General features: G+C 42.6%; 1 protein-coding gene and 1 non-coding gene across 2 annotated transcripts; one reads left to right on the top strand and one right to left on the bottom strand.

Moving 5' to 3' along the window:
• The first annotated feature begins 20994 nt into the window (after window positions 1-20994).
• Window positions 20995-26756, top strand: LOC138852468 (uncharacterized). Its single transcript, XM_070083371.1, has 2 exons — window positions 20995-21107; window positions 21260-26756. The coding sequence occupies exon 2, from the start codon at window positions 22044-22046 to the stop codon at window positions 26619-26621; it is 4578 nt and encodes a 1525-aa protein (XP_069939472.1). The 5' UTR covers window positions 20995-21107; window positions 21260-22043; the 3' UTR covers window positions 26622-26756.
• A 17254-nt stretch (window positions 26757-44010) lies between these two features.
• TRNAL-UAG (transfer RNA leucine (anticodon UAG)) lies at window positions 44011-44092 on the bottom strand. The gene has a single exon. It is a non-coding gene; the product is annotated as a tRNA-Leu (tRNA).
• Between the last annotated feature and the right edge of the window lie 10908 nt (window positions 44093-55000).

Genomic DNA, 55000 nt, shown 5'->3' with positions numbered 1-55000 from the left:
GTCCCCTCCCTGGAACATCCTGTCTTTGTCCACCTTGTCTATTCCACGCAGTATTTTATATGTCGTTATCATGTCTCCTCTGACCCTCCTGTCCTCCAGTGTCGTCATGCCGATTTCCCTTAATCTTTCTTCATAGGACATTCCCCTTAGCTCTGGAACTAACCTTGTCGCAAACCTTTGTACTTTCTCTAGTTTCTTGACGTGCTTTATCAAGTGCGGGTTCCAAACAGGTGCTGCATACTCCAGTCTGGGCCTGACATAAGCGGTGTACAGTGTCTTGAATGATTCCTTACTAAGGTATCGGAATGCTGTTCTCAGGTTTGCCAGGCGCCCATATGCTGCAGCAGTTATCTGATTGATGTGTGCTTCCGGAGACATGCTCGGTGTTATACTCACCCCAAGATCTTTCTCCTTGAGTGAGGTTTGCAGTCTTTGGCCACCTAGCCTATACTCTGTCTGTGGTCTTCTGTGCCCTTCCCCTATCTTCATGACTTTGCATTTGGCAGGATTAAATTCGAGAAGCCATTTGCTGGACCAGGTGTCCAGTCTGTCCAGGTCTCTTTGAAGTCCTGCCTGGTCCTCATCAGATTTAATTCTCCTCATTAACTTCACATAATCTGCAAACAGGGACACTTCTGAGTCTAACCCTTCCGTCATGTCGTTCACATATACCAAAAATAGCACTGGTCCTAGGACCGACCCCTGTGGGACCCCGCTCGTCACAGGTGCCCACTGTGATACATCATTACGTACCATGACTCGTTGTTGCCTCCATGTCAGGTATTCTCTGATCCATTGCAGTGCCCTTCCTGTTATATGCGCCTGATGCTCTAGCTTCTGCACTAATCTCTTGTGAGGAACTGTGTCAAAGGCCTTCTTGCAGTCCAAGAAGATGCAATCAACCCACCCCTCTCTCTCGTGTCTTACTTCTGTTATTTTATCATAAAACTCCAGAAGGTTTGTGACACAGGATTTGCCTTCCGTGATTCCGTGCTGGTTGGCATTTATACTCCTGTTCCGTTCCAGGTGCTCCACCACTCTCCTCCTGATAATCTTCTCCATAATTTTGCATACTATACACGTCAATGACACAGGTCTATAGTTTAGTGCCTCTTTTCTGTCTCCTTTTTTAAAAATGGGAACTACATTTGCCGTCTTCCATACCTCAGGTAGTTGCCCAGTTTCCAGGGATGTGTTGAAGATTGTGGTAAGTGGCACGCACAACATATCTGCTCCCTCTCTAAGGACCCATGGGGAGATGTTGTCCGGTCCCATTGCCTTTGAGGTATCGATGTCCCTTAGCAGTTTCTTCACCTCCTCCTCATCTGTATGTATGTCGTCCAACACTTGTTGGTGTATTCCTTGCTGGTGTCCCCATCTGGTCTGTCCCCCAGAGTCCTTCCTGTCTCTACTGTAAATACTTCCTTAAATCTCGTGTTGAGCTCCTCACATACCTCTTGATCGTTTCTTGTGAGTTCTCCACCTTCTTTCCTCAGCCTTATCACCTGGTCCTTGACTGTTGTCTTCCTCCTAATGTGGCTATACAGCAGTTTCGGGTCAGATTTGACTTTCGATGCTATGTCGTTTTCATACTGTCGCTGGGCCTCCCTCCTTATCTGTGCATACTCGTTTCTGGCTCTTCTACTAATCTCCTTGTTTTCCTGGGTCCTATGCCTCCTGTACCTTTTCCATTCTCTGTTGCACTTAGTTTTTTGCCTCCCTACACCTTCGGGTAAACCAAGGACTCGTTTTGGTCTTCCTATTATTTCTGTTTCCCTTGGGAACAAAACTTTCCTCTGCCTCCTTGCACTTGGTTGCCACATATTCCATCATCTCGTTTACTGATTTTCCTACCATTTCTCTGTCCCACTGAACCTCCTGCAGGAAGTTTCTCATACCTGTGTAGTCCCCCCTTTTATAGTTTGGCCTGTCCCCTTCAGTTCCTGTTACCTTCTCCACTTGTAACTCTACTATATAGTCAAAACTCAGAACCACATGATCGCTAGCTCCAAGGGGCCTCTCGTAAGTGATGTCCTCAATGTCTGAACTGCTCAGGGTGAACGCAAGATCCAGTCTTGCTGGCTCATCCTCCCCTCTCTCTCTGGTTGTGTCCCTGACATGTTGATGCATGAGGTTTTCAAGTACCACATCCATCATCTTGGCTCTCCATGTTTCGGGACCCCCATGTGGCTCCAGGTTTTCCCAGTCGATCTCCCTGTGGTTGAAATCGCCCATTACCACTAACTTTGCTCTGCTCGAGTGAGCTCTTCTTGCCACCTCAGCCAGTGTGTCCACCATCACCATCCACCATCAGGATAGGAGGATGATAGAGTGTGTGTGTGTGTGTGTGTGTGCGTGTGTGTGTGTGTGTGTGTGTGTGTGCGTGTGTGTGTGTGTGTGTGTGTGTGTGTGCGTGTGTGTGTGTGTGTGTGTGTGTGTGTGTGTGTGTGTGTGTGTGTGTGTGTGTGTGTGTGTGTGTGTGTGTGTGTGTGTGTGTGTGTGTGTGTGTGTGATTGGTCAGGATAGGAGGATGATAGAGTGCAGGGGTACACGGGGTTGGGAAAGGAAGTGCAATAGGAAGAGCGGAAGGGAAGTGGGAGAATAGGAGTTATGGTAGAGAGGGATAAAAGGAGGATGTTACTTTGTGGTGTTGGGAATAGAGGAATTTTGGGTCTGGTTGGGTGGTTGGGTTTAGGGAACTCGGAGTCCTGGGTGACACTGAGCAATGGTGAGTAGACTAAGGAACCACGCACTGCGTGGCTACCTGGAAGTTCCACGTAAAGTAAAAGAAAACTTTACTCTTCATTACTCTCTACTAGATTAATAACCCCGGAGAGTTAAGTAGAGAATTACATATCTAACAAAAAGAGGAAGAATTAAGCCGAGGTTCGATATACAGAGGAGTAAATTATTCGCTGCTGAGGGCTGTAAGAGTCCTCTGATCATCAGTTTGTATACACAAGACCCCTATTGCTAATTACGTATGTACACACGCATATGCACACACACACACACACACACACACACACACACACACACACACACACACACACACACACACACACACACACACACACACACACACACACAACGCACACACGTGGTCATATTTGGCAGGAATTACGACCTTATGAAGCTGCGTAAGTCCTCTCATAAACAAGAACAACGGCAACAACTCTCTCTCTCTCTCTCTCTCTCTCTGATATAAAGATACACACACGCACACACATACACACACACACACACACACACACACACACACACACACACACACACACACACACACACACACACACACACACACACACACACACACACACAAGAATCAAATCGGATGAGGATCAGGCAGGACTGCAAAGAGACCTGGACAGGCTACAAGCCTGGTCCAGCAACTGGCTCCTTGAGTTTAACCCCGCCAAATGCAAAGTCATGAAGATTGGGGAAGGGCAAAGAAGACCGCAGACACAATATAGTTTAGATGGCCAAAGTCTGCAAACCTCACTCAAGGAAAAAGATCTGGGGGTGAGTATAACACCGAGCATATCTCCTGAGGCACACATCAATCAGATAACTGCTGCAGCATACGGGCGCCTGGCAAACCTACGGATAGCGTTCCGATACCTCAGTAAGGAGTCGTTCAAGACTCTGTATACCATTTACGTCAGGCCCATATTGGAGTATGCAGCACCAGTTTGGAATCCACACCTAGTCAAGCACATCAAGAAATTAGAGAAAGTGCAAAGGTTTGCAACAAGACTAGTCCCAGAGCTACGGGGATTGTCCTACGAAGAAAGGTTGAGGGAAATTGGCCTGACGACACTGGAGGCCAGGAGGGTCAGGGGAGACATGATAACGACATACAAAATACTGCGCGGAATAGACAAGGTGGACAAAGACAGGATGTTCCAGAGATGGGACACAGACACAAGAGGTCACAATTGGAAGTTGAAGACTCAGATGAATCAAAGGGATGTTAGGAAGTATTTCTTCAGTCATAGAGTAGTCAAGCCGTGGAATAGCCTAGAAAGTGAAGTAGTGGAGGCGGGAACCATACATAGTTTTAAGGCGAGGTATGATAAAGCTCATGGAGCAGGGAGAGAGAGGACCTAGTAGCAATCAGTGAAGAGGCGGGACCAGGAGCTATGACTCGACCCCTGCAACCACAAATAGGTGAGTACACAAGGCTACTATATCATTATTCAGTCTCGTATCTTCGAGAGGTAAAACTAATATTGAGCAAATCTCCTTAAAGCTGTTGTACCTTTAAAACACCTACCAATAATTAGGTTCCATGAGAGAGTCGAGTGTAAGGTGTCCAAGGGTAAGATAACCAAAAGGGATCAGACAGCGCCTGGGGAAAAAGAGAGACAATCAGATTTGATTAAAGGAAAAGAGGGGCAGCTCCTCGGATCGCGATCACCTTCACCAGCCTCAAGGCGCCTCGGGAAGGTCAGTAGAGTGATGTCAACACTGGTAAAGGTCGTCCTACACTTGCCTTCGAGGTGAAGATAGTAGACGCATTATCTATACTGTAACAGTGACATGACTTGGACGATAGAGTTGTGTACTAATAGTTAATTTACTCCCCCATCTCTCTCTCTCTCTCTCTCTCTCTCTCTCTCTCTCTCTCTCTCTCTCTCTCTCTCTCTCTCTCTCTCTCTCTCTCTCTCTCTCTCTCTCTCTCTCTCTCTCTCTCTCTCTCTCTCTCACTCACTCCCAAACTCGCTTTCGCTCACTCTTTTCCCCCACGTAGCTGATGACCAATTTGGACGGCCAAGTTTGCCTCGTTCGATAATAACGAGCTTGGTAACGAGATGCGTGATGAAAAGGAGTCCATTTGCGAACGACAAGGAGAACGAGGCTCCCCTGGGAATAAATATGAAGCCTCACATTCACCTCCTCGTTGACGGGAGTCCAATGGCGGTAGAGCATCTCAGAACTCGAGGCTCACCTGGGAATAAAAATGAGGCGTCAAGTCTTTTCTTCTCAATATTCATCCAATCTTTTGTGGCACTAACTGCCAGCGGCACAGAAACGGGCTAGAAACATGCAGTATATATTTAGACATGGATAGATAATGGTACGAGATATCTACACGATGGTAAACAGGCACAAACGCAGTTACTGTACATGAAGCACTACGACATTTGTATTAATGCTGGTAGAATTACCGACAATATGTTAGGCAAAAAGACACAAATGCAATTAATGTGACATTTTACTGTGGCAACGTATCGCTCTCCAGGAGCTTCATAACGGCTTGACAAAGCTCCTGGAGAGCGAAACGTTGCCACAATAAAATGTCACATTAGTTGCACTTGTGTCCTTTTGTCTAATACTACGACATTTCGCCCTCGCGTGCGCGAAACATTTTGAATAAAATTATAGCCGCCTTTGTGTTTTCTGACCATGTTCAGATATACAGAGAGTATTTTGTGGAGTGAAAGAATACTGATGAATAATACGCTTTCGGGAGGGAAAATGAAGTTAAAATTTCTAAACGGAAATTTTCTCTGGGATCAAGGGATTTAGCATCTATTCCGCTTTTCCAATCCTCCCTCACTATCTCCGGCCCCCAGCAATTCTTCCCTTGCTCCTGATCCTCCCTCTCTCTCTACTCAACTCTGCCCTCCCCCTTCCCCCAAAGAACTCCGTCCTCTTCTCCTTATCCTTTCGATTCTCTACAGAAAGAAACTCCATGTCCTTTCTCCGACAGTATTACCTTGGCGGCTCCATTGCTATCAGGTCCTCCTTCCCTGTCGTCTACTTCCAGCAGCTGTTAATCTGTCATGGCGACTTATCCTTAATCATTCCTGGATCTGTTATCCACGTAGCTCATGCATCGTATTCCTGGATGACTTGATTTACAGACAAACGTGATGAAAAAAAAGGACACTAATTGCAGAGTTAACTTTTATTTAAAGCTTTTTAATTGAATTATTAAAGCTATAAAAGAAGTTTTGTGTACATACCGTCTATATTACTTATTCTTCGTTCTCATCAAAGTTTTCGACTCTTCCCAAACCCTCCTTTGTCCTTAGACCTTGGTCACAACAATCCCTAGAAGAAAACAGCTCCCTTTAGGGCGGGTACCTTGATGATGGTGAAAAGCCCTTGAATCACGGAATTGGACATCCAGTTCCCATCATTGGATCATACCTAACTACCTTCCGTTCCATAGCTTATATGCTGAATTAGACGCAAGTGCAACATCTGGGTATCTTTATTATATAGACGTTTCGCCAACTAGAGGCTTCATTAATACAATACGGGAACATAAACAGGAGACTGTAGAAGAGGAAGTATTTAGTCCCTTAGCCTTGCGGAATTATATACAGAAGATAATAGAAGATGAGGTAATCAGTCCCACAGCCATGGAGCTGAGGGGCTGATTACCTCATCTGCAAATCTTCTGTATATGTCCCTGCATTGTTTTAATAAAGTCACTGGACGTAGAAACATCTTTAAAGTAAAGATACTCAGATGATGCATATGTGTTTAATTCATCATCTTGTCGGTATTGTAGAGCACTGATGGTATAACCGTTAGACAACGGTTCTCTGAACCATCCATCTACAATCCTGTCAGATACTGCAGCTTCTTGGGATCTTAATATCTGCTAATTCTTCGCTTGTCTAACCTTTGCGCACGACCTACTTCCACACTGAACAAATGTGACACCGCCTACGACTGCTGCACCTCTCCTGCCTACGGTATATAAGCTTCTTCTCCTCACATATGCTGTATTCTATTCAAGATTGATGGGCTGACCACATCGACTCAAGGTTGAGGGACTGATTACCTCATTCTTCTCCTGTTCTTCACGATTCTCCTTTGTATGGACTGATGAAGCCACTGTGTGGCGAAACGTTTCCTCAATAAAGATATCCAAGAGTTGCACATGTGTCTAATTTATCATTAGTGCCTTCCAATGATTACAATAATAACAATAATATTCGTACTTCCACGCTAAAAAAATCATAATATTTGTCTTTCGAAAAGTTCCTTCCATCATTTTGTCCTAAGTTAGCGATGTTGTTTTGTTGATAATAATAATAATAATAACAATAATAATAATAATAATAATAATAATAATAATAATAATAATAATAATAATAATAATAATAATAATAATAATAAACCCATAACTTCGTTCACTGTTCACCGACACTCTGTATAACTACAAGCGTTCTTTACGATCAAGAAAATGAATCTTTACTGACGGTATTTGATCCAAGGAAGTAGACCTGCCTTTCCTTTCCTTGGATTGAACCTGATTATCTCCCATTGCCTAGGCGCTGACTGACCTCTGTTGGTTTAGCGCTCCTCTCATAATAATAATAATAATAATAATAATAATAATAATAATAATAATAATAATAATAATAATAATAATAATAATAATAATAATCTAATTCACTTGCTTCTTTTCTCTCATTTCTGTTTCCGAACAATCTTACTTCTTTCTTTTCTTCCTGAGCACTCACAAGAACTGCTGAAGACACTCGAGGCGAAACGTTTCCTTTAATAAATGTCCTAAACAGTACTTAAGTGTCTTTTTCCACACACTCTCTAATTGCTCTAACCTTTTTTCTTTCTTTCGCTGTTGATCACCTCCAACTGCTATTGCTTTTTTCTTTATCCTCATTCAGCCCACTCACCTTCACTCAGACACTTCTTCTCTCCTTAGAAAAGTAACATGTATCAAACTCCTCTCTCTCTCTCTCTCTCTCTCTCTCTCTCTCTCTCTCTCTCTCTCTCTCTCTCTCTCTCTCTCTCTCTCTCTCTCTCTCTCTCTCTCTCTCTCTCTCTCTCTCTCTCCCCTTTTTCTCTCTCCTCTCCCTCTCTCTCTCTCTCTCTCTCTCTCTCTCTCTCTCTCTCTCTCTCTCTCTCTCTCTCTCTCTCTCTCTCTCTCTCTCTCTCCCTCTCTCTCTCTTTCTCTCTCTCGGTCACCCCAAAGCCATTCATACACAGGAGGATCACTGTAAAGCTTGGCGTGTAGTGGTGTTGGTGGTAGTGGCGGCAATGTTGGTGGTAGTGATTGTGTTGGTGGTTGTGTCATTGTTGTCAGTATTAGCTTGGTGATGGTGTTGGCGGCGGGTTTGACGGTGGTGAGGGAGATTTATGTACTCGACACTATTTTCACCTCACCACCACCACTCCAACAAGAAGTGAGGGAGATTTATGTACTCGAGACCCTCTTCACCTCCATCCCACCACTACCACCCCAACAATATTCCGCCACCCCATTACTCCAACATGACTCTCCACTACCACCACCACCCCAAGAAGACTTCTTCAATCCCATCACCACCACTCCACTAAGACTATCCATCCCACCACCACTACTACCAATATGACTTCTTTTACCTCCAACACCAAAATACGTGCAGGACCCTGTTTCTTGGTCTATCTCTCCACTGGTCTCCAACGTTGTCTGTTAGTTCCAAGACCCAAGCAGGTGCATCCCAGGAGAGAACGTGTCTAATCTGAGCGTCGACCTATTTACACAGATAAAATACAAGGCAAAAAAATTTATATTTTTAGCCGTGCCCTCCAGACTCAAACACTACTTGCGAGTGACAATCCCTGTATGTTACTGTATCTGTGAGACAGCGCTAAACACATCGTGTCATTCAGGACGTGGAGTATGAAGATAGCCACGGTTGACCCATAGAATGTAACTCAGACTCCTTGTAACAAGAGCCATTTACTTGCTTTATGGAAATTGAGAGGTAAATACCTAATAATTTAGACATTAGACGAGGATTGTGTTTGGACGCAGCGATAATATAAGAATTTTCTTGAGTACGTTAGTTTTGATTTCCGGAAGAATAAACAAGACCTTTGAACTAAAAAAAAAAAACTAATGAAATGAGACAGAGGGACGCGACGTTGGCGAGGTAACCAGTCGTGGCAGATCGGAGGAAATTTTTTTTTTTTAATCTGATGGTCCGAACTCCTCTCTTTTCTGCAACGCTGCACGCTATTTGTACTGTTTTAGTTGGATGAATTTTTACCGTGCAATTTTTTTGCGACCTCCGTTCAACGACCAGTGTGGTGGAAAATGCGGAGGATGTTTGGTGGGTTCATGTTAAAAAAAAAAAAATGGACCATGTACGGGGTGTTTGTTGGGGATTTGGGGGATGATGGGGGGAGGAGGGAGATTGTAGGTTGTGGTAGTTTTGGGATTGTTGGGACTGGGAGATTGGTAGAATTTCGTGGGAGGGGATTAATATTTTAGTGGGGTTGCAAGAGGCAATTTCAAGGCAAGTGCAGTGTTGGATTTGTTGAGGCTGAAGGATTTAGATTTTAGATTTCCGAGCATTTTTCCCACTCGTCTTCAGGTTAAGTTATTCTATTGTCAATTTTCATTTCATTTTCTAATTATATTTTTTTTATATTAAAAAGAAAGGCTTAATTTTATGGGCGTGTTCTGCAATTCCGAATATTTTGGGTTTTTGTGCGCTGTTGGAACCAGCTAGTTGAATTAACTGATATACCGCACATGATGTCAAATTTAAGCAACAGCAGGTATGTCCCCTAACCAAAGAAGAATGAAAATTAAGCCTTGTCTTCAGTGATTATTAAAATTCCATGTATCACTAGAGGTGCCAAGTTAAATCGTCAAAGGATTAATCATTATTATTAGTATTATTATTATTAGTAGTAGTAGTAGTATTAACATTATTATTAACATTATTAGTATTATTAACATTATGTTTATTATTAGTAACATTGTTATATAACCATTAATATTATTATTATCATTATTATTATTATTATTATTATTATTATTATTATTATTATTATTGTTATTATTATTATTATTATTATTATTATTATTATTATTATTATTATTATTATTATTATTATTATTATTATTATTATTATTACTATTATTGTTATTATTATTATTATTATTATTATTATTATTATTATTATTATTATTATTATTATTATTATTATTATTATTATTATCGAGTCAGTGAGTGGTACTAATACTCTGAGGAGAGAGATATCTTCTAGCAGCTTAGAACACGCCACACAGTACACAACTATTACATAATACAAAATAAAGGTATGCAATAAATTTCCTGCAGTTGATGAGAGATTACGGGCTTAAACAAATTCAATGTTAAGTAAGGCAGACTGAACGAGCTCGGCTCTGATCATTTGCATGGTAAACATCCCACCGTAGGTTAGCATATTTGCTCTACTCAATTGGAATTCGGAAGCATCGCAAATTCTGAGGTATATTGCATATTTCTGGGCCTTATCTGTTCTTTCGACGCGAGCCGAAGCCGATGAGAGAGAGAGAGAGAGAGAGAGAGAGAGAGAGAGAGAGACAGACAGACAGACAGACAGACGACACACACACACACAGACAGACAGACAGACAGGCAGACAGAGAGGGAGTATGATGGGTATGATCACGTGGGATAAATGTTGAATTGGTCTGAATAAATCTTGATTATTATTGTGCGACCCTTTTGTTCATGTGGGAAAATAAAAATGCCCATCCAATACTATTACTGAATCTTACCTCCGTAGACTGGCGTATTTTATTTAAGATATAATTGATTTTTCTTGTAGACAAAAAGTAAAAACGCTGCTTTAACTATCATGTTTTACCTGAAAATCGTCTCGTTTGATGATACAAAAAAAAAATAAACATATACGAATAGATGTTTTCAATGATTCAGTTTTATACCAGATTAACTGTTAGTCATGGACCGGGTCGCGGGGGCGTTGACCCCCGAAACACCCTCCAGGTATATCCATTTCTTTGTGTAGTGAAGCAGATCTTGCTTTTAATCCCTCCATCCCCCCCCCCAAAAAAAAAGGATTCGGTACGTAATTTTAGAGATAAAAATTATACAAAGAGTGTCCTTTCGAATGGTATTGCTGAGGTCGTATTTACACCCACTGTGCACGGAATGTCAACTGATTGATGTACTTGACATTTGTTTATATGGCCGTCAGGCGTCAGCTGACTGAAACTCCGAGCACGTAATTTCTGTTTATTCGCTCGTCAGCTGTTTGAACTCTCCGATCACATGACATCTGTTTACTTTCTGCTCAGCTGATTCAAGTCCATGAACACATTGTAGCTGTTTATCAGTTAGCATCTGATAGTATCTGGTTACGTGTTTCTCGTTATATGCGTATGTGTGCCACGGTGCCCAGTGGCCTGGTGGCAAAAGCTCTTGCTCACACCATGAGGGGTCCGGGTTCGATTCCCGGCGAAGGGGTGGAAACACTGAACGTGTTTCCTTACACCGGTTGTCAATGTTCACCCATCAGTAAAAAGGGTACCTGGGTATTAGTTGACTGGTGTGGGTCGCATCCAGGGACAAAACTGACCTAATTCGCCCGAAATGCTCTGCATAACAAAGGGCTTTCTGTATAGTAGTATGTCATTAATGTCAGCTAGGACTGTATACCATGTACATGTACTTGTAGTAAATAAAGATATTATTATATTATTATTATTACGATCCACGTATCTCTTACTTTCATCGTATCTCTCTCATCACTGTATGTCTTCCCATCTCCCTTCTACCGCACACATCGTGTGTCTCCCATCTTCATCGTATCTGTCTCATATTTCAAGCAACTCATCTTAACACCTATCATCTCTCTCACCTTTACGTGTTCGTATCCCGTAATTCCTAATCATCTCAAACATGTAAGTATATATTTTTTAATTCCAGAAGCATTCAGGGTGATGATTTTATTGCATCTCGTATATTCACCTTTTATTCCAAGACATGTTGCGGCCTTAGTTGTCGGTGTTTTGTTCGTCACTGACCAGAACGTGTGCTGACATTATAAGAAAAATCAAAGGCTTCCCACATAGTGTCGATCTAAGATACACTGCCGACTTCATCACGAGACACCAACAGCCTGCCTTATCTGAGACCTCTACCATATTAGACTAGGGAGGATCAGTCCCCTCCCCCCCCCACTCACATATAGAAGTGAATGACCCACAAGGATTTAGCGTTTCATGAAATGAGAGAGAGCCTGAGAAGATTCTCGTCACGATGTAGGTAGCTTGCAACATACAGTAATTGCTACTAACTCGCTGGGTTCCTGCAGAGCAGGGTAAGGTGTAGGAGGCGCGGTAGGGCGTAGGAGGCACGGTAGGGTGTAGGAGGCACGGTAGGGTGTAGGAGGCACGGTAGGGTGTAGGAAGCGCGGTAGGATGTAGGAGGCACTGTAGGGTGTAGGAGGCACTGTAAGGTGTAGGAGGCACGGTACGGTGTAGGAGGCACGGTAGGGTGTAGGACGCGCGGTAGCGTGTAGGAGGCACGGTAGGGTGTAGGAGGCACGGTAGGGTGTAGGAGGCACGGTAGGGTGTAGGAGGCACGGTAGGGTGTAGGAGGCACGGTAGGGCGTAGGAGCCACGGTAGGGTGTAGGAGGCACTGTAAGGTGTAGGAGGCACGGTACGGTGTAGGAGGCACGGTAAGGTGTAGGAGGCACTGTAAGGCGTAGAAAGTAGGGTACAGAGGCAGGATATTAGTGTAGCCAAGGACTTTGGTAGTAGAAACATCATAAGCAAGAAGGAGGAGGAGTAGGAAGAAGAAGGGGAGAAGGAGGAGGAGGAGGAAGAGGAGGAGGAGGGGGGGAAACAGGAGGAGGAGGGGGAGGAGAGGATGATCTACGCAGAGTATGGGTTGAAGAATGAGACACTTGTGCAACATTTGGGATTCCTTATTTCCAAAATAAGAATTCCCAAACGTTGCACAAGTGTGTCATTCTTCAACTTGTCGGTTTTCTCAACCATTTACAAGAGAGAAGGTAGTGTGTGTGTACATCAGGTACCGAAGAGTGGAAATTATAGTCTTCAGTAAAAATAAAGTCTACTAGAGACCAACACCTGCGTCCCTGCATTCGTTACCTCAAATATAAAAATGATAACCTTGTATCACAATTATCAATAGTCTTCAAGGCGATAACCGTTACGAATACTAATAAAAATCCAATAACTAGTCAAGACGAAAATGTGTAAGGCTCTCTCGTGCACACTAGCAAGAAAGGGGGAAAATCCTACATTTACACTAATCACGAGGTATACGCTGCCTACCTGTACTTTTCTAATTGTAGATGAAAGGAAAGAAGTGCTTATACAAAGTTCATCTTTAATATGCAATGTAACCACAGTGAAAAATAGCAATGAACATTAAGACATTTGTGCAGCAATTGGGTATCTTTATTGATGAAACGTTTCGCCTACACAGTAGGCTTCTTCAGTCAAATACAGAGGGAGCAGGTGTAGTAGTGAAATAAAGGTGATGTAATCAGTCCATCAACCCTGGAGAAAAAGTATTTAAGGTTTTCAGTTCCTCATCCTGGAGAAGAGTTCAGCTCCGTGGTCTCGAAAGATATCATTCCAAACCATGGAGCTAAACCGTAATATGCCATAGTCTGGAACGATATCATTCCAGATCATGGAGCTGAACCATAGTATACCATAGTCTGGAACGATATCATTCCAGATCATGGAGCTGAACCGTAGTATACCATAGTCTGGAACGATATCATTCCAGATCATGGAGCTGAACCGTAGTATACCATAGTCTGGAACGATATCGTTCCAGACCATGGAGCTGAACCGTAATATGCCATAGTAGGGAAGGATATAATTCCAGACCATGGCATATTACGGTATCACCTGTTTCCTGTGATCATGTTGCGTAGTCCATCTTTATTGGATCCATATCGGTCCAAGACCTTGTCCTTGGTGTATGCATTTGCTCTTCATTCCATATTGTTGGTACTGTTATACCCTCTATCTTCATTTACACTACTGTAAACAACAGGTGAAACGCTCATCTCATGACTGACAGTGCATCAGCAATACCGTCATCGGCATCCTATATCATTCCCGGTACCCTCCCGCTGCTCAAAAATGGCGGCCTCGCACAAACACTGAGCTGGAATCGATATCTCTATTACACGGCAGCAGTGCTAAGTGTCCTCTTAACTCGACCCTACCGACGCTCAAGTGATAACTGCCACTCCTCACAGTTATCCACTGTGGCCATAGATAAAGCATGAATCCTAAGTATCACTCAAAGTTCTTCCTTGAAATCGAGCAGTTATGTCATGTTGAGGATTCTTCTTCTTCAAGAGATGAATTGATGTTGAAGTGCTTCTCGACCCAGGGAATTGTAACTAACCTACCTCTTCCTTTGAACAAACCTGATTGCCTCCCATTCCCCAGGGGCTGTATGACCGCTATGTGTGTAATGCCTCCCCATGAATACAAAATATACTTAAAGCTGCGCAGCATCTGGGTGTGAGCTACCCTTCAAGTTAAGAGAAATTCTGCAAGCTAGCTAACTCTCAAGGACTTGCTAGTACTCGAGGGCCAGCAATATTCTAGAGAATTACTGGACCTCAGGCGCTGCCTAACTTGAGGACAAGTTCATCTGTGAGTGGTAGTTACTGCTTAAGAAATAGCTCGTAAATGTACAGCTTTGTCGGCAAAGTGCGGCGTTTGGTTTAAAGCGCATCGTTTTCCCTTGAAATGTGGCAGAAGTCGGCTTAATATGAGTCTTTAGAGTTTAGAAGAACCTTCCATCAGCTTCAAAAGTGGCGGTCGACCACTTGCTTTAAACGATCAACCTCCCTCGGATCAACTTTCATCTTTTCTCCCAGACCTGTCTTATTATGGTCCACCGTGTTAGCGTACGTTACATATTTTAGACCTCTTCGCTGACACATTCCCTTCCCATCCAGCCTCCTGCTACCCATCGGCCTTCCTTCAGTACTTTTACATGGCAGTCGACATCCCACGTTGAACTGGAAGGTCTCGAGTCATTATCCAGGTCTCCCTAGCGTATTCATTCATGATCCAAGTAATGGCGTTGCTAATGAACCTTCACTTCATGGGAGGGGTCGGCACTGTGGGGGAGGTGGTGCTGGAGTACTTAAAAGAAAGACTTTTTGTTAGTACACTCATCCTGTTCCCCACGTGCCATATGACTTGTAAGGGTCATATAGCACGTGGAGAACAGGATGTTATCAAGTTTTATCCAAAGAAAGGGGAGGTAGCTCCAGTTGCTTGGCTCTAAAGCCCTTCGCCAGCATCATGGAACCATCTCTTGAAGGGGCAGACTTCATTAGCACTATGTCCACCACCCTTACCGGTGAGTGAAATCCAATACATGGGTGCCTGGCTGGAGTTTATATGTCTGTAGTGTTGGAGTTTGCTGACAATACATTAGTTGTACCGTCCTTCAAAACGTGGAGGAATAACTACATAAGTGTTTTTTACTCTGCAAGATTCAATGTCCGTCTTTGCATGCACATGGTAAGATACCTTGCTTGCTCTCACAAATGTTTTTGTGATTGGTCAGGAATGGAGAGAACGTCTGTGGGTTCTAAGCAATTGGCTGAATGAAGAATCCTAAGTTAATAGGTCATTGTTGTTGTTATTGTAGGTTCGCCGGTCCTGTCCCGGCCCGGGTCTTTTCCAGATGGTGACCCGGTGGGAAAAAGGGGATTGAACATGTGTTCCGAGGCTCCTTAGCGAATATTCAATGTGCTTCCTACTGTTAGCTGCCCCTTCCTGCCCTCTACATCGAGCTGCTGGTTCACTCAAGGGCTTTGTTATTCAGTGACACGTACGGTACCGTAGAACAGTGCATAGTACTATGCTGGAATGCGTGCAGCTACCGTGACCAGCCACGTGAGAAAGGGGTAAATGTGCAGTATAAAGATTTTTTTTTTAAGAAATGTATCATGCACAAAACCTGATATTACTGGAGCGCAACGATAGAGATATATTATAATCTACACCTGAGAAAAGCCTAGAGGAACTGGTCCCAAATATGCACGCAGAAGTCCCTCCCTACGAAAGCAAAAGACTGGGCAGAAAAGTAGGGGCACCATTAGTACACCTAGAGAAAACATAATGTTTCCGGGACCCAAGACTGTTCAACAGCCTCCCACCAGACATAAGGGGAATTACCAATAGACCCCATGGCTGCCTCAAGCGGGAACTGGACAGATATCTAATGTTACTACCTGATCAGCCGGGCTGTGGTTCGTATGTTGGACTACGTGCGGTCAGCAGTAACAGCCTGGTTGATCAGGCCCTGATTTACAGGGAAACCTGGTCTAGGACTGGGCTGCTGGAGTATTGACCCCCGTAACACCCTTACCTGGAGGTTACCTGGAGGTTATTCCGGGGATCAACGCCCCCGCGGCCCGGTCCATGACCAGGCCTCCCGATGGATCAGGGCCTGATCAACTAGGCTGTTACTGCTGGCCGCACGCAGTCCAACGTACGAGCCACAGCCCGGCTGATCCGGCACTGACTTTAGGTATCTGTCCAGCTCTCTCTTGAAGGCAGCCAGGGGTTTATTGGCAATTCCCCTAATGCTTGATGGGAGGCTGTTGAACAGTTTTGGGCCCCGGACACTTATGGTGTTTTCTCTTAGTGTACCAATGGCGCCCCTACTTTTTATTGGGGGCATTTTGCATCGCCTGCCCAGTTTCAGGTAGACTCCAGGTAGTTAGCAGGGAAGATGTGGCATCCGGAATCGACTACAAGTAATACAAGGTCAGGAAAATGTAAATTATCAACAGATGACAGATAAATATTAAAACACTACTAGAGACGCTTGTCTTCACACTGCGATGTGCTTACACAAAGTCTTTTATAATAATTACAAATAAGTTCAATCATAATGTATTTAACATTTGTGGAGAAGCGCTAAGCTTGTATGGGTCACACTGCGCCTGGGGAATGAGAGGTAATTAGACTGGATCCGAGGAAGGGAAGGTAAGCTCCAATTTTTTGGATCAAGAGCCCTTCTCAAGCCTCAAGGCGTTTCCGTTAAAAGGTGTTAAATCATAATAGTTTCTACTCTGTTACTAAGAAGTTCTTGTCACTTTGTTCGAATATCATTCACTAGGGTTAGGTTAGGTAAAGTTCGTCAGGAAACAGGAAAAGTTTTTCCTGACGTGGGTCTTAGATGATGATCCGCCGTTGGAGCTTGTGGTCATGTGACCGAGGCCTTCCGCTGGCATACCGATCCAACCCCTTTAAAAATTATGATCATGGTTATAACCTTTTCGTATATTATCATTCACTAGAAGAGGCAGTCATATTGCATTCTCGAGAGTCATGAGTAATCTCTTCCTCTGATTAACTGCTACCTCATAAATGATCTTACTAGATGATTTAATTATTTTTTTCAAGATAATCCTAGTTATTTTGATAATACTGATTTCGTCTTGCAGAAGTTAAACAAAATCAGTTTTAAAATTAAATTTAGTAAATACAGTATACCGTAGAAGCAAATAAAATTTTCAGGACACACTGTTGAACCTCAGGGGCTCACTATGGCTGCCACAGAGGTTGTAACTGTTGAGAACTTTCCTTCGCTATGTTGACACGGATCGTTCTTACTCGGGACTAGAAGGGGCCATTCCACTTTCTAAGAGAGTCTGTTGTGAACAGTGATGTCACGACTCACTGAGTCGTTGGAACAATCAACCATTTTGTTTGGAATGAGGAATAAGAGCAAACCACCACCACCATGCCAAAACTTGATTGGTCTTAGGACCAGCCTGAAGGTTCTCTTGTTGCGCAACTATTCTTCATGATCTCCGAAGCCAGAAACGTGGGTTTTGGAGTTTATCTAATTCACTCTGTAGAAATGATATCTTCGCTAATCGACTGTTTCCTCATGATTTCATATGCAAATAATGCAGGTACGGAAGCTTCATTGATGCACAAACTGGAATCAAGGCATCCACTGTAGTCTCTGCCAGTTACTTCTCAACTAGTGCAAAGATGAATTACGTAGCTGAACGTGTGGTATTGGTAATAGGTAGGCTCTTGAACTATTTCGGAGATCATGAACTACTACAGAACCTGAGACATCAACAAGTCACTGATATCACTGATGCCCATTAATGTCTGGCTAGTGAAGCACGGCCACAAAAGTAAAAAATCAGCTGGGAAGAAGCAACAAGGTGACAAACAAATGATATAGACTCTAGAAACAATATAAGCCTTGAATCAATATTTTTCTCAATAAGTGCTTTACCAAACTATCAAATTACATTATGTAATGTGACAAACCTCTCCTTGAGTGAAATGTTATAGCAAAGGTTTATTCAGCTTCATTTGACTTTGTCGTAGGACATCAAATGATTTTCCCACCTTGAATTATCGACGTCCAAACTAAGTGCTGGCTTCCTTTAGATGACATTCAAGTTACTACTACTAAATATACTTAGTTAAGCAATTACCCATTTCTTTTTTTAATAAACCTGAAGACTAATTTTAAGACATAGTGTCATATTGGTAAACACAACTCAACCGTCGCTCACACTGAACACTGACAATAGATAATCAAGATCATTATTACTAAACACTGGATGTGACTGGAGGGTCTGTAGTTCGGTAAAGATCCAATTTATCTAGAATCATGATTATATAAAATTAAGAATTAAGCCAGAGCTAAATTCCCTAAATTCCCCGCTGTTACCAGTATTGTAGTTATCATACAGACATCGCGCTGCAGGAGGAAAAGACTGTTTTAGCATTTGCTGATTTGTTTTAAAATTAAATGCAAACTAATGAAGGTTCCTGGTTCTTACCGTGTGATGTCATGAATTGCTGTTATGGATGCTCCTACAAAACAATTTTCAGAAGGAGTATTGCTCATGAATCGTCACACAGCTGCGTGAGTGTAGACGAAGTGGTGGATTACTCACTGGAAAGACTGACTCCAGGTCTGCGACTCTATGAGAGACAGGAACATTTAGAAAGAAATCTGACCACAGAAACATGAAAGCTTATAGAGATGGTAGAGCTTAAAAAGCAAGCGTATACATGTGAATATTCATACGTATGAAATAGCTGTAATAATTTTAATTCGGTATGAGATGATTAAACGTGTTTTTTTTTTATCCTCAATAAATATTAGTCAAGTGGCAGCTATTATTCGATATTCCCTAGACAACTGACTGACAAGTTCAACGCTTGTTTAAAGATAAACCCACCTTGTCTGCCTAATGCTCAATTCTTCTTAGGTGAAAGATGTCCCTGTCCCTCAGAACATAACCACCACTGGAGCAATACCTTGGAGCCCAGCGACAGAAAGAAGCGCTGTACATAACATTTAACGTCGAGGAGTTAATGAGAAGTGATGGAGGCTGCAGCCAGCACACGTCCTGCAGGATGGAGGATACAGACAGTATATAGCCTGCAGGATGTAGGTTACAGCCAACACACAACCTGGAGGGTGGAGGATACAGACAGTACACAGCCTGCTGGATGGAGGCTACAGTTGGCAGACAATGTTTGGGTTTGGGGTTCGAAGTATTGTGAGCGCATTTTGAAAAATTCACAGTTGCTCTGCACAGCGTTTATTAAGTAGAAAAGTTGTGTCGTCTGCCAGTGTATCCTAAGAGTATCCTCTCAGGTTTGGCGTCTACATGTTGACTGCCCATGCTCTGTGGGCAAGCTGGGGTTTGGCACGGTAACAGCTAACATTCTACATACATACTGCTTGTACACAAATAACCCGCACATAAAAGACAGAAGCTTACGACGACGTTTCGGTCCGACTTGGACCATTGACTTTGACGTCGTCGTAAGCTTCTGTCTTTTATGTGCGGGTTATTTGTGTATCGTTCCAGTCACGGTATTGTGCCTTTTTGTTATTTATACTGCTTGTATTACGCTACGTGCAGGGAGTCTTTGTCATGCCGGCAGATAACCTAATACATACAACATAAACAAACTGGCAGACGCTACAGAGATGAATATTAGGCAATGATTCTTTACAATGCAAAGAATGTTGTACAACAAGAAAAACATATATCATACTCTTAGCTCATACTGAAAGTATAATGAATCTTAGTGGATCGTAGTGGAAACCAGAGGAGACTGACTGATCGCTGTTCAGGTGGCCTAAGGATTCAGGAGCAAAAAGAGCAAAAAGTACTTAACTCAAGGGGTACCTTGGCGCACACAAGTCATATCTGTTAAAATTCAGAACTCGCAGAGGACATGAACAATCAGGGTACAAGAGAAATTGATCCACAGTCAAATAAATTAAAACATAGTCATGTAATATGGCAGTCATGTAATGTGACGCCCAGTCAGGTAGTGTTAGAAAATGCGACATTTATTAGGTTAAGATATCTCCAGATAATACTAGGTCACCTTATTAATACCCCTCTTGCATCTAGTCTGCTTCTGGTTTTGTAACAGTTTATCGGAGTGTATTGTAGTCCATTTATCCTGTAAAATTAGGATGCTTCTCAATAGTGGTTTTAGACTGCAACTTGATGAACACAGACCAACCAAATATTAGCTGAGATCTTTAATAATAAAGGTGTCTAGGTGGTAATAATTACTCTTGATGTAAACTGAATAATTAAGGAGATAAGCTCCTGCACAATTCTTGGAGTACGGCTTATTATACTTGTATATTATATTTACTCTGTAATTTACATATATATAGTGCTATGGGTACTTCAGATAATATACAATGCACTATAATAATCTTATGTATATGTATCATCTGGTTGGTTTAGAAAGACACGTAAGCAAACACTATAACATATTTATTAAAAAACGTTTCGGTCCTGGGACCTTGATCACTTCTAACATACAGAGGTAGAAAGACATTATATATATAGGCGGAGAGTGAGATGTGACGCACGTGACCTGAGGAATGTCATAAGAACATAAGAATGGAGGAACACTGTAGAAGGCCTACTGGCCCATGCGAGGCAGGTCCTCATCAAAACAACCTCTGCCTATGATGAGGACGGGTAGACGATGAAATCATGTGACTCCTGTGTTGTTGGGTTGGTGCTGCTTAAGTATCATGCGTTGTGAGGGAAAAGTAGGTGTAAGTGGGGTTAAGGTTGTTCGGGCAACCAGGAATCATTAGAGAGTTACGTTGCGCGCGCACACACCCCCCCCCCTCTCTGGCGGGCTGGGGCAAAACTAGTTCCTGGTGTCTGATTTGTTAAAGTTTCTACTCCTGGTAATATTGACCTTACCTGGTGTGGATGGAAGTTTGGAGAGTCACTTCGCCTCCACTCTTCTCCTAATCAGGTAGGGTGATCTACCAGGAGTATTACTGTTTGTTCTTTTCTAGTGTTTGCTGGTTACCAGTAATGATTTTGGCCTTTATCATTCTTTTTCTTTCTTAGATGTTATATTATCATGACTATGGGTAACCAGTTTTATTTTCTCTTATTTGTCAGCTCTGTTCCTGGCGTGGTCTTCCAGGATAGACGCCAGATAAAGGGGCAAGACGTGTGTTAATAATACTTATTAACATTATTCTACAACTACCGGCCCTTACCTATACTACTTGTGCTCCATCCAAGTGGTAGGAGATTCCAGAACATCGGATTACCATCTGCCCAGGATAACCTACATAAATAACATCAGAGGAACTATCTAGGGCCATACCTACTCCTACCCAACTACCTGAATTGAAGGCCATATTTTTTTTATTATATTTAAATTTTAAGTAAAATTCTCAAAAATCATTTCTTGTTTTTCCTAAATCATTTCTTTATTTATTTATTTTTCCATTAGTTTCTTTTGTTCAGTTGGAAGGCGTTCCACTGACAATGGCGACCTTGCCAGGATACGACTCTTGAAGCAACATCGTCCTGATGGTTCAACTGGTTGTGAGTATAACATTTAAGATAGAAAAGGGTGAGTTAGTTGAGGTGTCAAGTCATTACTGGTAGTCTGGTTGACTTACCGTTGTTTGGTTCTAAGGTTCGGTTTAGAAGTTTACCTATTTGTTGGACCTGGGGAACTTTGATGATAACCCCTCCTGTGTGAACCGTGTGTATTTTGCTTAGTGAAGGCTATTGAGCCCACAAGTGTATTCTTCCAGGGAGAAATATTTATTTCATTTTCTACTTTGGGAAGTTTAAAGTGTGCGGACTGTGTCCCTCTTTTGTAACAGACGTTACTGTTAATTTTAATTAAGTCAGTTGAAGTTGGGTGCGTAATATTTCTTTTTACAAGATGGATTCTTTAGATTTCTGGTTGAAAGCTGGAAAGGAAATGGGATTTACAGGACAAAGCCTTGATAGTTACATTACTGCTAAAATGGCTATTGAAGAGAAAAAAGAACAGGAAAGACTAGCTCGAGAAGAAGAAAAAGAACAGGAAAGACTAGCTCGAGAGGAGAAAAGACTAGCTCGAGAGGAAAAAAAAGAACAGGAAAGACTAGCTCGAGAGGAGAAAAGACTAGCTCGAGAAGAGAAAAAGGAACAGGAAAGACTAGCTCGGGAAGATAAAATCGAACAGGAAAGGATAGCTAGAGAAGACAGAGTTCAGGCAAGAGAGGTAGCCTTCAAAATGAAGGAAATTGAAGAACAGGCTAAGCAGAGGGAGTTAGAACAATCAAGGTTGGAATTAGAAGCCAAGAAGATAGAACTATCTAAACAGAAAATAGATGAAGGGGTACTAGAATATCCTTCCCAAGAACCTAATATTAGGATGCCACAAATACCACCTTTCTCAGAACAAGATGACATAGCGGCATATATTACTCGATTCGAGAGTACTGCTACTCTCTGTGACTGGCCATCAGATTCTTGGGCTACTAGGCTTGGCTTACTACTGTCAGGTTCAGCATTAAACGTCTATTCCACTCTACCCTCTGATGTTATTTCTAGTTATAGCCTGCTGAAGAAAGCTATACTTCAGGCTTTCAAAAAAACTACTCATCATTACAGGTCGGAGTTTAGACACATTAAAATAACTCCTAATCAAAATTACATGCAATTCTTAACAACACTTTTCAGATTATTTGATTCGTGGATTGATAGTGCTGAGGTTGACCACGATTTCGAATCTTTACGAGACCTGATGGTAAGAGATCAATTCCTTTCTTCTGTAAACTCTGACTTACGAATATTCATTAAAGAACGAAACGTTCATACGGCTGCGGAAATGGCACAAGCTGCTGATATATATGCGTGCGCTCATAATAACTACCCTAAAGAGCGTAGCAGATATAAGCCTGTTGTGCCTAAGCAATCTGAGGGATCCAAACCCTCCGTACCTAAGAATTCCACGGCCTTCACAGTAAAGTGTTTCAACTGTAATGAGTGGGGTCATAGACGGCCCGACTGTCCTAGAAAAAAAGGTGAAAATGTCGGTAAATGTTTCACTGAATCAAACATAAACGCACCTTTTAGTGAAGGTACAGTCAATGGTATGAATGTGTCAACCATTCTTAGAGACACTGGATGTTCCTGTATTGTTATCTCAAGTAAGCTTTTCCCTAACCTAGATTCTTCACGTTATAAGTCCACTAAGTTAACTGACTATTTAGGAAGAAGCGATTCTTTTCCAACAGTCAGATGTTTTGTTAGGTGCAAATGGTTCTCAGGATGGGTAGATGCCGTAGTTGCCCCGATAACCTCATGTTCTGTTTTGGTTGGGAACATACAAGGGGCTACTTTCCCATCTGAGAAGGACTGTTTGGAATTTGGAGTTTCCAAGGAAGGGTTGGAACCTAATATCTCTGTTTCTTCACAGATAGTTCCAGATGAGATTCAGTTGGATAACCTAAATCAGAGAGCTGATGGTTACAAAACTCCGGTAACACCTTTAGTAAGTCAGTCACTTGAACTGGACAACGCAGACGCCAGTGGAAAACTACGTGTGGCACAATCTATACAACTAGACTCGATTAACGTCGTTACCAGAGCTCAGTCTAAGGTAAAACCTATCCACCCATTAGTTCTTTCCAAAGGAAAGCCAATCGAGCTGTCTCATATAGATTTAGAGGGTCTTCAAAAGACTTGTCCTTCCTTAGAGGAATCTCGGAAGTTAGCTTTAAATGGCAAGGTGACCCAGAGAAAGAAATTTTCTTACAAGTTTGAGTTCAAACACGATCTTTTGTACAAGACTATAGTGTCTGCGGACAAACCCAATGACGTTGGTCGAAGCCTGTTAGTCATTCCGCAGGATTGCCGTGAAACCATTTTAAAGATTTCGCATGACTTGCCAGTCTCTGGCCATTTTTCACATAGGAAGACCTATAATAAAATCAAGGACCTATATTTCTGGCCTAGCATGTCCTCTGACATCTATAAGTACTGCAGATCATGTCACGTATGTCAACTTTCCACGCAGAAGGGTAGAACTAGGAGAGTTCCTATGGTAAAGATGCCAATTTTCTCAGTCCCTTTTGCAAGGGTTGCAGTAGATATAGTTGGTCCTATCACACCTCGCTCATCAGGAGGTCATAAATATATTTTAACTATGATTGACTACGCGTCCAGCTTCCCAGAGGCGGTACCCTTAAAATCCATTACGTCCATAGAAGTCGCAGAAGCCTTATTTTCTATTTTTTCACGTGTAGGTATACCTCGTGAAATTCTGTCGGATAAAGGGGCACAATTCACTTCAGAATTAATGGAACACGTTTATCAACTTGTGGGTGTTAAACCTCTTTTCACTACACCTTACCATCCGATGTGTAACGGAAGAGTGGAGCGACAACATGCCATCCTAAAGTCAATACTAAAAAAACTATGTATTCTTAAACCAACGGACTGGCATAGATTTTTACCATGTGCTCTTTTCGCAATGCGCGAGATTCCAAGTGATTCCCTTGGTTATTCCCCTTTTGAATTGCTTTATGGGAGACAAGCTCGTGGACCACTATCTATTTTGAATGAACTTTGGTCCAAAGATATCAAACCTGAGGTTCAAAACAGCTATCAGTTTCTTTTAGATCTAAGGGAAAGGTTGGAAGAAACCGCCGATTTGGTCAGTAAAAACCTAGAGATGTCTATGGAAACGTACAAGACCTATTTTGACCATAAAAGCTCCAAGCGTACGTTTAATGTTGGTGATGAAGTTTTAGTTCTCCTACCTGACAAATCCAACAAATTGCTAATTACCTGGCGCGGACCGTATAAAGTAGTGAAGGTCTGCAATAAGGTAGATTATATCTTGGATGTCAAGGGTAGAGAAAGAATGTATCACGTCAATATTTTGAAACGGTACCATCGAAGAGAAGTTAATCTTTGCGTAAATTCCTTTGACGAAGATACTTCTTCTTTCGGCTTGGATACAAGTGGTGATTCGTACGAATGTAGAGTTTGTATTATAGATGACGAGTCTTTTACAGAATCGAAGGAACTACTGGATATCTTAACGCATGATCCCTCACCAAAGAAGTCAAATGTCAACATTAACAACGACTTGTCAAATAAACAAAAGTCTCAAGTAAGTGCCTTAGTAAATTCATTTTCTGACGTATTCACAGAGGTACCAGGACTTACCACCACTATTGTACACAAGATTGAATTGTCGGATCATGAACCAGTAAGGCGGAAAATCTACCCTGTTCCCGTTCACTTACGGAAAACTTTTGATAATGAGGTTGACAAACTATTTAACTTAAACATCATAGAACCTTCGAAATCAGCTTTCTGTTCACCAGTTGTTATGGTTAAGAAACCCGATAATTCTTACCGACTGGCACAAGATTTTCGTTATTTGAATACTATAACTAAATGGGATGCAGAACCCATGCCAGTAATTGATCATGACTTGTATAAATTCCATGACTGCAAATTCTTCTCGGAATTAGACATCTCACAAGCATACCATCAAGTGCCATTACACCCAGACTCGAAACCATACACTGCTTTCCCTACTCATAGAGGTCTAATGCAATACCGCACAATGCCTTTCGGCTTGGTTACCGCATGTGCCACGTATATTAGGCTTATGAGAATAGTTCTTTCTGATCTAAAGAATGTATCAGTGTATTTTGATAATATTTATATCATGACAAGTGTCTGGGAAGACCATCTAAATACACTAGCGCTTGTTTTGAAAAGACTAAGAACTCATGGCCTTACAGTTAAACCACAAAAGTGCTTTCTTGGCTATCATAAGGTACAATACCTTGGGTTCATTATCTCTGATAACAACTTTTCACCACTTCCTAATAAGACCAAAGCTGTTTTAGAAAGTACGTTCCCTGCTACCAAAAAGTTATTAAGAAGTTTCCTTGGATCTGTAAACTTCTATAGAAATTTCGTACCAAATCTAAGTAGCTTAACTTCAGTTCTTACAGACTATTTGAAAAAGGGTGTCAAGGAACCTCTTAGTTGTTCTGAGGAAGCCAACCAAAGCTTCGAAGAAATTAAGAGTATATTTTCAAACCCCCCTGTCCTAAAATTACCAGATATTAATAAAATATTTTGTCTCCGAACAGATGCCTCCCATTCTGGACTCGGGGCTGTACTACTTCAATATTATGAGGAGACACCTTTCCCAGTATCTTTCGCCAGTAAGAAGCTTCTGCCCAGAGAAGAAAGATATTCCACTGTGGAGAAAGAATGTTATGCTTTAGTATGGGGTATAAGTAGATTTAAATACTACCTATACGGTAAACCCTTTGTGCTTGAAACAGATCACAAGCCACTGATGTACTTGGAAAACTTTAAAGGGTCAAATAGCAGACTCTTGAGATGGGCTCTGGCTATTCAGCCCTATAAGTTTAAAGTCGTTTATATTTCTGGCTCTGAAAACCACTTTTCAGATTGGCTGAGCCGAGGTTGTATTTAGTTCTTTTCCCTCTGTTCGTTGACTTATTGACTCCGTCCATAAGTTTTGGAAGGGGGTATTGTGAGGGAAAAGTAGGTGTAAGTGGGGTTAAGGTTGTTCGGGCAACCAGGAACCATTAGTTACGTCGCGTGCACCCCCCCCCCCCTCTGGCGGGCTGGGGCAAAACTAGTTCCTGGTGTCCGATTTGTTAAAGTTTCTACTCCTGGTAATATTGACCTTACCTGGTGTGGGTTGAAGTTTGGAGAGTCACTTCACCTCCACTCTTCTCCTAATCAGGTAGGGTGATATACCAGGAGTATCACTGTTTGTTTCTTTATTTTGTTTGCTGGTTACCAGTAATGATTTTGGCATTTATCATTCTTTTCAATTCTTAAATGTTATATTATCATGACTATGGGTAACCAGTTTATTTTCTCTTATTTACCAGCTCTGTTCCTGGCGTGGTCTTCCAGGATAGACGCCAGATAAAGGGGCAAGACGTGTTAATAATACTTATTAACATTATTCTACTACTACCGGCCCTTACCTATTCTACTTGTGCTCCATCCAAGTGGTAGGAGATTCCAGAACATCGGATTACCATCTGCCCAGGATAACCTACATAAATAACATCAGAGGAACTATCCAGGGCCATACCTACTCCTGCCCAACTACCTGAACTGAAGGCCATATTTTTTTTATTATATTTAAATTTTAAGTAAAATTCTCAAAAATCATTTTTCTCATTTTTCCTAAGTTATTTCTTTATTTATTTATTTTTCCATTAATTTCTTTTGTTCAGTTGGAAGGCGTTCCACTGACAGCTCAGCATTATAAAATTATATGAAAAAAACAATATTTATATAGCATTAATTGCGTCCTATTCTGAGGGCTTAACACAGCGTATCTCTTAAAGTCTAATCATCTATGCAGCTAAACTGACATGAACATACAAATTTTTTTGAAGCAACTGTGAAAAGTGCTAATTTATTTACACAGTATGACACAATGTGGGGTGACAGTCACACAGCAGCTGCAAAATGACACACAATCCAATAAAGATTGCAAAATATAGCAAAATAAAGATGGTAAGGTAATGACTGATATAACTGTTTAACTGTATAAGGTTTTCACATTGAACCCCAACTCTGCTGGGGCAAAATTTACATGTGCAGCGTATCCTAAACGTATATTCTCATCTTGGCATCTACATGGAAATAAATGGTATAAAATACCGACACAATGGAAATATAAACACAAATGCAGTATAATGTGATCCTTTATTGACAACGTTTCACCCACACAGTGGGCTTTTTCAAGTCACACACGGAGGTAGATCCGTGTGTGACTTGAAAAAGCCCACTGTGTGGGTGAAACGTTGTCAATAAAGGATCACATTATACTGCATTTGTGTTTATATTTCCCTTGGCATCTACATGTTGACTGCCCCGAGGACAAGCTGGCGTTTGAAACTAGAAGTCAGTCTCAAGTGACCCTTACAGTCCTAAGCCGTTACACGGTAACGGCTGACACTCTACATGCCATTGACAAACCTGCAGGATGAAGGTTGTGACTGGCACACAGTCTGAAGGATGGAAGATACATTTAGAACACAGCCTGCATGATGAAGGATACAGTCATCACACAACCTTCATGAAGGAGTATACAGCGAGCACACAGCCTGCAGGATGGAGTATACAGTTAGCATAGCCTTCAGGATGGAGTTCACAGCTAGCACAGCCTTCAGGATGAAGCATACAGCTAGCACAGCCTTCAGGATGGAGTATACAGTTAGCAAAGTCTTCAGCATGGAATATACAGCTAGCAAAGCCTTCAGGATGGAATATACAGCTAGCACAGCCTTCAGGATGGAGTATACAGCTATCACAGCCTTCAGGATGGAGTATACAGCTTTCACAACCTTCAGGATGGAGCATACAGCTAGCACAGCCTTCAGGATGGAATATACAGCTAGCACAGCCTTCGGGATGAAATAAACAGCAAGCACAGCTTTCAGGACGGAACATACAGCCAGCACAGCCTTCAGGATGTAATATACAGCTAGCACATCCTTCAGGATGGAGGATACGTCTAGCACAGCCTTCAGAATGAAGTATACAGCTAGCACAGCCTTCAGGATGGAATATACAGCTAGCACAGCCTTCAGGATGTAATATACAGCTAGCACAGCCTTCAGGATGTAATATACAGCTAGCACAGCCTTCAGGACGGAACATACAGCCAGCACAGCCTTCAGGATGTAATATACAGCTAGCACAGCCTTCAGGATGTAATATACAGCTAGCACAGCCTTCAGGATGGAGGATACGTCTAGCACAGCCTTCAGAATGAAGTATACAGCTAGCACAGCCTTCAGGATGAAGTATACAGCTAGCACAGCCTTCAGGATGGCGTGTACAGCTAGCACAGCCTTCAGGGTGGAATATACAGCTAGCACAGCCTTCAGGATGGAGTATACAGCTAGCACAGCCTTCAGGGTGGAATATACAGCCAGCACAGCCTTCAGGATGGAGTATACAGCTAGCACAGCCTTCAGGCTGGAATATACAGCTAGCACAGCCTTCAGGATGGAATATGCAGCTAGCACAGCCTTCAGGGCGGAATATACAGCTAGCACAGCCTTCAGGATGGAGTATACAGCTAGCACAGCCTTCAGGATGGAGTATACAGCTAGCACAGCCTTCAGGGCGGAATATACAGCTAGCACAGCCTTCAGGATGGAGTATACAGCTAGCACAGCCTTCAGGGTGGAATATACAGCTAGCACAGCCTTCAGGATGGAGTATACAGCTAGCACAGCCTTCAGGGTGGAATATACAGCTAGCACAGCCTTCAGGATGAAGTATACAGCTAGCACAGCCTTCAGGGTGGAATATACAGTTAGCACAGCTATCAGGATGGAGTATACAGCTAGCACAGCCTTCAGAGTGGAATATACAGCTAGCACAGCCTTCAGGATGGAGTATACAACTAGCACAGCCTTCAGGATGGAGTATACAGCTAGCACAGCCTTCAGGGTGGAATATACAGTTAGCACAGCTTTCAGGATGGAGTATACAGCTAGCACAGCCTTCAGAGTGGAATATACAGCTAGCATAGCCTTTAGGATGGAGTATACAGCTAGCACAGCCTTCAGGGTGGAATATACAGCTAGCACAGCCTTCAGGATGAAGTATACAGCTAGCACAGCCTTCAGGATGGAGTATACAGCTAGCACAGCCTTCAGGGTGGAATATACAGCTAGCACAGCCTTCAGGATGAAGTATACAGCTAGCACAGCCTTCAGGGTGGAATATACAGCTAGCAGCAGCTTCAGGTGGATATACAGCTAGAGTATACAGCTAGCACAGCCTTCAGGGTGGAGTGCACAGAGGATGAAGTATACAGCTAGCACAGCCTTCAGAGTGGAATATACAGCTAGCATAGCCTTTAGGATGGAGTATACAGCTAGCACAGCCTTCAGGGTGGAATATACAGCTAGCACAGCCTTCAGGATGAAGTATACAGCTAGCACAGCCTTCAGGATGGAGTATACAGCTAGCACAGCCTTCAGGGTGGAATATACAGGTAGGACAGCCTTCAGGATGAAGTATACAGCTAGCACAGCCTTCAGGGTGGAATATACAGCTAGCACAGCCTTCTAGCTAGCGCACATGCTAGAGAATGGTTAGAGCCAGCTCATAAACAACTTCAAGCTTAATAGTTACACGAACACCATTATTCTAGATGGATACAAAAACAAGATAATCCGTATTTCAATTCGTTTTATAAACAGCAAGAAAGATCGGTCTTTGATTATTTAAAACCTCACGGTGGCATAAATTATTAAATCCGCCGGCCGAGCCTCCAGTGGAGGTACTTGTCTCTGGGAAGCATTGATCGAAGCTACCAAGACGATTAACGTTCAAACTTTAGGGACAATAATCGTCCGAACTCTGAGAGGGTGAGAGAGAGGGAGAGAGAGAGAGAGAGCTAGTGTAATTACCACTCTAATAGCTGGATAATCATCCCCTTGACTCCAGGAGGGGTAGGCCCCTCTAGGGAAGCATCTTGATGTCGTTCAGGGGCTCTTGATTCGAGGAAGTGTATTTATTGTCCCCTTTGCGTAAACCTGATAGCACCCGAGGAATGAGAGGCAATGTGACCTGGGGAATAATAAAAATGAAAATGGGAAGGGAATGAGCAGGTGCCAGAGAGAGGGCACGAATGGGAAGGGAGGGAGTGTATGAGGGGACGGGATGAGGGAAGGAAGGTAAAGGGAGAGTATAAGGGGAGGGGAGGAGAGGCTAAGGGTGTTATTCTAGAGTTACAACTCAGACTATACATTAAGCTTCACATCCGGCGAGGTAAGGGAAGATCACACCACTCATTGTAACTGCTCCTTGCTCCCTCCTTTATCGTCCTAATCTTTCTCAGTCTTCCTACATCTTCCTTAATCCTTTCTAATCTTCCTCCATTTTTCCTAATTCCTTCTTTGTCATTCCCCACTCTCGCTTTCTGTTATCATCTCCTCGTTATCTTCAGGAGTGACACTTAGCACACCAGTGAGAGCATTCGGCTCACTACCGAGAGGTCACGGGTTCGACTACCAGGCCCAGACTTCCTTGTTGGTTCCCTGTTCAACGAAGCTGTTGCTATTAGCGGCCATCTGACCAGCGTAGCCAACACAACCCAGCCGGTTACCCTCTTACTTTCGTAATCATTTCTTGCCGCTTGCCAATTTTTATTAATAATTCTTCCTTAGCTAATGCCTTTTTTAGGACTTGCCTTCCCATTCTCAAAAATCTTATCTTGCCCTTTGTAATCTTCCTCCTAATCTTTTCATTCCATCTTTCGTATTAATTTCACCCTTTCATGATTATCTCCCTCACATGCTCTTTCGTATTGGGTTGTATCTACTATTTTTTTTTTAATCCTCAGATCCTCTGTCAAACACACACTCTCTTCTCTCTCTCTCTCTCTCTCTCTCTCTCTCTCTCTCTCTCTCTCTCTTTTACACAGGGTTTGACAAGGTTAAGGATCCCTAGCTTTATTGATAAGCTATTTACAGGTTAAGGATTCCTAACTTTATTGGCAAGCTAAGAGCTGTTACCTACATCAGCTCATTTGAAAGCATTTTTATTGTTATGAGATATACAAGTAGGGAACAGGATGAAATTGGAGCCATCTGTGAGCCAGCATTTTCATTTGATCAACTGACTTTATCTCGTTGACATCATTATGCTGTACGAATGTGTTCCATATTCGAGTCATCCTGGGTATATATGATCTCAGATGGAGTGATGTTCTGGAGAAGGGTACAGCCAGAGTGAAGTTGCTGCTTTCTGCCCGTCTTGTGGCATAAAAGCTTGTTTCACACTGTCCTCGAAGTGGATCCAAGTGTTGTACTTGGACAATATTGGCCTTGTACATAACAGTAAGGCCACCCACATCCCTCCTATGTTGAAGGCTCTGCATAAATGACAGATCTATCCAGGATGGGTCCAGGCGAGAGATGAGAAGTCTTGCTCTGTTCTCTACTCTGTCAAGCAGTCGCAGATGAGAGGGGGGGCAGGCAAACCAAGAAAGTGGAGCATACTCAAGGTGCGAGCGTACTTGTGCCTCGTACAGAATCTTGCAACCCCTACTGTCAAGTAGATGCGAGATACGGCGAAGTGCTGTAAGCTTCCTGGCTGCCTTGTATGCAAGACTTACAACATGGTTCTTCATGGCTAGTTTGGAGTCAAATTTCACCCCAAGGATATCAATTTCTTCTCCAGGTGCCAACACCCTCCCATTCATCCTTACTACTGCACCAGCATTACCATCATGGTGTCTAGAGACGATCATCATTTGCATTTTCTCAGGTGCAAATGTTACTTGCCATCTATTTCCCCAAGCTGATATAGCTCTCAGCTGGTGATTGATGTAGCTTAGAGCAGCTGGCATTTCTTCTCTTGGATAAGTGAATGTCAGTGTGCAGTCGTCTTCATATGCATGTGATTCTGGGATGAGATGAAGAAGGTCGTTGAAGTAGACATTCCATAACAATGGTCCCAGCACGCTTCCTTGTGGAACACTTGCCCCAATAGGATGTCTTGCTGATTCCGTTCCATTGAGAACTACACTTAGAGATCTTCCATGGAGGTAATCACTGAGGAGACATAGCGTAGAGCCTGCAATTCCCAGTGCTTGAAGTTTTGCTAAGAGGCCCTGGTGCCACACCCGGTCGAAAGCGCCAGCAATGTCCAGTGCTACCACACAGCTGACTTTGGATTCATCCAGTGACTGGTGCCACTTAGTGGAGAGGTTTAACAACAGATCAGCAGCGGAGTGACCTTTCCTGAAGCCATATTGACGATCACAAAGTAGTGAGTGGTAGTCAAAAAACTCTGTCATTTGTCTTGAGATTATTGTCTCAAGGATCTTACCAGTGATTGACAGGAGTGACACTGGTCTGTAGTTGCTGATTTCTGCTCTGCTCTTCTTTTTGTGAACAGGGACTACATTTGCCTCTTTCCATAGAGAGGGCCATTTACACTGTACTAGGCAGTGCTGAAAGATGCGAGTTAGAGGTGCTGCTAGCTGGTCTGCACATCTTCTCAACAATCTTGGGCTCAACTTGTCTGGGCCCACAGCCTTTTCTTGGTCAAGCGATTTAAGAAGGAAATGCACCTCCTCCTGCCTTATTGTCACCACTTTCTCTCTCTCTCTCTCTCTCTCTCTCTCTCTCTCTCTCTCTCTCTCTCTCTCTCTCTCTCTCTCTCTCTCTCTCTCTCTCTCTCTCTCTCTTATCGTCAGTTGAAATTGACATTATTATTTGCATATTTATTTTTTCTTTAATATGTTGCCGCTGGTCACCAACTTCTCGTCTTCCCTCTGGTTCCTCCTTTCCCTTCTAATATCACTCTAACTACTCCTTCCTTAGCTACTCCCCTTCTTCCTTCCTTCTAGTTGTCAATATCAATTTCCTTTGAAAATTTCTCTCTCCCCCTCGCTATATTTGCCTCTAATTTCCTTCATCCTCCATAATCCCACGAACATTCCCTGTCGTCATCCACATTATTGTAACAACCAAGTGGAAACACTAAGCTCATGGGGGTTATATAGAGTCTGGATGAATAGGAGGTAATCAGGTTCGATCCGAGGAAGGAGATGGTAGCTCGGATTTCTTGTATCACGAGCCCTTCGCCAGCATCAAGGTACTCGTTTTACCATTCCTGAAGAGGACCAACAAGATAATGGGTACGTCGCTTCTTTAGTTATGTTTTAAGCCTTTTTTTTATATTTGTCTCTGTTATCTCTCCAATGATTTCTCTTTCTTTATTACGTATCAATAAAAAATATATAATCATCCGCCCTAAACCCGTTGAGGTTATACAACGCCTTGGGAATGAGTAGTAATCAGATTTAATCTCCGAACAAGGAGAGTGGATGCAATTCCTTATATCAAGGTATACAATACCGACAAATTGATAAGACACATGTAGGTTTCTTCAGTCTAGTACAGAGGAGGCAGCAGAAGCTTCTGCTGTGGAACACCACTAGTGACTAATCCCCATTCAGATCTGACCCCATTAATGGAAACTCTGCTTTCTATTGATAAGCCATGCCTCTATCCATGCTAGAACTTTATATCCTATTCCATGAGCTGCCACTTTTCTTAAGTCTTTTGTGAGGTACTCTATCGAAATTTTTACTGAAATCCAAATAAACAGTATCATATTCTTTATCACTGTGTACTGCCTCAAATATTTTATTAAAGAACGTCACAGTAAATTTGTCAGGCAGTAATGACCTCTCGCGAACCCATGCTGAGATTCATTAATCAAATTATGCTCTTCAAGATGACTGCTAATAATATCAGTTATAATTTATTCTAATAATTTGCCTACTATAGACGTCAAGCTTACAGGACAGTAATTTGATGGAATGGACTTATCCTCTGATTTGAATATAAGAACTACATTAGCTATCTTCCACATGTCTGGCACAACACCAGTTAGGATGGACGCATTAAACACGCTTGTTAATGACTAAGTTAGATCTTGCATTCTTTAAGTACCCTGGAAAACAACTCGTCGGGTCCCGGGGACCTATTTTGTTTCTATTTATCTATCTGTTTGATAACTAATATTACTATCACGTCCCTCATGACAGTAATATTAGTTAATCTGAATTCTTCAGCAACTGAATAAATGTTAATTTCTTGAATCTCATTTACGTCTTCTTGTGTAAAGACTGACAAAAAATAATCATTAAATAGAGAATACATTTCCAGTTCGTTATCCGTCAGCTGTCCATTCCCAACTTTCAGAGGTCCTACTTTTTCCTTCACCTTCGTCCTATGCACTTGAAAGAACCCTTTTGGATTAGTCTTTGATTCATTAGCAACTCTAATTTCATAGTCACGTTTAGCCTTGCTAATCCCCTTTTTTATTTCTCTTTTAAACTGAACATATCGGTCAATAAGGTTAACCTATCCTCTTTTGATGCGCCTATAAATTCCTCTTTTCTCCCCTGATAAATGCTTTAGCCTACTGTTAACGCATTTGTTATCGTTTTTATTTGACCTAATTTCTCTCTATGGAATATATATACTCATCTCATTCCAAATTCATAATCAGACCTTTTCCCCCTTTTTTTCCACATCTCATCGACTCGAATTTTCAAAATGGGAACCTCTTAGCCTCGATAATCCAAGGGAAGGCTGAGGGGGAAACGGTTTAGTTACTCGCCTAAACGAAACCTGATTCGGAACTCCTTCATCAGAACCCCATCACAGAGAATCGGGAAGGCTTCACCCGCTGGGGCGAAACGGCTGATCCAAAGTAAATCTTGGATTATCTCGGATACCATTTCGGATAATCAAGCAGCGTTGCAGACGCGACGGTAAAAAAAAAAAGAAATGACTCATTCATAAGCTTCGAATCGGCGGCCGAACTCCAGTGGGATTTTCTTTATTAGTATCAAAAAATGGAATTCGTTTTCGTGTTGTATTCGTGATTTCTGTCGATCTTGCCCGAAGGGGGCAAAAAAATATATATAAATTATGAATAAAAATGCTTACGGGTATTCAAATAACATTAAACACTGGACAACATGATGCTTAAGTGTGTGTATTACCGAGGTTCAGATTATCACTAGTTGAACAAATGCGATTGGCCGCTTTGGAGGAGGAGCAGCCCACATTGTTGGTGGGAGGGGATAGAGTGGGGAGAAAAAGAGGGAGGGAAGAGATGGTGAGGGAAGCCAATTGTGAGGGAGGGAGGCAAGAAGAGAGGGAGAAAATGAATGAAGGATGGAAAAGAGAAACTGGGAAAAATGAAAGAAGAGAGGAAGGGAAGGAGGTAAGAAGGCTGTTTAGTCAACGTTGTAAGTGACTTGTGCAACCAGTCTGCCCGGGCTGACACACAGCCTACCCGGGCTGACACAGATGATTAATAAACGATAGCTGTGTATTGACGTTCTGCTTCCTGGTGCTGCACTGCCGTAAGTACAGTACGATGTAGTGATGAATTCAGGAGATAATTCTCACAGGAAATGGTGACAGTTTTCAAAAAACAAGCAAAGAAAAGAAATAAATCTGTATCAACCACCCAGAGAATAGACGAGATTGACTGGGAGAGTCCATTGTTCAATCATCAATGTAAGGAGTCAAAATCCAGGAACACAAGAGCACCAAAAATATTCCTAACGATCCTACCGCCAAGGATTAGTGAAACTAGCAGAGAAGCCAGAAATAATTTTGACCGTATGAGAAAGGAAGCTGAAAAAAGGATTTGAAATGAGCATAACAGAAGTTATGTTTGTATTGAACCCGTGCGAACGAAAAGTTAAGAAACTGGGGCTCGAGAAAACGATACAGAAGACGGTGCAGCACCTAAGAAAAACAAAAATATCCAGACCAACTAGGAATAACTGCAAATGAAATTTATTATTATGAAGTGCATATAAACAGAGCAATATTAATACACAGGTTAGGATGGCACTGAACAACAATGGTGAAGATCGTTCATTAGATTCTTATATTTTATGTATCCGCCGGTGTAGATCTCTCCCCTTTTAAAACAATATGACATTTGAGAAAGTATAAATAAATATATCATGACAGACACTTGATTTAAGGGGAATGAGCTACGAAGAACGTAACGGGGTATGATCATGTCATCCAAAATACTACGATTCATAGACTGGGTAACTAAGAAGGCTGCAACAACAATAACGAAAACAAGGGTAATGTTGGAAATTGCAAGCCCTAATAAACCATAAGGATATAATATAGCATTTTTTCAACAAAAGGGCAGTAAAGAAGTGGAATGAGTTGAAAAAATGACGGGGAGATCTCACGTTATTTTGATCTTAAAGTTAATAGATGGGACGAGGAGCTGGAGCTCACTCCCCCATTTCTTCCCGCAAAATCAAATAGGCAATCTCTCTCTCTCTCTCTCTCTCACACACACACACACACACACACACACACACACACACACACACACACACACACACACACACACACACACAACGCTGACGACCAGAAGGGACATGGAACCAATTAGCTGATACAACAATATCCCTCGCTTTCCGAAGTTAAACCTCGCGTCTACCATCCATCCGCCATCCTGCTTTCTGCTGTTGCTGCTGAAGCTGCTTTTGTTGCTGCCGCTGCTACTGCTCTGGTTGCTACGTCTACATGGGGATGCTACTGCTATTACTGCTGCTTCTGGCACTGCTGCTGTTGCGGCTGATGTAATTGCTGCTGCTGATACTGCTACTGCTGCTGCTGCTAGTGTCACTGTTGTAGGTGATGCTGCTGCTAGCACCACTTCTGTAGGTGCTGCTACTGCTAGTTAGTACCAGTAGGTGCTGCTGCTGCGTAGTCATGCTGCTGCTAATAATTCTGCTGCAGCTACTTCTACGACAGTTGCTAAACTGATGCGTCTGCGACAACTGACACTGCTACTGTTGCTTCTGCCATTTCTCTTGCTAATGCATCTTCTTCTACTACTACTACTATTGCTGCTGCAGCTAAAACCGTTCCTGCTGCTGCTGACCCCCACCGCCCTTCCAGCGGGGCGAGCCCTGACTGCCCCGTAAATCAGCTTCTTTATAACCGCCGGTTCTAAATTAAACTTCTTTTTTTTTTTTTGCTTCGGCTCTGTTTTCCTTTCTTTTCCTTTTTTTTTATCTCAGCATTATTTTTGTCTCTCCGCTGATTGTTTTTGTGTTTAGCTTTCTGCTGGTTTCTCCTTGAGAGAGAGAGAGAGAGATAACGAGGACTGTCATGCATAACAGTAAATAGACTTGTTCATCTAGCATTAGATACATAGATAATCGTATCTGCGAGTTAGCCGGATGCTCTGGGTTGCATCCTGGGTAAGACGACCTACAGGAACCCAACAGAAATAAGCCGCACTTTATGGCTTACCTGGGTTATTCTGGTCTATTAAGCCTCTGGGGTAAACTGTATAAATTCTTCATCTTCTTTCTGTCTTTCTTTCTTTCTTTCTTTCTTTCTCTGTTCTTCCTCTTCTTCTTCTTCTTCTTTTTGTTCTTGTTCTTGTTCTTGTTCTTGTTCTTCGTCAGAGACTAATCCATTAAGAACACTCCATCGGTTTACACCCTCACTGATTATTATTATATTCACAGGAAATCGCTACACCTGTTGGTCATACAGTGCCTGGGAAGTGGGAGACGGCTGGGCCAAATTTCAAGAGCCTCTCACCAGCAGGCACCTCCGCTGAAGGGAGATAACGCAGAGGAACATGCAACCACCTTCCAGCGGGGCTTATATTTAAAGAACTAACATCACTGAAGCTTCAACATTAATATAATAATAAAAATTATAAATCGTGTAAAGGGTGTGGTTTGAACTCATGTCAGTGAGTCTTAATACTCACAAGATAGTTGGTAGAATCTTATTAGAGCCAAATGGCCGAGTGGTTAACGCACCGGTTTGTGAGTTCCAAGATAATCTTGCCGTCACCCGTTCATGATTTGCTTGCTTTCGTGTTATTACGGATAATAATAATACTAATAATAATAATAATAATAATAATAATAATAATAATATGATTAATAATATATTATTATAATTATCATCATTGAAGTTGTGGTATTAATAACTGGGTGAAGTCAAAGTTAATATTAAGTTGTTGGACATGTTTGGGTAACAAAGAGTGCTGACAATGTCTAAGAGAGAAAGAGAGAGAGAGAGACAGGCAAGGGCAAGGAGGAGGTGTTGCTGTGTGCTTATCTAAAAGTGTTCATGCCCAGCACATTGATGTTGCCACCCCTACACATCTTGAAATGATGTTCTTCAAGCTCTGCATAAACACTAGTACCTCTGTACTAGCATGTGCAATGTACAGACCTCAGTGGCAACATGCAGACCCCATCAACTTCCTAATGGAAAATATTGACTCCCTTCTGCTACAACACAACTGTCAACATATCATAATTGTTGGTGACCTCAACCAGCACCTTATACAGAGGGACTTTGATGACCTTCTTGCAGTGTTTGACATGAGAAACTTTGTTGATTTCCCTACTCACATCTCTGGCTCCTCCCTTGACCCAATAGTGAGTGATCTGGCAGAAGGCATAGTCACTTATCAACCCCTCGGCTATGTTGGATCGTCTGACCACAAGGCTGTTTTTACGACACTTAAGATCCCTACAGAACGAGGTGAGGAATCCACACGTACAACCTGGCTATGGGAAAGAGGTAATTGTCCAGCCGTTTGCTCTGAGCTCGCCACCACCGATTGGAATGCTCTTCTCCAAGGGGATGTTGACAACCAAGTGAAAGCCTTCATTGGACACATCCTTAATCTACAACAAGAACAGACTCCTCACCGACCAATATGTGACGAAGCCTACAGATCAGCCTTGGTTTGGCTTTCGTTGTAGAAAGGCTGCTACTGCTAAGTACAAAGCATGGCGAAGGTATAAGAGACTTCCTTCCACCTATAACAGGAACTTGCACAGGCAAACTTGTAGGCATATGGGTGACATTCAAAAGTGGGCCATGCTAAATGGGAGGTGGACACTAAAAGAAAGCTAGCATCAGGTAGGGTAGGCTCCAAAACCTGGTGATCCCTGGTCAAGGACAGACAAGGTTATCTGCCTGATGAACTCATTACACCTCTAAATCGACAGGATGGGACCACCTCTACTAGTAGTCAAGAGAAGGCGGACCACTTTGCTGAACACTTTGCTACCAAAATGCAAGTTCCTGATCCAGCAAGGGACCCTCCTTGGCTAGCTGCAAGAACTGTGTCAAAACTGTCAGTGGTGACAATAAGGCAGGAGGAGGTGCATTTCCTTCTTAAATCGCTTGACCAAGAAAAGGCTGTGGGCCCAGACAAGTTGAGCCCAAGATTGCTGAGAAGATGTGCAGACCAGCTAGCAGCACCTCTAATTCGCATCTTTCAGCACTGCCTAGTACAGTGTAAATGGCCCTCTCTATGGAAAGAGGCAAATGTAGTCCCTGTTCACAAAAAGAAGAGCAGAGCAGAAATCAGCAACTACAGACCAGTGTCACTCCTGTCAATCACTGGTAAGATCCTTGAGACAATAATCTCAAGACAAATGACAGAGTTTTTTGACTACCACTCACTACTTTGTGATCGTCAATATGGTTTCAGGAAAGGTCACTCCGCTGCTGATTTGTTGTTAAACCTCTCCACTAAGTGGTACCAGTCACTGGACGAATCCAAAGTCAGCTGTGTGGTAGCACTGGACATTGCTGGCGCTTTCGACCGGGTGTGGCACCAGGGCCTCTTAGCAAAACTTCAAGCACTGGGAATTGCAGGCTCTACGCTATGTCTCCTCAGTGATTACCTTCATGGTAGATCTCTAAGTGTAGTTCTCAATGGAACGGAATCAGCAAGATATCCTATTGGGGCAAATGTTCCACAAGGAAGCGTGCTGGGACCATTGTTATGGAATGTCTACTTCAACGACCTTCTTCATCTCATCCCAGAATCACATGCATATGCAAACGACTGTACACTGACATTCACTTATCCAAGAGAAGAAATGCCAGCTGCTCTAAGCTACATCAATCACCAGCTGAGAGCTATATCAGCTTGGGGAAATAGATGGCAAGTAACATTTGCACCTGAGAAAACGCAAATGATGATCGTATCTAGGCACCATGATGGTAATGCTGGCGCAGTAGTAAGGATGAATGGGAGGGTGTTGGCACCTGGAGAAGAAGTTGATATCCTTGGGGTGAAATTTGACTCCAAACTAACCATGAAGAACCATGTTGTAAATCTTGCAAACAAGGCAGCCAGGAAGCTTACAGCACTTCGCCGTATCTCGCATCTGCTTGACAGTAGGGGTTGCAAGATTGTGTACGAGGCACTAGTACGCTCACACCTTGAGTATGCTCCACTTTCTTGGTTTGCCTGGCCCCCCTCTCATCTGCGACTGCTTGACAGAGTAGAGAACAGAGCAAGACTTCTCATCTCTCGCTTGGGCCCATCCTGGATAGATCTGTCATTTCAGCAGAGCCTTCCACATAGGAGGGATATGGGTGGCCTTACTGTTATGTACAAGGCCAATATTGTCAAAGTACCACACTTGGATCCACTTCGAGGACAGCGTGAAACAAGCTTTTATGCCACAAGACGGGCAGAAAGCAGCAACTTCACTCTGGCTGTACCCTTCTCCAGAACATCACTCCATCTGAGATCATATATACCCAGGATGACTCGAGTATGGAACACATTCGTACAGCATAATGATGTCAACGAGATAAAGTCAGTTGATCAAATGAAAATGCTGGCCCACAGATGGCTCCAACTTCATCCTGTTCCCTACTTGTATGTCTCATAACAATAAAAATGCTTTCAAATGAGCTGATGTAGGTAACAGCTCTTAGCTTGTCAATAAAGTTAGGAATCCTTAACCTGAAAATAGCTTGTCAATAAAGCTAGGGATCATTAACCTTGTCAAACCCTGTGTAAAAAGAGAGAGAGAGAGAGAGAGAGAGAGAGAGAGAGAGAGAGAGAGAGAGAGACAGACAGACAGACAGACAGACAGACAGATAAAGAGAGAGAGAGAGAGACTTTAGAGAAAGTAACTATTGTGACAACTTTTTCTTACCCGTCACTCTTGAGTTCATGACTTGATAAAGTTCAACACCGATCGAAACGTTGTTTAGCAAAATGTGTTTCTTCAGAACGTCTCTGAAGGAACACGTAATTTATTAAATGCTACTTTGTGAATTATATGCAGCATGAGATGTATGACCCTCGTGGGTTTAGCACTTAGTTTTGATAATAATAATAATAATAATAATAATAATAATAATAATAATAATAATAATAATAATAATAATTATTATTATTATTATTATTATTATTATTATTATTATTATTATTATTATTATTATTATTATTATTATTATTATTAATTTGTAGTGGAAGTTATCTGAGGAGGCTGATGGAGTTCACTCAGCTGGGCAAAATAAACAGGAAACGTTGTGTATCTGAAAAATGAACCGCTCATCGAAAACACCTCAATAAGAAAAGCTAATCCTGGATTATAGATCAAGATACCTTAACATGTTAGTGAGAGAAAGAGAAAGAGAAAGAGTGAGAGAGAGACGTTACATTTGTGTGTGCGTGTGTGTGTGCATGAGAGAGAGAGCGAAAGCGAGAGAGAGAGAGAGAGAGAGAGAGAGAGAGAGAGAGAGAAATAGCTTACTGTATGTTAGCGGTGTTGAGAAAGTAAGGGATCACTGCACCGCGACTCACAAACTATTCCTTCTGCACCTTTCCTATTTTTTATATCTCTCCGGTTGGGTTCTCTTTCTCTCCAAATAAGGGATGATGGCTGACTGCCAGGATGCTGGGGTGAGCAGTTTGGAAACTTAGTGGCCATGTGTGGCTACATAAGAAAGTTTACTTAGCCTTTTCTTCTGTAGTTTAAGTTTTTTTTTCTTGCCGAACTGTTAGCTGAAATAACTTCACTTCATTTGGTACTTTTTGGTACCACTGTTAAAGTATTTTGGAAGTACCCAGACTATTCATCATCTTAGGAGAAGATATCAGAAAGACTGCTGGGACAAGTGTGGAAACATTCAGGAGGAAACTGGACAAGTATCTTCATCAGGAGCCAGATCAACCAGGCTGTGATGGATATGTGGGTCGGCGGACCACCAGCAGCAACAGCCTGGTTGATCAAGCAGACACCAAACGAGCCTGGCCTATGGCCGGGCTCCCGGAGTAGAAAAACCCTCGGAACTCATCAAAGGTATATTAAGGGTCGTATTCAGATATTGGTTACGATATCATTTTTTTTTTAAATCTCAAGAGATGAATTTAAATTAAAACATATTTAATTTTTGTATTACATACGGGTTTACAACTTCATGAATATTCGATATTAATTCGAATTTTCGTATCAAAATATACTTTAATTGGTTATTTTTGTAATTTATGAAAGATTGCTTAAATTATAAACAAAGTGGAACTTCATAAAGATTCATAACTGCCGTAACACTTTTTTTCTTCAGTAACTCACAAGGTACAGAATGGATGCCAGTTATGTGCTGTGTTTACTTATTAATTGCTAATTGTTATTGTATTCATGGGGAAGCACCAAACCTGTAAGGGCGATACAGAGCCTGGGAAAAGGGAGGTAATTATGTTTGATCCAAAGAGGAAAAGGGTCGCCATAGTTTCTGAGTGCCCTTTCTGCCCCTCTTGGGGAGTGATAACATGTTACTGCTCTGCCTATTCCTGCTTTCTGTGCTCGTGATATCTTGTTATATCTCATTTACAACTATATTTCGTATTCTGTTTCATCTAACGAATTATTATGTCCTCCATCATCTCAATTAGTGTAGCTTCCAGTTCATCTAATCTCTTATTCATTATGTCCCATATATCCTTTAATCCTTCCAACTCAGCGTTTATCTTCCAGTCAGTCCCCTCTGTCCCTACTGGTAATCTGTTGTTGTTCCATCTGTCCTTACTTCGCTCCTGTTTATTGTCCGCATCCCTAAGCAGATTCTCGAGTGTCCGTACATGGCCGAAAAACTATATTAACTGTAACCCAACTAAATGTACATTAACAACTTTGTTTCATGCTGGCTTTGTGCCTGGATGGTTGCATCTTTGTCTTGCTTTCTTCCTTGCCTTCTTCTTTTTTACATTTCACTATTTTACACTATTTATACGTCTTTCTCGTTCACTCAGGTCTGCATCATTTAGTTCATCTCATTTGTGACCTAGTGATGCTTTACACCAATACATTGTCATGGTCATTCTTACTGGTACTGAGAAGCCCAGTGCGTGCCAAGAGACATATCTCCATTTTCCTCTTTTCAAGCGCAATGTCCACTCTCCCGGCTCCAAAGGCCTTGTCGTACGTACCTCTTATTAAAACAATCTGGCAGTGGTGGGATTTGAACCCACGCCTCCTGAGAGACTGGAGCCTAAATCCAGCGCCTTAGACCACTCGGCCACACTACCTGTATTTATGGGTGTCTGTGTGTGCTCACCTAATTGTACTCACTTAATTGTAGTTGCAGGAGTCGAGACTCAGCTCTTGGCCCCGCTTCTTCAATGAACGCTACTGGGTCCTCTCTCTCCCTGCTCCATGAACTTTATCATACCTCGTCTTAAAGCTATGTATGGTTCCTGCCTCCACTACATCATTCGCCAGACTTTTCCACTTCCTGACCACTCTATGACTGAAGAAATACTTCCTAACATCCCTGCGACTCATCTGAGTCTTCAACTTCCAAGAGTGACCCCTTGGTGCTGTGTCCCCTCTCTGAAACATCTTGTCTCTGTCCACCTTGTCTATTCCACGCAGTATTTTGTATGTCTTTATCATGTCTTCCCTAACCCTCCTGACCTCCAGTGTCGTCAGGCCGAGTTCCCCTAACCTTTCTTCGTAGGACGTTCCCCTTAGCTCTGGAACTAACCTTGTAGCAAACCTTTGCACTTTCTCTAATTTCTTTATGTGCTTGACCCGGTGCGGGTTCCAAACTGGTGCTGCATACTCCAGTATGGGCCTGACGTACACGGTGTACAAAGTCTTGAAAGATTCCTTACTTAGGTATCAGAACGCTAATCTCAAATTTGCCAAGCTCCCATATGCTGCAGCAGTTATCTGGTTGATTCATCTGAGTCTTCAACTTCCAATTGTGACCTCTTGTGTCTGTGTCCCATCTCTGGAACATCCCGTCTTTGTCCACCTCGTCTATTCCGCGCAGTATTTTATATGTCGTTATCATGTCTCCCCTGACCCTGTGTGTGTGTGTATGTGTGTTTGCGTATGTACTCACCTAGTTGTACTCATCTAGTTGAGGTTGCAAGGGTCGAGTCCAAGCTCCTGGTCCCGCCTCTTCACTGGTCGCTACTAGGTCACTCCCTGAACCGTGTGCTTTATCATACCTCTGCTTATGTGTGTGTGTGTGTGTGTACTCACCTAATTGTAGTTGCAGGGGTCGAGACTCAGCTCCTGGCCCCGCCTCTTCACTGATCGCTACTAGTGTGTGTGTGTGTGTGTGTGTGTGTGTGTGTGTGTGTGTGTGTGTGTGTGTGTGTGTGTGTGCGCGCGCGTGTGGGCGTCTGCTTGTGTAAATACGTATGTGTGCGTGTGCATGCGAGCGTGCCTGTTTGTGTGTACCACCACAGATTATCTGGCTTCTAGCTCACCCCTCTCCTCAATGTACTGTCCATATGGTGTTATAAACTTGTCCGTCGATAGTTTCATGGCCGAGCTACACCTCTGTCAAAACTGAAATTACCATCATTATTTCTCCATACCTGTGGTTGTGAGGTCATGTGCGTTACAAGCTCGTTCATCTTACAGTTGCTGTGACATTTGGTTCGGAAAATTTGAAGGGACTGTGAGACGTTCAAATTTTATGTTGTAGACCTGTTTAGTTACGTTTGGTTCGTCATAATAATTACGCATCAGTTGGTTTATTTTACGTGATTTATTTGTTAACATGCACACTATTAAATCTCGGGCTGTTTTCACAGTTGCTACATAGCGGAACACTCTTCTGATGATGTGGATAAGGATATTGTGGCCTGACTGAAGAGGCATGTACTTATCTGATAAAATGTTTTATCTTAGTGAGCAGTGTCAGTATTTACTCGGATATTTCTGGAGCAAGTTATATAAAGTATCTGTGCATAACTGAAGTGTAACTTAAAGACCTAGTTATGTATTAAAATATGAAGATGTTATGGACACAAAGGCGGCTTCTACAATGTATTCTCTAAATTGCATCTTCGATTTCCGAGTATATTTACATTTTGTAAAAAAAAAAAAAAATGATTCGCAACATGTTAAAAACCTCTTGTTATTCATACATTTTTAAGGTTGTAAAAAAATTGCATGATACATTTGCAGAGAAACTATTCTACAAGACTTCAATTTTTCTGAAGCATAAGTTCACCAGGGAAGGCCCACACGAGGCTAGAAGAATTCGAGTGAGGCTAGACATGCCGAGGAGACAGCTGACTTGTCGAGAGGGTGGACGTGTTTTCATAGCACTACGAGTATGGTGTAAGTTTGTCAATGATTCTTTGGTTGGAGGTGAGTTTAACCGCTGTCTGTTGAACCCAATCTATCTTAGGCAAAGTTTCTAGTAGGGATCCGTGTTCCTAAGACACCAGCCGAAGTACAATACTTGATTTTTTTTTTGCACTGTCCATTAGGAATAAAAATATGGACACGCTGTCAGGGATAATGTTTCGCTATTCTGGTAGGCTAAGATAGGTAGAAGCATTTCACATTATTAAATATCATTTCTATTCCTATTCCTACTTTTCTGATTCAGTATTCTTAGCTCTTGTTTTAAACCTCACGTGTTTTTTACTGTCTAGTATTCTGTGTATCTCACTCATACAGGGTGTTTTTTTTTTTGTGTGTGTGATATTTTATTATTTTTAATTTTATGTCTACTTAGTTGTATATAGAATAGAAGGCGTCTGTGGGTTATGACTGATTAGGTTAATGATCCAATCAAGCCAGTTGTGGAATTCAGTTCAGAAACCTGCCATCCCATTTCTGCTTCCAGAATTCTTGCCTCTAATTTACACAGGGGTAGTGTGTAATAGGCCAGTTGTAGTTATGTTACATCTCTGGTGGGCTGGGAGATGAGGTATGACCCTTCACAACTCAGCCCCAATAAAGTATACAAAAAATGCGCATTTAATGGTGCTGTTACTGGATACTACTCGAGGAGTGTGGGACCCTGTCTTACATCTGTTGGCAAACCTGAGATGTACTTGTATTTGAGTCACTGATCTGTAATCGCCTTGTACAGCAGCAGGGAGCCATTTATTGCCGTGAAATGTTGTCTCATTCGCGTTGTAATGTGTTATCGAATGTTAGAGTACTTCACTGCATCAAGGCGTGTCATAGGATAAGTCGTCCTAATTAACTAGGTTGTAAATAAATCAGCACAGTTCGGTAGAGCTCCATTCACTCGCCTCTTTACTTCCTATGGTTTTTGGACTAAAGTTGGGTAAGCAGAAGCTGGTCACTTCCCTAGGCAGTGGGCACTCATGACTGGCTGAAACAAGTGCCCACTGATCACAGCTGTGTAGGTTGTGAGAGGTTGTTGCAGATACTAAGCTAGATTATGTCTAACTCTAACTTAACTTAAATACGTATAAGTAGTAGTGTATAGTACATTAGCTTGTGGAGGTTTCATACTAGATTAGACTTATAAATTAAGAACGGAAAGAGAAATGTGGCAACCACTTTAGACATAGGTGGGCCTACTGATCGTCCCCTCTTCCCCTTCCCCTCCCACTTAGGGAGGATAACCGTCTGGGAAATCAGCCACTCCCGTGATTTCCCACAAGTTGCATATTTTTTTAATCTGATTGTTCATACTTTCTCTATTACTATTATTTACCTAAGCTATGTATATATATACATTCATGCTTCTTACTGCACTTTTTATCTGATTTCTTTGCATTTTCCTTTCTAACTATTCCTTGTTTTCTCGCATTTCAACTAATTATGAAACTCACCCACGTTCTCTTGTTATTCTGTCTCGAGTATATTATTTCTATTCAGTTGTTTTCGCGTGTTCTTTTAATTTTCGTGCTTTTCATGTGTCATTTTTAATGTTTATTGTTTACGGTGATTTATCAATTCTAAGAGTGGAAAGAATATGTTCGTGTCTATTTTTCTAGGATAGCAGTCATTAAGGCAAGTTGAAATCTCATTCCTAGCGAGTCAATACGATCTGTACTAGCAGGTCTGTGAATCTATATGAAAAAAGGCTGGCAGTCGGTCCAAATATAATAGTAAAATATGGAATTAATCCAGGATTCATTTTAAGGTTGTGAATCACTTCCCAGTTTTAAGGGTCAGAAGCCATTTGAAGACGTATGCTGAGGATGAAGCAAAATAAAAACAAGAACTTCTGTTCTAGGAAAAATAATTACGTTTACTTGCCCATATTAAATCAGTAATGTGAGTATTGTTGTTGTTGCTGTAATCAGTTGGAAATGGATGTCACTGAATTCCCGTGTCTTTTATTGTGGATGCTGTTATTCCTTATTTCATATTTCAAATAGGGAGACAGGCATTCTACGATTATCACTCTTGGTTTTTTCAACCAATATGTATGTCAATCTATTTCGGGGGATTCTTGCGAGGGAGTAAGATGAGCCTTGAATCGAGTAACCGATTTCTTATACATATACTAAGTGATTGTCACTTATATACACTATTCACTGTATGAAGTATAAATACCAAATGTATTAATTTCTATGTTCATAGTATATCTTACTATGTATGATCTGATTTCTGGGAATGGAATATATATATATATATATATATATATATATATATATATATATATATATATATATATATATATATTACTGCAACCACGAACGAGTGGTATTGAATCAATAACAACACTGACTAGCCGAGGATTCGAACCCATACCGTTTTGGCCCGCCCCTTGGTGAGAGAAAATCACACAAGACGCTCTAACCCACAGGACCACGCAGTCCTACAAGAATCACTTGTGTGTGTGTGTGTGCTCACTTAATTGTAGTTGCAGGGGTCGAGACTCAGCTCCTGGCTCCGCCTCTTCACTGACCGCTACTGGGTCCTCCCTCTCCCTGCTCCATGAGCTTTATCATACCTCGTCTTAAAACTATGTGTAGTTCCTGCCTCCACTACATCGCTTGCCAGACTATTCCACTTCCCAACAACTCTGTGGCTGAAGAAATACTTCCTAACATCCTTTTGACGCATGTGAGTCTTCAGCTTCCAATTGTGACCCTTTGTTTCTGTGTCCCATCTCTGGAACATCCTGTCTCTGTCCATCTTGTCTATTCTATGCAGTATTTTGTATGTCGTTATCATGTCTCCCCTAACCCTCCTGTCCTCCAGTGTCGTCAGACCGATTTCCCTTAACCTTTCTTCATAGGACATTCCCCTTAGCTCTGGAACCAGCCTTGTTGCAAACCTTTGCACTTTCTCTAATTTCTTGACGTGTTTAACCAGGTGTGGGTTCCATTCTTGTGTTGCGTATTCCAGTATGGGCCTGACGTACACGGTATATAAAGTCTTGATCGATTCCTTACTGAGGTACCGGAACTCTATTCTCAGGTTGGCCAGGCGCCCATATGCTGCAGCAGTTATCTGGTTAATGTGTGCTTCTGGCGATGTACTCGGTATTATACTCACTCCTAGATCTTTTCCCTTGAGTGAGGTTTGAAGTCTTTGGCCTCCTAGCCTATATTCTGTCTGCGGTCTTCTTTGCCCTTCTCCGATCTTCATGACTTTGCATTTGGCGGGGTTAAATTCTCGGAGCCAGTTGCTGGACCACGCATCCAGCCTGTCCAGGTCTCTTTGTAGACCTGTCTGGTCGCGCATCTGATTTAATTCTCCTCATTAACTTCACATCATCTGCAAACAGGGACACTTCTGAGTCTATCCCTTCCGTCATGTCGTTCACATATACCAAGAATAGCACTGGTCCCAGGACTGATCCCTGTGAGATCCCGCTCTTCACAGGCGCCCACTGTGATACCTCATCACGGACCAGGACCATGACTCGCTGTTGCCTCCTTGTTAGGTATTCTCTGATCCATTGCACTGCCCTTCCTGTTATATGTGCCTGATCCTCTAGCTTCTGTATTAATCTCTTGTGAAGAACTGTGTCTAAGGCCTTCTTGCATCCCAAGAAAATACAATCAACCCACCCCTCCCTCTCATTTCTTACTTCAGTTACCTTGTCATAAAACTCTACTAGGTTTGTGACACAGGATTTGCCTTCCATTAATCCGTGCTGGCTGTCGTTTATAATCTTGTTCCGCTCCAGGTGCTCCACCACTTTCCTCCTGATAATCTTCTCCATGACTTTGCATACTATACACGTCAGTGACACTGGTCTATAGTTTAGTGCTTCATTTCTGTCTCCTTTCTTAAAGATGGGGACTACATTTGCCTTCCATACTTCAGGTAGTTGCCCAGTTTCAAGGGAAGTGTTGAAGATTTTGGTTAGTGGCACACAAAGTGTCCCTGCTCCCTCTCTAAGGACCCACGGAGAGATGTCCAGTCCCACCGCCTTTGAGGTATCAACGTCACTTAGGAGCTTCTCCACCTCCTCCTCAGTTATGTGAGATTCATCCAATGCTTGTTGGTATTTCCCTTGTTGATGTACCCCACTGTTTTGTCTTCCCAGTGTCCCTTCAGCCTCCACTGTGAATACTTCCAGAAATCTCATGTTGAGCTCCTCACATACTTCTTGGTCATTTCTTGTGAGTTCCCCACCTTCTTTCCTCAGAATGATTACCTGGTCTTTCACTGTTGTCTTCCTCCTGATGTGGCTGTAAAGCAGTTTCGGTTCAGACTTGACTTTCGATGCTATGTCATTTTCATACTGCCGCTGGGTCTCCCTCCTTATCGGTGCATACTCGTTTCTGGCTCGTCGACTAATCTCTTTATTTTCCTGAGTCCTTTGCCTTCTGTACTTTTCCATTCTCTAGCGCACTTAGGTTTTGCCCCCTACACCTTCGGGTAAACCAAGGGCTCGTTCTGTCCTTCCCATCATTTATGTTACCCTTGGGAACAAACCTTTCCTCTGGCTCCTTGCATTTTGTTGTTAGGAAGTCCATCATTTCGTTTACTGATTTTCCTACTAACTCCTGCCCCCACTGAACCTCCTGCAGGAGGTGTGTGTGTGTGGGTACTCACCTAATTGTACTCACCTAATTGTGGTTGCAGGGGTCGAGACTAAGCTCCTGGCCCTGCGGTGTGTGTGTGTGTGTGTGTGTGTGTGTGTGTGTGTGTTTGTGTGGGTGTGTGTGGGCGTGTGTGGGTGTGTGTGGCTGTGTGTGTGTATGTGGGTGTGTGTGTGTGTGGGTGTGTTGGTGTTGGGTGTACTCACCTAATTGTGGTTGAAGGGGTCGAGACTAAGCTCCTGGCCCTGCTGTACTCACCTAGTTGTACTCACCTAGTTGAGGTTGCGGGGGTCGAGTCCGAGCTCCTGGCCCCGCCTCTTCACTGATCGCTACTAGGTCACTCTCCCTGAGCCGTGAGCTTTATCATACCTCTGCTTAAAGCTATGTATGGATCCTGCCTCCACTACATCGCTTCCCAAACTATTCCACTTACTGACTACTCTGTGGCTGAAGAAATACTTCCAAACATCCCTGTGATTCATCTGTGTCTTTAGCTTCCAACTGTGTCCCCTTGTTACTGTGTCCAATCTCTGGAACATCCTGTCTTTGTCCACCTTGTCAATTCCCCTCAGTATTTTGTATGTCGTTATCATGTCCCCCCTATCTCTCCTGTCCTCCAGTGTCGTCAGGTTGATTTCCCTTAACCTCTCCTCGTAGGACATACCTCTTAGCTCTGGGACTAGTCTTGTTGCAAACCTTTGCACTTTCTCTAGTTTCTTTACGTGCTTGGCTAGGTGTGGGTTCCAAACTGGTGCCGCATACTCCAATATGGGCCTAACGTATACGGTGTACAGGGTCCTGAACGATTCCTTATTAAGATGTCGGAATGCTGTTCTGAGGTTTGCTAGGCGCCCATATGCTGCAGCAGTTATTTGGTTGATGTGCGCTTCAGGAGATGTGCCTGGTGTTATACTCACCCCAAGATCTTTTTCCTTGAGTGAGGTTTGTAGTCTCTGACCCCCTAGACTGTACTCCGTCTGCGGCCTTCTTTGCCCTTCCCCAATCTTCATGACTTTGCACTTGGTGGGATTGAACTCCAGGAGCCAATTGCTGGACCAGGTCTGCAGCCTGTCCAGATCCCTTTGTAGTTCTGCCTGGTCTTCGATCGAGTGTATTCTTCTCATCAACTTCACGTCATCTGCAAACAGGGACACCTCAGAGTCTATTCCTTCCGTCATGTCGTTCACAAATACCAGGAACAGCACTGGTCCTAGGACTGACCCCTGCGGGACCCCGCTGGTCACAGGTGCCCACTCTGACACCTCGCCACGTACCATGACTCGCTGCTGTCTTCCTGACAAGTATTCCCTGATCCATTGTAGTGCCTTCCCTGTTATCCCTGCTTGGTCCTCCAGTTTTTGCACCAATCTCTTGTGTGGAACTGTGTCAAACGCCTTCTTGCAGTCCAAGAAAATGCAATCCACCCACCCCTCTCTCTCTTGTCTTACTGCTGTCACCATGTCATAGAACTCCAGTAGGTTTGTGACACAGGATTTCCCGTCCCTGAAACCATGCTGGCTGCTGTTGATGAGATCGTTCCTTTCTAGGTGTTCCACCACTCTTCTCCTGATAATCTTCTCCATGATTTTGCATACTATACATGTCAGTGACACTGGTCTGTAGTTTAGTGCTTCATGTCTGTCTCCTTTTTTAAATGTGTGTGTGTGTGTGTGTGTGTGTGTGTGTATGTGTGTGTGTGTGTGTGTGTGTGTGTGTGTGTGTGTGTGTGTGTGTGTGTGTGTGTGTGTGTGTGTGTGTGTGTGTGTGTGTGTGTGTGTTCGTCGTATGATTTTTTCTGTTCGTTTTTAATTATACTATATATACTTTCCATGTTACCTGGAGGTTATCTGGAGGTTATTCCGGGGATCAACGCCCCCGCCGCCCGGTCCATGACCAGGCCTCCCGATGGATCAGGGCCTGATCAACCAGGCTGTTACTGCTGGCCGCACGCAGTCCAACGTACGAGCCACAGCCCGGCTGATCCGGCACTGACATTAGGTATCTATCCAGCTCTCTCTTGAAGGCAGCCAGGGGTTTATTGGCAATTCCCCTAATGCTTGATGGGAGGCTGTTGAACAGTCTTGGGCCCCGGACACTTGTGGTGTTTTCCCTTAGTGTACCAATGGCGCCCCTACTTTTAATTGGGGGCATTTTGCATCGCCTGCCCAGTCTTTTACTTTCGTAGGGAGTGATTTCTGTGTGCAGATTTGGGACCATTCCTTCCAGGATTTTCCAAGTGTAGATTATGAGTACAAGTCAAGTGCTTCCAAGCATTCCCAGTAGTTAAGGTGCTTGGCAGAACTTATACGTGCAGGAAAGGATCTCTGTACACTCTCTAGATCTGCAATTTCACCTGCTTTGAATGGAGATGTTAATGTACAGCAGTATTCCAGCCTAGAGAGAACAAGTGATTTGAAAAGGATCATCATTGGCTTGGCATCTCTCGTTTTGAACGTTCTCATTATCCATCCTATCATTTTCTTTGCACTTGTGATCGTGGCACTGTTGTGATCCTTGAAAGTGAGATCCTCAGACATTACTACCCCCAGGTCCCTTACATTATTTTTCCACTTTATTGTATGGCCAGAGTCTGTAGTATACTCTGTTCTAGTTATTATCTCCTCCAGTTTTCCATAACGGAGTAGTTGGAATTTGTCCTCATTGAACATCATATTGTTTACCGTTATCCACTGGAAAACTTTGTTTATATCTTCTTGGAGGTTAACCGCGTCCTCAGCAGATGACAGCCTCATGCAGATCCTAGTATCATCCGCAAAGGATGATACGGTGCTGTGATGCATATCTCTGTCTATGTCTGATATGAGGATGAGGGATAAGATGGGGGCGAGTACTGTGCCTTGTGGAACAGAGTTCTTCACTATGGCAGCCTCCGATTTAACTCTGTTGACCACTACTCTTTGTGTTCGATTTGTTAGGAAGTTGAAGATCCATCTCCCCACTTTCCCAGTTATTCCTTTAGCACGTATTTTATGGACTATTACGCCATGATCGCATTTGTCAAATGCTTTTGCAAAGTCTGTGTATATTACATCTGCATTCTGATTTTCTTCCAGTACATCCAAGGCCATATCATAGTGATCCAGTAGTTGTGAGAGGCAGGAGCGACCTGCCCTGAACCCTTGTTGCCCTGGTTTGTGCAGATTTTGGGAATCCAGGTGATTTGCAATCCTGCTTCTTAGCACTCTTTCAAAGTTTTTTATGATGTGGGACGTCAAAGCTATTGGTCTATAGTTCTTAGCTAATGCTTTGCTGCCACCTTTATGGAGTGGGGCTATATCCGTTGTTTTAAGTGACTGTGGAATTTCACCCATGTCCAATCTCCTCCTCCATAGTGTACTTAGGGCACGCGAGAGGGGTTTCTTGCAGTTCTTAATGAAAACAGAGCTCCACGAGTCTGGGCCCGGGGTTGAGTGCATGGGCACGTTGTCAATGGCTTTTTTGAAATCTATCGGAGTTAGGGTAATGTCGGAAATCTGGCATACATTTATGGAGTTTTGAGGCTCATTCATGAAGAAATCATTTGGGTCGTCGATCCTCAGACTGATTAGTGGTTCACTAAACAGAGTCGTACTGGGATTTCAATATTTCACTCATTTCCTTGTTGCCATCTGTGTAAGTCCCATCCTGTCTGAGTTAGGGCCCGATACTAGATGTGGTATTTGCCTTGTTTTTGGCATATGAAAAGAAATATTTTGAATTTCTTTCAATTTCACTAATAGCTTTAAGCTCCTCCTGTCTCTCCTGGTTTATGTAAGAGTCATTTAGCTTAAGTTCGATAGTTTCCACTTCCCTGGTCAGTGCTTCCTCCGTGTACCAGATATTCCAGCACTCCTGAGGAGCTCAGTGACTCTTCGTCGTCTTCTGTAGAGGGAGTGTCTTTCTCTCCCCAGTTTACTCCTCCTCTTCTTCTTTCTTAGGGGAATATGCCTAGAACATGCTTCAGCTGCCAGGAAGTTGATCCTTTCAAGGCACTGGTTTGGATCCATGTCATTTAAGATATCTTCCCAACATGTTTCATTTAGGACATGGTTTACCTAATCCCAGTTGATGTTCTTGTTGTTGAAGTTGTATTTTGTGAAGACACCTTCACAGGTACATGCATTCTGCTGATCAGGATATCTATGCATGTACGTCTGGACTTCGATTAGGTTGTGATCGGAATTAGTTGTTTTTTAT

The sequence above is a fragment of the Cherax quadricarinatus genome, chromosome 9 (assembly GCF_038502225.1).
Source record: "Cherax quadricarinatus isolate ZL_2023a chromosome 9, ASM3850222v1, whole genome shotgun sequence".
In the NCBI taxonomy this organism is placed as follows: domain Eukaryota; kingdom Metazoa; phylum Arthropoda; class Malacostraca; order Decapoda; family Parastacidae; genus Cherax; species Cherax quadricarinatus.
The sequence above is the reverse complement of the archived record's forward strand: the minus strand, read 5'-3'. Positions and strand labels throughout refer to the sequence as shown.

Excerpts from the sequence above, each read along its gene's own strand:
- LOC138852468 (XM_070083371.1), top strand. The coding sequence starts at position 22,044 with ATGGATTCTTTAGATTTCTGGTTGAAAGCTGGAAAGGAAATGGGATTT.